General features: G+C 32.1%; 1 protein-coding gene across 1 annotated transcript; it reads left to right on the top strand.

The window, feature by feature from the left end:
- Positions 1–36,994: 36,994 nt before the first annotated feature.
- Positions 36,995–71,000, top strand: LOC140438272 (retinol dehydrogenase 11-like). The gene is made up of 4 exons (XM_072527965.1): positions 36,995–37,275; positions 56,051–56,380; positions 66,920–67,212; positions 70,780–71,000. The coding sequence occupies exons 1-4, from the start codon at positions 37,134–37,136 to the stop codon at positions 70,972–70,974; spliced, it is 960 nt and encodes a 319-aa protein (XP_072384066.1). The 5' UTR covers positions 36,995–37,133; the 3' UTR covers positions 70,975–71,000.
- Positions 71,001–72,089: the final 1,089 nt, after the last annotated feature.

The raw sequence follows: 72,089 nt of genomic DNA, 5'->3' as shown, positions 1-72,089 counted from the left end.
ACTAGCATGAAGTATATTGAAAAAAACTCGTAGCGGCCAACGTCTGGTCTTCCATGGGGTAGTGTAAGAATGGCAGAGCTGATCAAATGTATCTGTTCCTCCCTTCGTTTCATTATATGAATGTATAATATTGGGCTTACCCGTAATGGCATTAAGAGAGTCATCAGAATGCAATGTTGACAGCAAAAGAACAATTTTGTTTTGTTTAGGAGTATATGAAACAAGAGTTTTATTTCTATCAAAAGCAAATAGCGATGTACCTACTTCTTTTTTTTTTGAGGAATGTAGCAGGTATTTCTCTCTTATTTTTTCTCAAAGTACCTATAGAGCGTTTCACGTTAAGAAAATAACATTGCATAGATAGGGCCATGACATGACATGAATTAAATTAATGTTTTTAACGTAATTGGCCAAAAGTGCCCATTCGACACAAAAGATGAAAAGTAGGGAAAATGATTTTAATTAAATAAATAGTATTTACAAAAGATAATTTTATTTTATCTTATTTTAACTATAGTAACGACAGTTTATTTGTTTTTCGGTAAGAATACCATATACCATAAATCCTAGAAATCAGTAGAAAATATTGCTTAGTTAAATCATGCACTTTGTCGGCTATTAAAGATTTAAAAGCAAATAAACTGACCGCTTGGAACGCATATATCTAATTACTAATTGCAACTTAAAATAATACGGTGTGGGTATGTCAGCGATTTTATGTCGTTCTCTGAGACTAAATAATGATAATAAGGCTTTGTGGTTCTTCAGTTGTTATTCTGACTTTAATTTCTTGACTAATCGCCAATTCGATGTTAATGTCTCTTTTTAAATACACTCTTCCTTCTAAAATTCGAATCTATTTGTTCTTCTGAGTTAGACAGCGACATATAAAAATTCGTTAAAATAAAAATTTTCTTGGGTTTGCCATTAACATTTATCTTCTGTACTTTTCTTGAACTTACCACCATTATCATGTCTTTTAAATTAACAGAGGGTCATTGGAACGTCCTTTTAGAGTTTATGGAGCAGCATAAAGAATTTTCAAAAGAACAGTTCTCCTGGCCCCACTGGAAGAATAATTCAAAGAAAGCTTCAAAGAAAACTGGTAAGAGCTTGCTCAACTGTTAAATTCACTTGGCGAAGGAAGTAAGCCTGTACAGAAATGACAAAAGGTTAGGTTAAATAATCAAAGTATGGTGTTTCCATTAAATATTTTTATGTATTTTTTATTATAGACTTGGTCAGATATTAAATACTCGATTAAAACGAAGGCTTCTGCGAAAAAGCAAGATATTGCAGCCACTGGTGGAGGGCCAAAAGTGAAGCCTGAACTAAACCAACTAGAGAAACGGGTTGTCAATATATTAGAAAAACACTTTATGAAGGAGTTAGTGTATCTGAGTGTGGAGTATTTATCAATCATATGTTTAATTAGGTTAGTTATTTATTTATTGAATATACTAAGTATTCAAAAAATTTCAGATTCCGTCTACCAGTGAAGATGGTTTTCTATCCACCCCTATAGATGTTTTCTCCCAGAATAGTTTCGAAGACACACATATCCATTTACCGGTATGTAACTATAGTTTGGGATGTCTGTATACCTACTTAAGTCATGTTATTTCACTGATGAATTCTCAATATTTTTTATAGGTTACTTCTACAACAGTATTCAGATATCTAAATTTTCTGAAGTTCAACATAAATCTATAGAGGTACATGCTATATCTGGTACATGCACCTATATCAAGCCATCATGTAAATATTTTTTACAGGCTTCTGACCATGGATATTCTAAACTTCCCCATCCAAAAAGAAATAAAATTAGAGTTAAGGGAGCTTAACAAAAGCATGTCATCAATTGCCAATTCATTAGCAGAACTGAGGCAAAAAAGTGAAAGTACAATTAATTTTTTGTGTTTAGAGATTTCTGTTTTTTTAAGGTAATTATTATATATAATGTAGTGTATATTATAATCTGTAAGAAAAACATTGAAACTGCTTCTTATTTCAGTTGTTTATTAGTTTTAAGATTCCTTATTTTGTTTTCATCAATTTGAGTTATTCTGTTTTTTAATGTGTCGATCAATTTATACGTGTCTGTTGTGTCACATGCTTGTCGAAAATCAATAAATAATATGTTTAGTGACAGATTAATTCAACATATGAGCTAGTCAGGATCTGTTTAATTGTAAAAATTTGGTACATTACAGATCTGTTTGCTCTAAACCCAGCTTAGTATTTACCCAGGTTATCTTCAATTTTGGAATTAATTATATTTCTAATATATATAAAGACTGTACTTTACCATAGTTATAAAGAAAATATATTTGTTTAAATTTTTATTTAATTATTAAAAAAAATTTATTGAAGGTTAATATTAGTATATAGTTTGGTTTACTATTTGTAGTTATAGATAACAATTTTATTGATGACTATGTGGCATTTTGTGACAACAGTAACTTACCTATTGACTGTTTAAATATATATTTTTTAAGTTTTTGGATTTTATTTATAAATATCATAGCCTTATATATGTTCAGGATGTGAAAATTTGGAGTACACAGTAGATTTAATAAAACACAAGGTACTGTTCAGTACAGAAATTTTGTTTAGGATGTTTTCTCGTTAAGACCCCGATTAGTTCTCTCCGACTCTCTCAATCTTCTACTCACACTAACTTCTCGTTGTCAACCTTTTCTGTCTCTTCCCATCCTAGTTTTTTAAACTGCCAGCCAATCAGATCTTTTTTAATCACGCTTTTGATTCGGTAATGGACCTTAAAATGCTGGGGCTTCAAATTTTTGTGAGTATTTATTTAATTAAGACGCAAATAGGCACTACGCAGTTAATATTTTCTTAAGATGTGTCGCATATACACCTAGATAAACAAAACTTCAAATTATTATTACATGCCGGCCAGGGGCGTATCAAATAAATTTTATATACACTTGAGTGCAAAACAATCGACTCAAAAGCGATATTTGAGATTACACCTTCTGTTTTAATGTAAGAAGTATGAAAATAACAAGATGTAATGTGCAAACAGTAACTTTATTATTGAACTTACAAAAACCGCTATTTCATTATTTGGAAGACGCATTATAAAAACAATATGCTATACGAACAGAGTTTCTCAAATATTCATCATTGGAACTATCCCAAGAAAGACGTAATGAACAGAGAAATCATCAATTATGAAATGAATTTTTTTATTTTTCAATATCTGATATTACCACCCCTATTCCTAATTACACTTTCCAGTCGATTTCGCATGGATCGGATGACTTTTCTAATAAATTCTTGAGGCATTGTTCCCTATGTCATCATTAAACGCAGCCCTCAATTCCATTAGGCTGCTTGGTACATGATTTCTGTTTCGGACCCTTCGTTTAAGCTCATCCCAAACATACTCTATTGGATTTATATCCGGGTTCAACGCAGGCCAATTTATTGTAGGTATACCGATCTCAGTCAGATATGTGGTGGTGACTCGTGCGGTATGACATCGTGCATTATCATGCAATAAAATAAAAGCATCACCAATAAATCCCACGTATGGAACCACATTTCCTCCAAAATATCTCTGATGTAACGATCCGCCGTTAAACCTCCACCACGTCCTCCCCAGGCATGAAAACAAACTCGGTTTTCCCATCCATGGAAATGCCTGCCCAAAATATACAAGAACCGCCTCCATATGACACAATTTCTCGTATACAACATTGAGCAAATCGCTCTCCTGGCCTTCTATAGACTCGACGCCTCTTTTTGTTGCCATGTAGGCAGATCCTACTTTCGTCCTAGAATAATACCTGACTCCATTGATAGTCGTCCCAATCCAGATGTTTGCGAGCAAATTCTAGTCGCCTTTACTTCTGGGCTGCAGTTAGCTTGGGACTCGTAGCTGCCCTTTTTAGTGTCAGGTTGGCTGCTTTAAGTCTCCTTCTGACTGTCCAAACGCTAGTAACCACACCTCGGACCTCTCTAGGCTCTTCTTTGAGATTAGCACCACTCAAATGTCGATTTCTCAGAGATTTAGATACAAGAAATCGATCATCTCTCTCTGTTGTTGTTCGTTTACGGCCTCCTCCTTGTCGGTGGACATAATCACCAGTATCTTGGTACCGACGATATACTCGGGACACAGCAGATTGGCTTAAATTTAGTAGATTTGCCACGGCCCTCTCGCTCAGGTCTTCTCTCAATAATGCTACTGCTTAAGCTGCTTTGACAGATGTGTTATCCATTCATTATGCAGTTGCGAACTTAATTGACTCATGTTTTAGTGCATCGCTATGGAAATTGATGCCTACGATGTTAACCGGACGCGTTAAGTCGGTGCGTGTCGATTTCAATGATTCAAATTCTGACCCCCTCTCTACGTGTTGCATTATTTATTTGTAATACGTCACCTGATTTACCAAAAATCAAAACTTTTTTCAAACTCAATAATGAGGATAATAATTGTACAATAAATATTATTAAATTTACACCTTTTAGATTGAAACAGGAGATGTACTTTCGCAAAATAATTTTGAGTCGATTTTTTTGCACTCAAGTGTATTTAAATATTCGATAGTTAAAGTAAAACTTTATGCTACAACATAGCCAGGATTACAATGCAACACTGTACAGGTGTTGGTTTTCAGTAACTAGCCTGGCCTCCTAAAAATCTAGACCTTAACCCAAAACAGCATTTGTGGGACATTTTGTGAAGATAAGTTAGGCAAAATTATGGCGACCCTAAGGCTGAGATGCCATTAAAACATGTGCTAATAACTAGGTGGGAACAAATACCGCTCTAGGAAATTACTGCTTTGATCCACTCTATGCCAGGAAGGATAAGAGCTGTTATTCTAGCTTGATGAGGAAAAAATCGATTTAAGTATCCATATTTTAGAAGTATTTTATAATTTTGATTTGAAAAATATCTTACTCAGGAATAAAAAACAATGTAAATTTTTATTTGTTGCTACATTATGGAATATTTTTTAATTTGATTTTTATTTGATGGTTTGTTGTTTGTCTTTTTCTAACACTTCTTATTTTACTTAAAATAAAGTTAATGTCCGGTTACTTTTGCGAGTCAGTGTATATTAAAACTGAGGAAAAAAGATGTATCATTATTTACTATGTATCTAATGTTAGAAAAAGGAACGGGACTCGAAACTTGAATCCCACAAACTGTATATTTTTAAGCCTTACTGGTCGAGATTGAATGAGTAATGCCCGCATTTATAGTCAGTACTCAAGCTCGTGCTGGAGCACGTGCTCGGCCAAGTCGAATTTACGTCAAGCTCATGCTCAAGTCTCTCTTGTGTTTTATAAACGATACTTCAGCTATACTCATATAATGTTGATCTCAATCACGAAAATTAGGGATTTTAAGTAAATCTGATTGATGTCATTGAATAAAACGAAGATTCTGTCAATTATTTTAATTTTCACTAAAATTTATTTAAATATTTTTAGCGCCAAATTTAGCTTTGTTGAAGAAGAGGCATTTTGTGTATTAAAAAAAAATAAAATAAATTTTTAATGAATTATTTTAAGGTATGTAATATATTATAAAAAATATGCATTCGAGGGAATAAATTTCCATTATGTGGATTTTTAGATGAGCGGAAATTATACTAAATATATAGTGTATTCAACAAAAGAAAATGTGTTTTTAATCCAGCTGGTAAAATAATACTGTATAGAATTAAAGGACAGACAGTGCTTCCTTAATCAAACAAAGAATGCTTGGGAGTACAGAAAATTGTAAAACAAATTGAAACAGAGGTAAAATACTTTTATTTATTTAAGCAAATTTTTCATCGTAGAAAATGTAGAGAAACAACACCATTGCGTCACAGCATGCTGGTTACAGGTGGTGGTCCTTAAAAAAAACCAAAGCCTGATGTAGTGCCGTAGTTTCTACAAGATGCTGTTCACGACATATATGTAAGCTTGTGTGCTGTCCTTGGGACAGCAGACAAGTATTTAAAACAAGTAAATTTACTATATATTCATACAGAAGGAGGCCCACCAGCTAGGAGGACATGCAAGTTTATTTACTGTAACATCAGAAGTATCTGGCTCTCCCCATTACTTTTCCAGTTCAAAACAAAAAAATAAAGAGTTGTTATCCAAGTATAATGTTGTTATCTGTGATAATTTTGAGACATCTTACCTGTACATTTAATAATAGTTTCAAGTAATACTTGTAATATGACACCTGTTGTTCCTATAGATTATATCGATGTGCTTCAAATGTACTTATAGCAATATAATACAATAATAACAATGTTAACAAACACTCCTACAACTAATGAGGCAGTGCGTATTATAATTGCAAGTAAAAAACATTCGCCAAAAAAAGGTTTGAATTATTTGAAAGGTGAATGTTAATCTACAGTTATGGATTTTTAAAACAATCATTTATATACACAAATACAATAACAAATAACTATTATTATTTTGTACTTAATGTATTTATGGTATGTTATATTGAAAACTGTTGTAAATTCTAAATGTAAATGCTAGCTGTTGATATTTTATTTTATTTCAAAGGTTAATGGTAGTCCATAGTTATGGATTTTTAAAACAATCATTTATATATAACTATTCTTATTTTATACTTAAGGCATTTAAGGTATATATTATATTGAAAACTGTTTAAAATTTTAAATGTAAATCCTAGTGGATATTGTTTTTGGTAATTTTTTTTTAAGTATATTATAGTGGTTGTAAAGTGGTCATTATATTATTTTATATTTACCAAGTCTGATATTATTCCATTTTTTAGTTTTATAAAAAATTTTATTATTAATTGTCACTTTCAAATTTTAATGCTTATTATGTATTAGGTATTTATATACTTAACTTATCTTGAAGTTTTACAAATATATTTTTAAATAAAGAATATTAATATTTTAAATGTGTAATTATTTTTATATTTGATAAAGAAAGGTTTTATGAAAGGAATAAACACTTATTTAAAAGGAGGGAAACATCTTGTACTCAGTAAATATTTACATGCTTAAGTTGTCTGAGTATAGTATAACCCTCATTTATTTTAAATTAAAATATAAAAAAATACATTTTTACAAATAAAATAAAAATAGAATATATCTATAATACAAGTGTTCAATAATGTAACTATTCTCAAAATAAGCAAACAAATACCGGTTAAACAAAGATTAGATATAAGGAACAAATACAATAAAACATTGAAATTTTAAAAATAAAAAATTTGAACATTATGAAATAGATCTGAATGGAGAAGTATTCTTTATGCCAAGACCCAAACAAAAAGGGTTGTCAAGCTAATTATAATAATGCTGACACAGATTATAATATCTAACATAATATAAGTATTCAATAATGTGTAGCGAGATTAAATAAAACGAGCGGTTCGAATTTATATAAATGTATTAATTTATAAGTTTACAGTTCGGTAATACCTTATCAACTTATTATATATATATATATATATATATATATATATATATATATATATATATATATATATATATATTGACGAGTCGACCTCTCCTGCGCTCGATACATTTATCGAAATTCTCGAGACGCAACCGTTAAATGGGCCACGCCGAATGCACGTTCGTAACACTGCTCCCCTCTTAGATATGAGCGTCTCGATCAGCAACTCTATATGTAGGCCCAGGATGGCGGAATCTACAGGACTCTCCAGCTCTGCACGAACCACTCAGAAAGAAATAACAATCTACAAATTTTTTCACACGATCAGACACGATCTCTTCGGGTTAATACAAGACACAGTAGTTCGTATGCCGGTTTCTCGGAAGATTACTTCAAGCATGCTTCTAACAATCTTCCAGTCCAGACCTTCTAGTGCATAGCCTATCTTAGATAAGGCCCAATTCATGATTTCATAATTGCACACAATTTTCTTTAAATTAGTTAGAGCACGCCATATATCCTCGTAGGTTGCCCTGTCTGTATACGACTTCCTGGTCACCATATACAGTAAAGATCGAGAACCATCTTCTAATCTCAGTACTCTTCCAACTTTAGGCTGCTGGTTTTTTAACTCGTCCAAATTTCTTATAAAATACGAATGAGATTCCTTTAGTCATCTCAAGATCTTGGGCAACACAGTGGGCTAGAGAGATGTTATGCGGAACACTAAAAAGATCCTGCTGAACTTCTGTGGTCACGCCGAATCTAGCACTCTTTCTAGCTGTGTAATTTGACATACATTGTTGAAGGGTTCGTGTTTCTTCTGTTTCATTTGAGCCAGCATAAGGTTACTAACTTACATTAAGGTTACTTAACTACTTTTAGTTAACCTTTCGGCAACTTCTTAATTCGGTATATTACGTAATTTATTCTCTTTTTAATTTCATATGGACCTTCCCATTGTCTTTGCAATTTAGGAGACAATCCTCAACGACGTTGTGGATTATAAAGCCAAACAAGATCACCTACTTCATAGTTTTCATTCTTGCATCGAGAATCATATTGAACTTTGATTCTGTCACTGGCTAACTGGATGTGTTGTCGGGCAAGTTCATGAATGTTGTTCATTCTTAACTTCAGGCGGTCGACATAATCTTCGCTTACACCATGTTCTTCGGAAGGTCTGCAGCCAAACTCTAGGTCGCAGGGCAAACGAACTTCACGACCTAACATCAGGCATGTTGGAGTCTGGCCTGTAATTTCATTTACGGCTGAGCGGTAGGCCATTAGGAATAAATGAATGTGCTGGTCCCAATCTCTTTGATGTTCTGATAAACTTTGGACAGGTGTTTACCCATCGTTCGTTTATCCTCTCGACCATTCCATCTGATTGAGGATGCAGGGGTGTCCTTCTGGTCTTATTGGCACCAATCAATTTACAAACGTTTTGGAAAAGGGTCGACTCGAAGTTTCGCCCTTGGTCAGAGTGGATCTCCAAGGGAACACCAAATCGGCTAAAGAATTCTTTAACAAGTACCTCTGCAAAGGTAGCAGCTTCTTGATTTGGTATCACATACACCTTAGTCCATTTCGTAAAATAATCCATAGCTACCAGGATGTATTTATTTCCATCATTCTTCTTTGGAAGTGGACCTGCAATGTCGATTGCTACTGTTTCCATAAGACTACCAACATTGTACTGTTTCATGGGTGCCCTCTTTTTACCAACTGGGCCATTACTGGTTGCACACAGTTCACATTTCCGGCACCATCTTCTTACATCATCTTTACAGTTCACCCAATACAACCGTTCTCAAACCTTTTGGAAAGTCTTCATATTACCAAAGTGTCCACCTGATTCACCGTCATGCAACTGACGCAATACTTCTGACACTTTACTTTTAGGTACAATCAACTGAAGCTTCGTTTCTGTACCATCATCGTTCTTAAAGGTTCTATACAGAAGATCATCTTTTAGCACTAGGCAATTCCATTGGCTACAGTAACACTTTACTTCGGGACTAGATGTACTAATGTCTTGCTAAGAAGGTCTTTCACTTCGACGCATCCAATCCAATACTCTTTTTATACATGGATCATCTGCTTGAGCGTCTTGTAGATATTGAGGCTGCCATTGATCATTAATGACAGTGGTTCGTCTCACGGGGCAAAGTCGTTCTTCTAATTTAAGACAGTAATTACAATTTGCACTGCAGGACCGGGAAGAAGACGCATTTCCTGGCTTTAAAATTTACGAAAGTGGTATAACACGACTACCACTGAACTGTTTCGCGCTGCAATAAACAAAGTAAAGATAGCCGTGATGATCGCCAACATCCGGAACGGATGGGCACTTTAAGAAGAAGAAGACTGCACGGCCGTCTCGAAAGGGCATGAGCATTTTTATGAACTCTTCCACCCCTGTGTTCGATCTCGTAATTATATTCTTGTAATTGTTCTAACCATGTTGTCATCTGGCCCTCTGAATTACGAAATTGTAGGAGCCATTTTAGAGCAGCATCATCCGTCCGAAGAAAAAACTTTCTACCATACAAGTATTTATGGAAATGCTCGCATGCCTTCACTACGCCTAGCAATTCTCTCCTGGTAACGCAATAGTTTCTTTTTGGTTTCGACAAGACTTTACTAAAGTAAGCGATGACTTTCTCCTGCCAATCTTGGATTTGGGAGAGAACAGCTCCTATTGCACTGTTGCTTGCGTCGGTGTCAAACACAAATTTTCCTGCCTGTCTAGGGTAGCTTAACATCGGTGCGCTGATCAGGGCCATTTGTAAGTGTTCGAAAGCTTTTTGACACTCTTCGCTCCATGTATATTCTTTGCCTTCTTCTGTCAACTTTGTTAATGGCTTGGAGATGTTGGCAAATCCTTTGACAAAACGTCGGTAATATGTATATAGACCAAGAAAGCTTTAAATTTCGTGTTTATCTCTTGGTACTGGCCAATCCTTAATTGCGGCAAGTTTTTCAGGATCAGCTGTTACACCATAACTTAATGGCTACAATATGTCCCAAGTACGTCACTTCTCGTCGAAACATGTGACATTTCTTCGGACTTAACTTCAAATTCGCTGCCCGCTGTCATTAAAAGACTTCTTTAAGATTGTTGGCATGTTTATCGAAGGATGTTCCAACCAAAATTACATCATCCAAATAAACAAGGCATGTTTTCCATGTTAGACCTCTTAAAACTGCGCCATTAATCTTTTAAATGTGGCAGGGGCATTGCATAAACCAAAGGGCAAGATTTTCTCACTATTACCGGGTATTGTTACGTCACAAGTAGTTATTATGCTGATAACATTTTCTTTGTCTTCATGAAACGGCAACTCTTCACCACTGATCTCGAGAACTCCATCTTTGACATTCAATACAGCCCTAACTTTCCTTAGTAAATCCATCCCCAATATGAACTCGTCGGAGATCTCTGCAATTAATACCATATGTTTCACTGTGGTCTGGCCAATGGATACAGACATATTAGCTTCGCCTCTATTAATTATCTCACCAGTTGCTGTTCTAAGCTTTACTGTTGCAGGCGATAATTAAAGATGGCCTCGTATAACTTCTAAACGTGCAATAGTTTTTGTTTCACCTGTATCTACCAAAAACGATCTACATATATTATTGATACGACCCGCGATGTACAAGCTATAAATTCCATCGGAGGACGTTTTGTTCACAGTTACTATGGGGGCTGTGTTTCTCGAGGTCGGCAGTTGCCCCTTGGTGTCGACCCGTTCTAGTTTTCCGACTGTTGTATCATTTTCTTGCAATTACGGCGAATGCGACCTACGTCACCACAATTCCAACATCTGGGCTCGCGTCTCTTCGGCATCGTGTTACGAACCACTTTTCGTAACATATCTTCCAGACGTTCATCGTTTGGTTCGTCGCCTTCTTCAGTGGTTCTTACTTGATGGGTCCGTGAAATTTGACTAGCTATTTCACGTTCCAAGGCGACAGCCAGCGCTTCATCTAGAACTTTCGGTCTGGCTAGTCGTAAAGCTTTCTGTAATTCATTGTCTTTTAACCCATTGACGAAGATATTTACAGCAATTTTTTCCAAAATATTGTCTGGTGCCTCTGGATAAGCTAACCGCACTATACGAGCAACATCTGCTTCAAACTCTTGCAAATTTTCACTTGCTCGTTGAATTCTACTTCTTAGTTGCACTTCATAGACTTGTTGTAGATGGGGATCTCCGTAACGTTTGTCTAGTCGAGTGAACAAGGTCTGGTAACATTTTTATTGACCCATAGGAATCGATCTTCAGATATCCGCCTCGTCGAATCTTCTAGATGCATTTTCGAATTTCATGTCGTTTTGTCTACCGGCTTCTTTAATAATTTAAGAAGTTTCTTCAATCATTTGCGAGACATTTTCAAATTTCTCGTCGAATCTTCTAGAAACATTTTCAAATTTATTATCATTTTTTCTAGAAGTTTCTTCAATCATTTAAGACATTTTATCGAATCTTTTGGAAACATTCTCATCATTCTTTCTAGAACTCTTTTCGATCATTTGCGAGACATTCTCAAATTTTCCATCAATTATTTTCGTTAAAACTGCTTCTTCTGCTGATTGAAACTTTAAAAAATATAAATCTTGGTTCACATCATTACCATTTCTATTTACTGGCACATCAGTATTTTTCTACAAATCATCATCATTATTTTTCTGTAAACATAGATTGCAGAGTACTGCTGTAGCACATATTATTGCATGAGATGTATTTAATTTGGTTTGTAGACCTCATTGAGGACAGAGAAACCATATTTTCCAAGTTCCAAATAGCCTTTTGACAACATTTCTTACATGTGCACTATTTTGTTGATCATTTCCTTAAATGATATACCTATCAAATAACCTATTTTTTGTTTAGCCAATTATTAATACTTACCTGGCTGTAATACTAGAGTAAGTAGATAGTGTCTGCATGTATAGTCATCTATTCTTAATTCTGGAATTTGACCCCGTTCCATTCTAACTCTTAATGAACTTTGATCAAATATTATGCTGCCATGACTTGATCCTGGATGTTGAACAACAATATCCATAATCTAAAAGAATAAAAATATAATATATTGAAAGTGAATTGAAAAAAATATTCATAAATATAAAAAAACAAGGTTAGGTTAGGATCCCGTGTTCAAGGCAGGTCAATCTGATGCTTGAGAACGAGCTCTCATTTATGCGTACTTAAGCTCGATTTCGTGCTTGAGATCCGTTTATAAAACACAAAAACGACTCAAGGTCGACCTCAAGCATCGACTGATACTAAGTAGGTACCGACTATAAATACGGGCATAAGTGTTGAATATTTACGGTGGAAACCACTCTTATTTTATGTATATGAATCATTTTAGAAACTGGTCTGTTTTATGTTGAACTGGATTGTGTTCACGCCAAGAATACTATTATCGATAATGATCATTTTGGCGACTTCTTTCCTGGATGACCATAAGCGTCTCGCATACCATTTTTGGAGACATAATAAAGCAAAATAAAATAACTGATTTAATGAAGTTCCAACATAGTGATTGTCGTAAAATAAATAATGATCTTACCGAAAATACAACAATAATATTTCTAAATGCGGACAATTTTTAGACATCATAGTTGTTAAAAATTCGTTTATGCCTCACCTAACCATTTGAAATTGATGCCGTTCATTTTTCAATGACCATAAACAATGGGAGTTTAAATCAAGGGTATCGTCCTAGATTTCTCATCCTTGTTTCAGCCGATATGCACGGCATTGCAAATAAGTCCTCTATATATAACGATCTAAAACTCTGTATATGAATGCCGTACTGTGTCAAAATGTCGAAAATTATCGGTTACGAAATTTACTAAATTTAACCATGTTCCCCATCTAGTTATCAGCGGTTCAGGTGGTAAAGGTACATTAGGTAAACGATCTGTATACGCCTGTACACGCAGAGGGGCATTTAAAAATATTTTTTTTATATTAGATACAAGGGAAGGGTATTGACCATTGGAAACTCTGTCCTTACAGTTTCTGCTACTCTATTTAAACCATGTGCTAAACAGGTAACGTGTATCAAATTTGGAAAAAATATTTTTAAATGGTGTCCAGCTTTGATCATATATGGCGCAGCATTACACTTAACAACAAAATTTTTTCAGTTGGTATCGGTTGAGGTAAAAAAAAGTTACTCAAATTTTTTTTATTTACAAACTCCCATCAACCTGTAAGACTATTAGCAAAAAAAGAAAAAGTATTAACAATAATTGAATAGCGTAACAATTAAATTTTGTATAAATAGTTTATAGCTTTTAGATATTGGATAATAACTTTGTCACCGCACTTTAAGAATAGTTCTCTCAAATTTTCCGAGATTCCGAATTTACATCTTTTCGCACTGTGTAACGGGCACTCCACTAAAAGGTGTTTTACTGTTAGCGGGGTCACGCAAGTATATCACTCCGGTTGGGGATTCTTTGTTATCAGATATCCATGCGTAAGGCGACTATAACCAAGCCGCAGTCGTGTGATGATAATTTGAGAAAAACGACTGGTGGAACTATCAAACCATGTTTGAAATATTGGATTTATCTCAAGTAATTTTGCCTGTTTTTTGTGCCACCTGCTATTTCATATGTTAACCATTTTGCTGTGGAAATATGATTTGAGATCTATCGCTAGAGTTTTTAAATAGAACTCAATAGTTGTGTCCTCTAAGGCTTCTCGTGCATATTTATCCTGTAGATCGTTTCCCGTGATTCCAATATTAGATGGCATCCACAGGAAAGCAATGTTTCTGTGATTTAGTTTGTTCAATTCTGGTCTAATGAGTTTGGCCAGAGGATGGGAAGAATAGATTTTTGAGAGGATTTCTAGAGAACTTAGTGAGTCAGTAATTATTAAGAAGTTAGTTTCAGGAGATTTTGTAACGTGACATATGGCTTTATGTATTGCAAAGAGTTCTCCTGTTAAAATATTATTAATCTCCGCTAGTTTATATTTCTTTATTTTCTCCTTTATTATAAAGGTAGATGCTACAGAACGTTCTGTTCTAGATCCATCTGTGAATAACTGTTTAAAGGAAGAAAATTGAGAAATTAAGGTTTGATATTTAGAATTAATTAGATGACGATTGCCTTCTTTCTAATTTTCTGATAATAGATCCAAATTTATGTGAGGAGAAGATATTAGCCAAGAAAGGGAAGTTGGCATCTTGCTAGGATAGATTTCGGGGACTTTAAGGTTTAATTCATTTATGATTCGTCTGCATCTTTCGTAAAAGGGGATGTGGGTGTTTGCGTGCTGGATATTCGAGCAGTAAATGGTTTGGTGATATTGTAAAGAGTACCGCTTCGATGCATATAAGAGCATTAATTTCGGTCTTCTTAAATCTAATGGTAGTTCACCGAGTTCGGCCTGAAGACTTAAGATAGGGGTTGTTCTAAATGCACCGCTTATTATTCTAAGAGGGCTATTTTGAATGGTGTCTAAAACTTTTAGAGTTGTTGTTGAAGCAGACGAGTAAGCGTGGCATCCATAATCGATTTTGGAGCGGATCAGATTTTTTTTACAATATAAGTAGAGTTCTACCGTCCGCTCCCTAGTTCGTACCAGAAAGACATTTCAAGAGGTTAAGTCTTTTTTGACATATAGCTGATATATATTTGATGTGGTCCTTTCAGGTTAGAGCTTGAACAAATATTAAACCTAGATATTTAATTGTATTTACATATTCAAGTGTCTGACCCCCAAGTTTTAAAGTAGGTATTTCTTTTATCTGTTTTGGTCTTTTTAAGAATATGATGCAGCGAGTTTTAGATGAAGCAAATTGAACACCACTCCTTTCAGACCATGCTATAAATTTATCTAGTTGATCTTGTAGTAATTTGGTCATACTTTGTATATTGTTACCATTTAAGAATTCTATAAGATCATCCGCGTACACTCTCGCTTGAATGGGTTTGTTCATTGATTTAATTATATCATTAACCCTAGAACAGCACAGTTAGTTCATCGAACGTAGAGTGCACAGTGGGGTTTTGAAAACCTTATTGTTTTTTTTTTTGTAATAAATGTTATGTATTTATTTTTTCTGCGGTATGTAGTACAAAACAACAATATCTTATTTTCAAAATATGTTTATTTAAAAAAAAAAACATTTCTCATTAAATCTGATAAACGTAAAAAAACATAAACTAGTGCTTTTATCACACATTTTTTAAAATATGGAGATATGACCAAAAAAGTTAAACAAAATTCCAGTGAAATAAAACTTGTATCTTAAAAACCCTTTAAACGAAAATAAAGCATAAATGTTGTTACGGGTTAATTACTTCTTACTCTTAGCCAGGCACTTCAAATTTGGTTCTGACACACATAACATAATTGATCTTGAGGCTCTAAACAGTACGATTTGTGGCACAACGAACAAGCAGAACTCGTTTTTTGATCCTTTCCACGAGGACAAAAGCAGCATCTAACCTTTTTAGGCAAACTAACATCAAAATTATCTCTTTGATGTACATTAACTCCTAATATTTCGCTAATTTTTACACGTAGGATTGTTGGCAAATTGGTAACTTTTAGTCTTTCCCTTAAGTGCGTTTCAATTAATGCAGTTGAAAGCTCTTTTAAAAATGTTTTTCTATCATATTTTCGGTCACCTTTACATTGGGGATTTGCAAGTAAAAATATAACCATATCATTTATTCCGCTAGCATCCAACATATTGAAAAACGTTCTGAGAGGCCAGCGTCTAGTTTTACGGAAAGTCGTGTAAGAGTGGCACATATGATCAAAGGTGTCTGTGCCACCCTTTGTTTTATTGTAGGAATGTATAAGGTTTGAGTTTTCCGGTCAAGGTATTAAGTGATGAATCAGGATGCAAATTTGATAAAAGTAGTACCACTTTATTTTCTTTTGGAGTGTCGAAACTAGCATTTTGTTGCTGTCGAAAGCAAATATGGATGTGCCTACCTCTTTTTTTTTGTGTAAACTCCGGAGGTATTTCCCGTTTATTTTTTCGCAACGTTCCAAGGATTGTTAGCTGATACTGTACCAACATTTGTTTACTTAGAGGTATTGACATGAACCATTTATCCGTTGTTATATTACGGTGAGTACCGTGTATTGGTTCGGAAAGTTTTCTGACATAATATGTAGGAACTGACTCATTATTCTCAACATCAACTTTTCCAAGGTATGGAATGACATTCAGCTTTTAATGTCTTTGAATCATTTATCATCATTACTTTCATTCCATATTTATCAGGATTTCTGGCCATGTAAATTCGGAATGGACATTTTCCAGTCTCAGTTAAAGTTGCTCATCAATTTTACAGTTCTCATAGGGCGTGTAGTATAGCTTGCAGTTATTTATAAAAATGTCCCAGATTTGGCGAATATGGGTTAACTTGTCAACCAATTTTCTAGCATTTATGTCTGTTTTGTCGTCGAACCTCAACCAAAGAGCTAAAAACTGAAATCTTTGTTGAGGCATGGTTGCCCTAAATAGCCCATTGCCATATTTTATTGACCAAAGCTCATCTAAATTACAATTTGAGACTCGTAATGCACCAGCGAGATACAGTAAACCAATAAATGCCTTAACTTCTGTGTTGTTGGTTATTTTTTTGTAACTCTGCGGTAAGCCACTCTGACACTGCCTAAGATTTTCTTGATTTGTATGCAGCACAATAATGTCTACAATCTCTTGAGAAAATAGTAAATTCAAAGCTTCAACGGGGCTACTAACATTTCTTGCTACATTTTTTAGACCAGGCAAATGTAAAATGATGTTATCCCTTCTTGGGCGTCCTTGTCGTGCTGGTGCCTGTGTGGTCCAACGATGACCGTTTTTCCCAGTATACTAGCGATATTTCTTTGCAAGGTATTGGGTTCTGTTTGTTCTTCTTCATTATCGTCGTCACTTTGTTGTTCGGTATCAGTGTCAGACTGATGTTCAGGTACATAATCATCGTCTTCATTCGATGAGTCTCCAAAATCATCTTTCCGGTTCAATTCGCCCACAGGTTTTCAGCTTCCCATTCTAATTCTTTTTTTTTTTGTCAGTGGCCGCTAATATTTTCTGTTATAATCTGCCATACTAGCAAATAACAAAAACCACCTCAAAATTTTAACACCCTTTAACTTCACACTGAGGTCCGAAGTACCCACAGCTCCACTAAAATCGTCACAGCAAACTATAGACTCTGACAAACTTTAGTTTGGGAATATGACTCATAACTCGAGGATGCGCAGTGATTCTTGTTTACTAGTGTTACCATGGAAACGGCCAGTTTGCTGCTTGCCAGTGTCGTAGTTATGTATCGCAGAGAGTGTTTGACTTGTTGATTTGATCGTGTTGGATATTTTATTTTTATTATATTTTATTTTATTTTAGATTAGTGCTTAGTATATTGGTAGTAGTAATTAGTGAATTATTAAATCATTTAGTGTATTTATAGTGTGTTAAGTTTAGTTATTAATAATAGGTATTTACCAATATGGCTTCTAAAAAGACAGGAACAGAAGGGCTGAAATTAAATAGCCAAGCAAAGGCAATAATTTATAATGTCACTACATTTACGGAACAAGAAGCGACACATTTCGAAGCAATCGAAAACCTGTTAATACCTTTAAGAAAATTGACGTAAGTTTTGTCAATGAAATTTTATTTTCTTGTTATTACCTATTTACGATGTTTCATCAGATACTTTATATTAGGTATTTGCTTGAAACAGAAAATCACCGATCTTAATACGGATTATGTTAGTAAATATGATTAGTGTGCATTTTGTTTCTCAATAATTTCATCTAGTAATTTAACATTGGTAATTATAGAAATCAGATTCTAGCAGCTACATGTATAAGTAAAAACACCTTAACCAAAATAAGAAAAGAAGGTAGAGAAGTAAATAAAAATGGGCGACTAGTTCATCTTTTACAAGTCCAAAAAAAAACGTTCTCGTGCTAAAAAAATTAAATTGAGCAAAGAAGTGGAAATCATAAAAAATATTATATACGACTTCTACACCATCGAAAAAAGATCACCTACAATTAATGGTAAATAATTAAGTTAAAAAATAATTTGCGATAAAAAGTTTTGTTATCGTAAATAAAATAGAGTAAGTAAAATTATAAAACAATTGTTTGTTTGTTTGTACCCATTTAGAACCAAATTAAAGTTTTCTAGTAAAAACACTAATTAGAAAATTCGGTTCTGGTAGTTGATAACGCATCCTACCATAATGTACTAATCGAAAAAAATGTGACGTCTGCTAGCCGTAGGGATATTATCGTAAAGTGGTTACAAGAAAAAAGTATTCTTTTCAAGAAAAATTAATTAAACCAGAATTATATAGAAGTATACAAGCTCATAAACCACGTTTTCCACCAGTTTATGTATTAGATTATGAGCTTGAACAACATGGACATCAAGTACTTCGCTTGCTTCCCTATCATCCGGAGTTAAACCTTATCGAAAAAATATGGGCTTTGGTAAAAGGTAGAGTGGCCACTCATAATACAACATTTAACACAAATGATATTGAAAATATAACAAGAATAAAATTTTCAGAAGTGTAAACAGAAGAGTGGGCTAATATATGTAAACACGTACAAAAATATGAAAAAACTCAAATTGCAAAAGAACATTTATTAGACTCCACACTGGACCACTTACAATTTTTCATTAATACTGGTTCATCCGAAGAAAGCCTTTCTGATAATGAAGATAGTGATTCAAATTCCGGAATAGACATGTTTTTTGTGTGATATTCCTATGTACCGTTCTAAACGTTTTAAAACCAATTTTTCACAACAAAACATTTAAAAGCTTCAAACTTCGAACAAAGTTTTTTATATTAATAAAAAACTGCATAGGTAAGTTAAAAAAAAAAAATTCATTCATATGTGGGATCCATCTCTCTTCATAGTGGTATTTTGAAATTATTGACCAAGGCACTGAAGATGGCTTTGTACGCCGAAAGTGCTCAGTTGGGAATTCAGTTTTACACACTTAAAAATACTTTTCTTTTTCCTGTCACTCAGTTGTCACAAGCGTGTACAAAGCATATAAGTCTTTACAATCATTACCGTTTAGAAAATAAATACATTATTTAATTAGTTAAAATAAACTACTTATTTTTTTGTGTTGTTGAAACCCTTCCTTCCTTCTTGGCAATGTTAATAAATTGTAAGTATTGAGGAATTTGTTATTTATTAAAGTGCACCTAATATTTTACTCATTATTTTATCGAATGCAACTGACTATAAAATTCATAAATATTAAAAATTTATGAAAATAAAAATTGACAAATTCATTCTTCACTTAAGTGAATATACTTATAAAAATTTATTTTAAAGCTACCGATTTCCATCCGCCACTGGTATAAACGGTCCGCCCGTCTGCGCGAAACACTACGTCACATTCCCAAACTAAAGTTTGTCGGAGTCTACAACAAACTTACGCGGTGCAGCAACTGTCTCTCAACGTAGCAACGCGGCTTTTAACTGAATTTACGTGCAAGGGATCGCCAAAAGACGCAGACATGCGCAAGCTATATTGAACGATTCATGCGCTTGTGTTTTCAGACTCCAGTGTGGTTAATAGCGATAAGGAAAAGCGACGGGCTGATTACCGAGCCTTGGGGTGTACCATTTTTTCGATATCTCACATTAGATAGAAGCCCGTTTACTTTTACCTTGAAACTTCTATTAGGGAGAAAATGTTTAATAAAAGCAAGTATATTTCCTTGATAGCCCTATAATTCCAGTGTTGAAATTATCTTGTGATGCCAAGTAATATCAAATGCTTTGTCAAAATAAATGGCAATACATTTTTGGTTGTAGAATGCGTTATTAATATGTGATTTTATATCTACTAAATTGTCGGCCGTCGATCTTAACGGACGAAATCCACATTATTCATTAATCAGTTAGTTATTTTCTTCCAGACACCACAATAAACGTTTATTTAGAATTTTTTCTAAAAGCTTACACATTACACAAGTTAGAAACACTAGACGATAAGAATCTGCTTTTGTTTTGTGGCTTATTAGATTTTAAGATGGGAATAGTTATAGCTGTTTTCCATAAATTGCGTAATTTATGTTTGTTCCATATACAATTATATATTTTTAATAATATTTCTACTGCTTCGTCAGGTAGGTGTTTCAAAAAAGAAGCTGGGATATCATCGGCGCCAGGGGATGTGTCCTTTAAATAATCTATTATCTGTCTTATTTCTCTTATTGTGATTTGCATGTGCATTTATAGGTTTATTTATTTTTATTAAGTTTTATATGATTTATTAAGTTTACATGATCTTGTTCCTCTAGATTATAATTTGGAGGTATATATATATATATATATATATATATATATATATATATATATATATATATATATATATATATATATATATATATATATATATATATATATTGTCATACTTTTCTTTCCCAACCAAAGAAAAATAAATAAAAATATCCATCGGAATAAAATTTTAAGATATCAATAGAAACAAATTGTATATAGTAATTTAAGATAAGATTTAGTGTAGATGAGAATAGAAATTTGTTTGGCAAACGACCTTTTTCCGTTTCAAACAAAATTATCAAAAAACCTTTGTTTAGAATTAGAAGACATTTTACCTGTAAGTTAATCTTTTCATTGTTTGTATAGTCGAGTATTAAATGACCATATTCTAATCTTTTGAAATATGTATAAATGATGTATTGAAAAAACCAATTTTAAAGTAAGCTATTTAGTTTTTCTCTGAAACCGAAATTAGGCTTTTCCAAAATCATGGTAAACACAATTTGAGCTTTTGATTGGACGGTCTTTTTTAAATGGGAATTTGTGAGTCGATCATGAGAGAGGAGAAGTTAGTCATATTTTGGTCATCGAAAGGAAACAGTCGTTTTGTCTCAAGATAGGGTGTGGTTCGTGAGTTTGGATACCGGCGTAACGAAAAGAAGTGAATAGTTTGAAGAAGGAGATAACAAGTAGATTAAAGGAGGTCCTTGTATCTACCGTGGGCATTTTATAAAGTATATGTGAAAGTATTCTTACGGCATCAAGTTGGCAAAAGAAGGTCCTGGTGTCATAAATAAATAGCTGAGTTTGGAGAAGTGAATCAGGTGTTTTTTGTGTAGTCTGCAGGAGGTTTGCAGAGACGTTAAGAAAGAGCCGAGGTGCCAAAGAGAAGAGATCACATCGTTGAGGAGACTGGACTTTTCTGGGTATTTTCCAACATATAACTCAAGAAGAAAATAAGCTGTAAGTGTTTGTACAATTGAATTTTATATCTGTGAAGGATCGTTTCGACATCATGGTCATTAGCATTCAAATTTAAGAACTGAGGTTTTGTTAGGCAAATCAAAAGTTTAAAGTTTTGTGGTTTCTTTTTTCAAGTAAAGAAAATTTTAAGTAAAATTGGTTTTTCACGTAATATAAATGTATGTAGCTTTATAATCTTATTATCATAATAATTTGATTTATTTTCTTGTATGCTGATTGATAAGATAACGACAGAATTTAATAATTGTTTTATTCGTTCATATAAAATAAAGAAACGTAAATCTTTGTAATATAATATATTTGTATTCTTATCCTTTCTTCTTCTCCCGATAAAAGACAACTAGAAAATCTTTTGAATCCATCGAACACAGGTAATATAAGGATTATTTTACTTTTGATAACAAATAAGTTATAATTCTTTTTTATTGGCTCAATAAACTAAGTTTGAACTCAAAATGAACAATCATAACAATATATACATATATATATATATATATATATATATATATATATATATACATATATATATATATATATATATATATATATATATATATATATATATATATATACATTATATATATATATATATATTACATATCTATTGTGTATTGCCAATATTGGAACTGCGAATTGGACATCCTCAGACGTAGGGGATGAAACAGCAGAAGCAGTACGTTTATGTGAAATATTTTGTTAAGGAAGGATCTGATTTTGTATTGTCAACCAAGGCGTTTTCAATTATCTCAGAATTCATAGGAGTATTGATAGGCTGAGAGGGGGGTGGATTTGACAGTTCTGGATTTTGGGTCGAAGATGACTCAAACATATATGGGAGTAAGTTTTGATTTATTTGCGAGCTGTGTGCGCTGGTGGATTGTGAGTTGTTGGAAGAAGAAGTTGTATTGATTCCAGCAATAGGAGTTTGTGAAGTTTGGGCAAGAGATATACTACCTGATTGAGTATTGCTTACTGTAGGTATTATATTCAAAGTTGGTGGAACATAAACAGCACATTGTAAAGCATTATGTCCTGCTTGCTTATATTTGAAACAGTTATGGCAGTCTAATGTTGAAAATAACCTTCTTACTACTCCATCTTGTTCTATTTCAATAAATTCGCGAATGTAAGTATTTACAGGAGGAGAAAAGTAGATTTGGCTTCTAAAACTTACTATGATGGCTTTATTCTTTTTAAAAAGATCCGTCGACAATTTTTTTATCTCTCAAATATGCAAACTCGATTGTTAGATATACGTGAACAATATATTATATTTTGTGGGTTAACTATTGGTCCAATCTGTAAGAGATAGTATTGAATTTTGCAACCTTCTATAGATGGGAAAATTATCGCTTGATCTCTATTTGGTAATGCAGTGAAGTTTTTAGCTAACGCTTCTGAGTATGATTTAACTGTGCTGTTGACATTTTGTGAAGTAATATTGACATTTGAATAGTTTTGAGTAATATTATCCATTTTTTGCTTTATTTTGGAGTTTCTTCCAAAACGTTTAAACTATGTCAATTAAAAACCACAGACGTAAATTTGAGAAATAAAACAACCAGTTGGTAGATAAGCACACACAACAGGTGAATTGAAAGATATTATTGATTTTTTGTTGATGTTAATAATATTATGATCTAAATTAAATACTCACAAATGATGTGTGATGTACTATTTGAACACTTCATCACTTTTTTTTCCAAAAATTTGTTCTAATATAATAATTAAAAACTCGTTAATATTAAAAATCAATTACTACGAAATGATAACAACGTGTTTACTGTTCGAATGTTCGAGTGAGACTCCCCAAATATTCATTTACAAATCTACAAATAGGTACATTGTTCGTTTTTTGCAACTCCCGTTTAAACTTCCTATAACCAAATTTGTAATATACCGTCCTTCAACATCAGTCGTCTCGTCAACAGATATCCATATTGGAGTATTCCCAATTGCAGTATTAATCGCTTCAACAGTAAATTGCATGCTAGAATCTACAGTTTTTTTTTCGTAGCGTCGAAGCAGAAGGAACTTGTACAACATCATTATTGCAGTAGCATTTTTAAAAATTGCTGGAATAATGGGTTATCCAATTTTGCAATTTTAATATTGCAATCCATCAGGAAACTGCAGAGATTCTTATTCAAATTTTGTTGGTAAGAAACTTTCGTTTTATTTGTAGTTATGAGCTGCTGAACCAAATCTTGAGGCTTTTGTGCACGAGATTTATGCGTTGCAGTGTTCAAGTGATGATCAACTTAAAACTTTTTATCACATACAATCTGAAAATTGGAAATAAACAGTTAACCAATAAACTTGAAACTTTACTTCGCCACTTTAAAATTAATATAATATAATATCTTAATTTAGTTGGTTTTCAACACTATTAAAATTTTATATAGAAGATATTAAGACAAAGGGCGATTTCCTTAGTCAATTTTAAAACGGACAAAAATCTTTAATCAAGCATACTACATGTTACAATTTTATAAAACTTGTTTCCCGAAGTATCTCCTATATAAACTATTTTTTGAGTTTTGATCAAAGAATTTTTCTTCAAAAATATTAGAGGTTTTAGTAAAATGTCACATTTTTATCGTAAAATGATAACGTGTTAATTAATGACGAAAAAGTCAGTGTCAAAACCATGTTAAAACCTTTTAAAATCAGTGCATTATTAGTTATTTAACCAACAAGTGTATTAATAAGGGCGATTAACAATTGAGATATATTAACGCGCGAGCGAAGCGAGTGCGTTAATGTTCGAGATTGTTAATCGCCATTTTAATTCACGAGTTCGTTACAAAACTTTTCCGTCGACCGAAATTTTTAGAAATAAAAATATCTTAGTTTAAATTTCTATTTACTTAACGATAAATAATGACATACAATGACAGACAGTACTTACAGCGGCTATGTCATTTTAAATAATTTTTTAGTGGGAATATAAATAGGTACCTATATTTTTGGTTGCCTACACCACAGGTCACTGCCAATCACAGAGCTTTAAATGTGGTTAAATTATTATACAAGCAATGTATGTTGTGTTGGCTATAATAAAATCGTTCATTAATAGAAAATCATTCATTAATAGGGGTCATTAATAACTGATTTTGAGGGTGTTAAAATTAATCATAAATGGATGGTCGACGGAAAAATAAATAAGTTTTTTATAATAAATGACAGTCCTATTCTAAATCTCACATTTTAACGTAAAATTATATTTAGCTTATATTTTTAGAAAAATATTTAAAAATGAAAACAATTTTTAAATTAAACATAATACTTACCGGTTTGTCACAAATCGTGCAAAACATATGGTTGTCGTGGCAATGATTTTGAACTCCGTTTTACTATTAATCCACATTTTCAGAAGAATTGATTTGATTGCACTTTGTTTTGGTATTTTTAAACACTTCTGATAAACACTTAAACACAACTTTATTAAACCAAAGAATAAACCAAACTGAACTAACTTTAACTACGGACAGAATGACAATTGCATTTTGTCTTTTCCTAATACAAATTCTGGTAATTTGTTATTTGTTAAGCTTTCGGGAAAACCATATTGATTTATGATTTATGATTTTATTTAATGCGGGCAACTGGCTTATGGCGTTTTACCTGTCCATATGCTAATATAACCAATAACGGGTTATACCAATAACGGGTATCTTCGAGGGATATTTTTACCTGCTAAAATTACTTGCGTTTTGAGATATTTGTCTATATTGTGATATACCTAATATATGCACTTGGAATAAATATTATACACTTATACAATTTATCCAAAATATGCAAATATGTACTTAATATTCATATTAAATATTTCCCGAGCTCCATTTATTACTTTTAAAATTTTTTTCACTTAAATTGTAAGTTTTTACCTCAATATAACTTTTTAAAATCCTTAAGCTAACAGGCACAGTCCTAAAATATGGTTCAGAGACCCGGACCCTAACAAAGAGTAATGAAAATATGTTATGTGTGTGTGTGTGTGTGTTTGGTGAGTTGGCTTGGAAACTAGTCCTTTAGCCACAGAATTGAAAATATGTTAGGATCTTACGAAAGAAAAGTACTAAGGCGAATCTATTGAGCGGTGAATGAAAACGGAGTCTGGAGAAGACGGTACAACTTCAAACTTTATAGAATATACCAGGAACCAGATATCGTAAAACATATTAAGATAGTTACTATTAAAATGGGAATAAGCCACAATTAAAGGTTAAAATACGTTTATTGACGTTTCAATTTCCACTTTGGAAATCGTTCTCAAAATACAAACATTAGTAAATTAAACAAATTTTGTTTTTTGTTACTTAGTGAAAAATTCTTCTAATAATTTAATTTTATCTGACTCATCTATATTGACAATTCAGACATACATTATACATTTTAAAGTAGACGACTTTAAAATGATATTGCAAATATTGTTGAGTTGCGTTCCTGGGACGACTTTACTTATAAGATAGTTCATTCGATTACATGAAATCAACTTTAACTTGAGAATATCCATCAGAAAAGATCATAACATGTAATTCGTCTTTAAAAAGACAAATACATGCCATGATGACAGTAAAATTCTCCTGTTAGTGATTCCATAGTAAATTATGAGGGAAAAACCAGGAAAAAAACCTCATAATACTATCACGACATGGTAAGTATTTGATCGTGCATTTAGTTTACCTTCAATAAACACCAAATTCCGATTTTATATGTTTGTTATTTATAAAATATAAATGATGTATTCCCTATATGTTACTGACTTACCAATACTGGTATTTTCCTTTTAATAACTTCCTCTTTCAATATGGGTAACTAGATCCTACTACATTCTGCCGAGGAATTTGCGACACAATTGGTCTCATTTAGCATAATTAGAGCCGCTTCTTTGATTTTTCTCTTTTTACCATCCGTTTCTTTTAGGACTATATTTGAATCATTCCATTGAACCCTATGTTCATTATCATATGCGTGTTTACATATCTGAGATCTATCAAATTCTCTATTTTTAATATAGGATTGATGTTCACTTATTCTAACATTTAATGGCCTTGATGTTTCACCTAAATAAATCTGATCGCACTCACAAGGTATTTTATAAATGCAATTCCTTGTCCTTTCTTGATCATTGTTAGGTTTGGATTTGGACAAAATAGATCTCAACGTGTCTGTTGTTTTGAATGTTGTTGAAATGTTGAATTTATTTCGTATCCTTTTAAGCTTTTCCAATAATCCTTTTACGTATGGTATTGTTATTTTCCTCGTATTATTCCCTGTATATGTTGTAGGATCTCGTTCTAAGTTGTTTGGTTCTATTCGATCGATTGTTGAAAATTCCTTATTTATAAACGATAAAGGATAATCATTTTTTAATAAAACAGATGTTAACAAATGTTTTTCCTCCGAGAACGAATTTTCGTTAGAACAAGTAATTTTGGCTCTATCGTATAAGGATTTAATCATTCCCTTTTTAATATTATTGTTGTGATTTGATTTGAAATTTAAATATCTGTTGGTGTGTGTTGGTTTTCTATACACCTGAGTTTCGTATCCAGTATCGTTCTTAGAGATTAAAACACCCAAAAAAGGTAATTTGTTATTATATTCCTTTTCCATGGTAAATGTTATTGTCTCTTCTTAATCGTTTATATCATTTAGGAATGTGTCCAACAACTCTGATCCATGAGGCCATATTGAAAATACATCATCTACATATCTCCACCATACTAAGGGTTTTAAATTTTGTTTACAAATAATATTTGTTTCAAAATCTTCCATAAATATATCGGCTAATAATGGAGATAAACTAGAGCCCATTGCTAGACCAAAACTTTGTTTGTAGAATTCATTATTTAGTTGAAAATATGTATTATCAGTACATAATATAATTAACTCCATTATAGCTGATATAACTCCTCGGCAGAATGTAGTAGGATCTGGTTATCCATATTGAAAGAGGAAGTTATTAAAAGGAAAATACCAGTATTGGTAAGTCAGTAACATATAGAGAATACATCATTTATGTTTTTTAAATAACAAACATATAAAATCGGAATTTGGTGTTTATTGAAGGTAAACTAAATGCACCATCAAATACTTACCATGTCGTGATAGTATTATGAGGTTTTTTTCCTGCTTTTCCATTACAATTTACTATGGAATCATTAACAGGAGACTTTTACTGTCTTGTCTTTTTAAAGACGAATTACATGTTATGATCTTTTCTGACGGATATTCTCAAGTTAAAGTTGATTTCATGTAATCGAATGAACTTATAAGTACAACTTAATCTTATAAGTAAAGTCGTCCCAGGAACGCAACTTAACAATATTGGCAATATCATTTTAAAGTTGTCTACTTTAAAATGTATAATGTATGTCTGAATTGTCAATATAGATGAGTCAGATAAAATTAAATTATTAGAAGAATTTTTCACTAAGTAACAAAAAACAAAATTTTTTTAATTTACTAATGTTTGTATTTTGAGAACGATTTCCGAAGTGGAAACTGAAACGTCAATAAACGTATTTTAACCTTTAATTGTGGCTTATTCTCATTTAAATAGTAATTAATTTAAAATGCTACAAGAAAATAGCTTCAGAACAATATTAAGATAGGATATTTGAGGTAGATGGGCATGTAATGCGGATGTAACAAAATGACCCAGCTAGAAAAACGCTTCTTAATAGACTCATAAGTCAGAGAAAAAGAGGAAGACCAAGAGCAAGGTTTCTTTATAACATAGATAGAGACATAAGAAATATGGGAATACATGCTTGAGGGAGGAAGGCCATCGATAGGGACGACTGAAGAAAAATTCTTAAAGAGGTGTAAACGCAATGTTGTAAAGCCCGAATGATGATAAAGTCAATAACACAAGAAAACAAATTAAAATCAGAATAGTAAAAACAGAAGCGGCAGGAAACAATAGCAACCGTAGATAAAAATTTCATTTATTTCTATTACTGAATTGCCAATTACATTATTTAATAACATTTTATGTCTTTTGTCAATAATTACATATTATAAAGACCTTAATTGAACTTAATTTGTTCTATAATACTGATAATAGTGTCACTCCGTTGGATACAATGAGTGGATAACTATAATTCCCGTCGATCACATTTAGATACTTTAATATTATATATTATAATAATATGTCTAGGTCTCTTTAAAGATAATTTAAACTTAACCTTTAATAGTTAGTAAATATAATCTACGTATGTAATTTTTAAATAATAGCTACTCTGATTAAATCTGTACCTTTTGATCGATGTTCCATAAAAGTGGTCTATGTTTGCCTAGTTAGCATGCCAATATATTTTAAACAATCATACATTTTGAGTCCAAAGTTCATTACTGGTTCGGAAATGATAAATTATCATATAGGGTAGAAATCACTTACGGAATAAAATTGTTTCTGTCCTTGTTTTAAAAAATTATAAAAAATTCTGTGACCCGTTGAATTTTATTTATTAATGTGTGCTTTTTAAACATAAATTAAACATTAACAAAATTAAACTAAACATATTAAAATTAAAAACAATTAAAATTAAACATATTAATATACAGGGTGACTCACACACGCCTAGTATAGTTCAAAAGATTTATTTTTAATGAAACTCCCTGTATATTTATATATTTTAAAAGCTCTCTAACAAACCAATCTCAACGAACTCATCATGAAATAAAATTGTTTGCGTACTTATTTACGAAAATTAAAAAAAAAAAACGCTGGTACAATCAACTTTTAAATTCAAACCCACTTCTCATAGAGCCGTTTTGGAAAGGTTTATTAAGTTTGTTTTGTATTTTTCATTACCAAGAAATTTATCTTAGAATAATATTGGTACGGTGCTCTTAAACTTTATCTCTATCCAAGCGTACCAGGTAGGATAAGTTTTATTGTGACGGAATGGGTCGATAATAAATTAATAATATAGGAAGATGGCATTGCTTATTCCAAAATGGCGAGTAACCAAAAACCCGGCCAAGTTCGGAGCACTGAGAAATCTAAAGAAATCAATGAAATTAAACAAATTTATGGTGAAAATTCTTCTATGAAAAAGTCTCTGTGATATTATGTCATTTTATTGTAAAATTACAAGAAAAAAAGTTACAAAATTATTGCCAAAAGAAAATTTGTTCAAAATTTTTAGTTATTTTTGTTTATAACTTTTTTATTTTCCATTTTACGGTTAAAAGTAACAAAAATAAAGTTGTAGACAATTTGGAATCCTATTTTTTTAATAATAATATGTTCTTGTAATGGTATAACTTGGATTGTTTGGTAAACCTACATTACACATCGCAAGAAATTAAACAAATTTTTTTTTAAATTAAACTTGTTGAGCAGCGCTGATTAACACAATAGAGCAGTAAAATGTTGTACATAAAGAGGTTATAATAGATATCTTCGCTTACTTGGTCGACTAGTAATAAAGTTATCATAATTAAATGGGAAACCGGTCTTCATACTTGGTCTTTACTTTACCAATCAAATCAAGAAAAACCATCTGTAGTGGACAGGACACCAAAATCGAACATGATAAAAAGATTCTAACAGCGCAACCGGTGGGAATCAGAAGACAGAGTAGACCAAAGCTGAGGTAGATATACGAGATAGAACGGGATACTTAGAAGATTAATGTTACCAACTACAATATATAAAGGAGAGACAGAGCAGAATGAAGCAAAAAGTTTGAGAAGGTCCAGGCCCTTTAAGAGTTGTAGCACCGTGATTGTGATGATTTTCCACTAAATTTAAAATCAATATTCATAAGCATGTTTTATTAGTTACTTATGATTAAAATTTAACCAACATGTCGTCAAGATCGTCGCCTAAGTTTGATCGCTTTAAGAAACCGCTTTTCCACTATCAGGTGTATTGCAAATTAATGGTTTGCAATACTGTGAAAACCTATAAGAATGCAAAAAATATATCGTTAAATTAGCAGTCGTAACCTTTTTTACTTCGGCCACACTGGGCGCTACCTCTTACCCCTGAACATTAACGTAATCGTCTAGAGTAGAGGTTAAATAATAAATATACAGCTTATATTACAAAGTCACCTTTAATCTTCGTCAAAAGAAACTCAGCTCAGCGATACCTAGAAGAAATTCTGGAACCTCATCTCATAGGTACCTTACCTTCAGACGCTCCAACATGAAATTTTTCAGCAGGATAATGCAAGGCCACACATTGTGAGAGTCACTATGAACTTCGTTGAATAGGCTTGAGTCAATCATTGGCCCTGACTGCCGAGATCGACAGATTTATTTCCAATTGAACATGTGTACGGAATGGTGCGTCGGAGACTTCTTAATTTACAGTATCCTCCTCAAACTTTGGAATCACATCGGAAGGAGTTAATTACTAAGATCCAATAATACGTTATTAATTAATTTACACCTATAAGTTGTTTCAGTCCTATTGATATTTTGCTATCCTGTATAATTGTACACAATATTTTCAAAATATAGTAATTTAGTAATTTAGACTGGATGTTTGGATTTCTACAGTATATACTATTGGGCCAGGGAAATTAAGCAAAAAAGTACTCTGTTTGTTATCCTAAACTGGCCAGGCAAACGACAGTTGTTTTGAGTAGTATGGACCTCTTTAACAAAAACAGATATGTTTCCTATGGTGGATTTTTTTAACAAATTATTGTCGGTAAAAACAAAACGGTAAATTTTCACTTTTCTTATCTCATCAGCAAAAAGTAAAGCATTTAAAACCAATTTAAAAGTAGTAAACTTATAGGTCATATAACGCCTTTAAAATGGCGTTTTTCAAATATCTTAATTTTTTACTTAGAAAGTTGCAAAATAAGTCAGAAAGTTCCGTCTTTTATAAAAGTTTAAAACTTTTTTAAAAATAAACTTTTAATCGTCATATTACAAGAAATTATCTGATCTTATAATAGTTAAAATATAACCAAAATTTCAAAGCGATTGACCAAATTGTTTAAAAGTTATTGTATTTGTTTATCCCAAATTAAATTTTTTTCCAATAATAGTCCGAACATGATTAAGTTACTTTAATTCTACGGTTAATTTATAAAAAAAATAGATTATTCTTATTAACAGTAATAAAAAAAAAGAAAAAGGATGTTAAATATTGCAAAATAATTTTGCAAAAACATGTTAATTTTTTGCTTATTAACAATTAGAATAACTTTTTAACTGGTGCCTGCAAAAAATAATTTTTTTATATTTAGAAAAAATGTATTTTTTACAAATTAAAATAAAAAGAGACCTCGAACAATTTGGGAAATTAGTCCCTTTTTTTTTAAATTGATATGAGCTTTGTTTAAAACGACTAAGAGATCTTATGAGGGTCATCTAAAAGAATATGCTTTAAAATTTTATTATACAAAATTTACAAGAGATTGCATTTTAATAAAATCGTCCACAAAGCTTGAAAAATGCCTTATGCCATATATACTAATTTGTAAACTTTAACTTCATATTTTTTTGTTTTTAAATTCCATGTCCAACCTATTAAAAAATGGCCTCAAAAACGTTAAAATCAACTTTCGTTGGAATTTTTAATTATTTATTTGCATTTTACGTTTAAAGTCAGTAAGTATTTTACAAAAAAAACACAAGAATAACTTTCGTCCTATACAGAATAACTCAAATAATTTAAAAAAATTAATTTGGCCGAAAGCCTGGGCGTCAGTCCATGAAGCTTAGGGCGCCTACATTGTAAAATACCTTGCACCTTATCCTCCAAGCTATGGTATGCTGGACGAGCCATACAGTCTGTAGTCAATACCCCAAAGTATGAGTTTAAACACAAAGTGTATCAATACTCATACTCTTATGAAACGTACCTGGCGAATCATAAGGACCTTCACATTTTACTCTTCTTCAACTTGAGTGAAATGTCTTTTTTCTTTTCTATCAGCCTCTCTTTGCTAACTCTTGTTTCTTCCGACTCTGAATGGCGATTAGGTTTCCGAAAGCAGACGGGTCACTATATTTCTTTCTACTACATACTATTCCCCGACCGAGTATAGGCGGTATAATCTTAACATCTTGCACGAAGGAAATATCGTTGCCACCTCCAGGACCACTATCCCCTGAGGCTTGTCTGAAAGCTACAGTCGGCAGCCCCGGTACCAGACTCGGGTGCCGAAGGCCAATAACCTACCCATCTTAGATTTCATTTTTTTACTGAAACTTCGGTAGAAACAAACCGGACGGATCAATTGTACATGATTAAATGTGACAGAATTAAATAGGTATAAACTAAGTTTTGGTGAACACCATAACGAAATCGGAGAACTCCTAATATACAGTGGTATAAGAAAATGAAAGTCACAAGAACGGAGTGGGTCTTGTACTCAGCAAACAAGCCAAAAAAAGCCTTATTTTATGGAAACCCATTAATGATAGAATTATGACTTCTAGATCTTATACCAGATAACGCAAGATAACAGTGATTCAGTGCTATGCTCCCACGAACATATCTCCCCCCGAAGATAAAGACATTTTTTACGAACAACTACAACAAACAACCCAACAAGTAAACCAAGACGATATATAAATAGTGATGGGCAATATTAACGCTAAAGTTGGAGAATACAATAATAACTTAGAAACCGTAATGGGTAAACATAGCCTGGGAGTGATGAATGAAAACGCAGAGCGTTTTACAAATTTTTGTTCCAATCATAGCTTAGTTATTGGTGGAACCATCTTCCCACATAAAAATATCGGGTTACATGGACTGCACCAGGTCATATAAAAGAAAATCAAATAGACCACATCGCCATATCAAAAAGATGGAGATCATATCTTCTTGTTGTACGTAATAAAAGAGGAGCAGACATCGCAAGTGACCATCATCTTGTAATCGGTACCATGAAAATCAAGATGGCAAAAAACAAAATCACGCGAAACACCAACAGACCAACATACAATCTAGACAAATTAAAAACGGCTCTAGGACAACAGATGTTTAGGGAGGAACTCCAACTCAAAACAAGAGAACGTAAAGTAAATAGCTGGGAAGATTTGATTTGATAGAAATAGCTGAAGATAAACTGGGTAAAAAGAGAAACATAGAAAAGAATAAATGTCAGACGAAATTTGGAATATTATCCAGGAAAAAAACAGCAAAAGAAAGATATTTTGCTAGCAAGAACTGTAGAAGAAAGAGCGAAACGACAACAAGAATATGAAACAATAAATAAAGCAGTTAAAAGAAATTCAAGAAAAGACAAAAGGAGGTGGGCTAAAGAACTGGCAAAACAAGCTGAAACAGCTGCACAACACAACAGAACTAGAGAGCTATACCAAATTACTAGACGACTAACAAAAAATGGGCCCAACTGTTCAAACATTTTAAGATCCAAGACAGGCGAATTACTAACTACAACAAATGACTAAGTAGAGAGATGGAATGAGCATTTTCAGAAGATGCTAAGCACGCCCAGGAAAAACGCAGATGAAATTGTCGGAAACTTTTAGAATATAGACTTGCGTATATCTTGAAAGGCCCCCTTCCAAAACGAAAATAATAACAGCTATCAAATCTCTGAGAAATAACAAGTCTCCGAGAATCGATAACATTGCTGCCGAAATACTTAAAACTGATCCGCATCTAACTGCTGAACTTTTACTTCCCATAATCCGATATGTGTGGAAAACAAACCGCATTCCAGCGAGCTGGAAAGGAGGTAACATTATTAAGCTTCCAAAAACAGGCAACCTCACACTGTGCAAAAATTGAAAAGAAATAACCTTGCTTACCGCAATAAATAAAATCTTCACGACCATCATACCTAAAATATTAACAAACAAGATTGAATTTTGATCTAGTCAAGCAGGCTTTAGACCAGAATCCTGCTGCATAGACCACATTAATACTGTGAGGGTAATAATGGAACAATAGGTTGCATGAAATACACCTCTATACATGGTTTTTAATGTATGGCGAAATGCAGCATGATACATAATGGAATCAACAACGACGAATTTGACACACTTATTGGAGTCAGACAGGGATGTGTGCTTTCTCCATTTGTTTTTAACATAGCAGTAGGCTATGTTTTCTCCAAACTAGACTCCGACACAAGAGGAATACAATGGACGTTAACCACACGCCTAAGCGATCTGGAATACGCCAACGATATCTGCCTGTTAGGACAAAGGTTCCAAGGTTTGGCTGATCAATTGGAAACTCTTTCCACTGAAGCCAATAAAGTAGGTTTGAAAATCAATATTAGTAAAATCAAACCAATAAGAGTAAATGAAAGAATTAACACGCTATGTTCTATCAACAACATGCAGATTAAAAATGTGGAAACCTTTACGGATCTTGGATGTGTCATAGCAGAAAGCCTAGATACAGAGGACGATATTCGTATGAGGATGCGAAAAGCTTGACAAGCATTCATCCTGTTTGGAAATCTAGCGAGTTTACTACAAAGACAAAGATCCGCATATTCCAGTCAAATGTCGTGTCTGTTGTACTCTACGAATGTGAAACCTGAAAATTGACAAAAACCCTTACAGATAAACTGTAGATCTTTATTAATAAATGTCTACGACAATTTTTTCGTGTTTTCTGACCTAATATCATTAGAAACGAAGTTTAACTATACCTGACCGAACAAAAAATGATAGAACATCATATAAAGTCCAGAAAGTGGGGTTGGATTGGTTACATACTGAGAAAAAATAATTCCAGTATTGCAAAGATTGCCCTAGAGTGGAATCCCGAAGAAAGAAGAAAAAGAGGTCGCCCAGTACCATCTTGGAGAAGATCCATCATGGACGAGATAAGAGGATAAAAACATTTTTTAATAATTTGTTTAAAAAGTGTTAAAATAAATAAATAACAATAAATAAATAAATGGGTTGCCATGAAAAATTTTCCATGGAGACAATTTTTCCATTGAGAAAAATCTCAAATTTATATTTGAGATTTTTTATTTTTAAATCAATGAGTAGAAATAATAGAATAGGTTATTTTTTTTTTATAAAATCTATTATAAATAAATTATTTACTAAGGTTATTGAAATAGTATATTTTTATTATAAATATTTATATGTTTTACAATAAAATTTAACTCAAATATTACTATAAAACTCAAAAATACTCAAAAAATAAAAAACTGCAATTTTTTTATACAAATTAGATGGTTTGTTTAACAATTTAATTATTTAAATAATACATATTTGTAATGTACGCAAAAAGTACATATAAATTAAAAAAAGAAACGTCGAAATCCTTAAGCAGGAACCAGAGATACAGTTAACAGCACCTTCCACTGCTTCCACGAGTTTCAAAGCCGGCCGATTTTGAGGACCACATTTTTGAAGCTTTGTGGACGATTCCATTGAAATGCAATCTTTTTAGAATTTTGCACAATAATATTCTGTAGCATGTTCTTTCAGACGACCCTAATAAAATCTCTTAGTTGCTATAAACAGAGCTACTATCAATTTTTAAAAAAGGGACTAACTTCGTCCCAAATGGTTTTGGGTCAACTTTTTTTTTTTAATTTGTAAAAAAATGCAGACAGTCTAAATATGAAAAAATTATTTTTGAAGGCAATGGTTAAAAAGTTATTCTTATAATTTTTTAAAATAATATCAAGAATATAAATCTTCTTCTTTTAGAAGCTATTCGTATCATTACCATAACTACATAATATTCAGTTATATTGTTGAAAAAAAATGTAATTTGGGATAAACAATCTACATAACTTTTAAACTATTTGACCGGTCGATTTGAAATTTTGATCATGCTTTAAGCACCGCAAGACCCAACATTATATGTAATATAACTACTGTTATATTCATAAAAAAAAAACAAAATTTAAGACTTATTTTGCAACTTATGAAATGATTTATAAGTCTCTTACTTTCAAATGCTTCACTTTTTGCTGATATATGAAAAAAGCGAAAATTTACCGTCTTTAACCTTAATTTGGTAATAAATAATTAAGTCTAAAAATTCGACTGCAGGAAACGTATAGATTCTTGTTGTAGAGGCCCATAGTACTCAAATCAATTGTCGTTTGCCTGCGAGTGTTAGTGTCACGATAAAAAGCTGATTTCCCTGGGCTATTATTCAGGTTATGAACTAAAGGTTTAAACTTATCTTTTATTTTATTAGACTTAATATTATTATATTATGTCTAGAATGATATAATTTTTATCAAAATGTTTACATTAATGATGTATCCGATAAAATTCGTATATATTTCTTTCAACAAGGACAAAGGTTGCGAGCATATTTTACGATATCGGAACATTTAAATTGTTATCAATAGTATTGTTCATTAACAGTCACTTGTATGTCAGTGTCATGAATTACTTCATTGTGTGTTTATTTGTGGTTTAGTTTAAAAACGGCTAAATATGGCACTTGCACTTACTATTTTAATACCGGTTCTAGTCATTTTGGGTATAATAAAGATCTATAATATATTGAAAGCAAAGTCATGTTCTAGTAAAGTGTCTCTAGTTGGAAAAGTTACAATAGTAACTGGTGCCAATACAGGTAACTTCTATTAATCAGTATTTTAATGTTAGTAGCATAGTATAATAGGGTTATTTTTAAACAATATATTATGTAAACTGTTTTCAAATTGGAAGTCAAAAATTTCATACTTAAAATTGTATTCTACAATTTGTGGTTTTTACAAATGAATTTATTAATACTAAACTCAAACAGACAAAACTTTGCAAATCGGATCGTTATTATATATATATATATATATATATATATATATATATATATATATATATATATATATATATATATATATATATATTGATTTAGAGTATCAGCAATCGGTTGCTGATACTCTAAATCAATATTTAAAACAGTACGGTCGAAAAAATAATTTGAAAAATATATATATATATATATATATATATATATATATATATATAGTATAATGTAGTAACTCATAAATCATATTTTTAATCCTGAACTTACGTGTTGACCTTCTTTATACAGGGTGTTTTGGGTTATTCATCTTTATTAAAAAAATTGACTGGTGGAGAGAAAATTGATATCACATCCATTTACAAACATAATATCGTAAAACCTTTTGCACACAAAGAATAGGTAAAATTCTTTCAGAAATTTACAGTGAAATCGAATTTTCGAATTTCTAAATACAGATTGTTCACAAATGATACGCCATTTCTTTAAACTTCAAACCATAATAAGTCAATAATTTTCAACGAAATACCCTGGATTTTATAATTTTAGTGAAAAAAGAAATCAGTTGTCTTTCAAATTGTATTAGAGTTGACTGAGCCTGTTGCCAGCTCTTCGATATAATCAGAAGTGTCAAGAAATGATGTTTAGTGTGCTATACTGAATGCTGAGAAAAAGAAAAATGTAATGAAATTATAAGTTTAGGTGAAAATACTTCACCTCGTAGCAACAAGAAACAAACAAAGAAGGCAACTTAAAGTAGGAAAAAATGAATTCATTTAAATAAACGGTAAGGAAGTCAAAGGAGTTCTAAAAATTGCAAATCTTCGCGTATACCGGGTGAATTCACAGTTGAAAGCAAATAACTTACTGAATTGAATATGCTGCAATCACACTTTCCAGAAGTAACCTGCGAGTCTCTTAGTTCATAACATTTAGATATATATATATATATATATATATATATATATATATATATATATATATATATATATATATATATATATTATTGTGATATTTAAAGTCTTGGTGCGCCAAGCAATAATTAGCTAATTAATTTTTTTGATTAATTAAAATTATTTAAATGATATGATTATTACTCTATCACAATTTTAATTCTTTTATCTCAGGGTTAAATTCGTGCTTCAATATCTATGCTATTACATGTGAAAGGTAAGGTCCAGAGAATACCGGAATAATAAAAAACACATATGATCTAACACTATATATTGAAATAAAAATAATGAAATAATTCACACTCAAAAGTTTTCAATAAACAAATCTCATATAAGGATTCTCAAAATTTTGTTCTCCGTACGTGAACAATCAAAATTAATGGTACAAACAATATTAATTGAAATCTCAAAATCCCAAACTATTCTAACTCTCCTAATCAAAATATTTATATCCTTTCCAAATTACGTGTAAAAATTGTGTTATCAATAAAAGAAAAAAAACTGCAGAAACAAAATATCTCTCTCTGATGATGAGTGGTCCAAATCCTTGTTCCTTGTAGACTATATTATCTCCTCTCAACCGCTCCCTATGTAATCAGCAATCGTACAACAGATTGTTGCAAGTATATCGTCCTTAATGATCTCCTTCAAAAGCACAAATCATTCAAATTATGATAGCCTTTCTCCTCTCGATAAACTGAATCTCTCGTTGGCCCGAGTGAAAAATGACTCTTGGAATATCTTCTCTTTACGATAAACTGAATCTCTCGTTGGCCTGAACAGTGACTCTTGGAATATAAGTAGGAAAATATGACTTACAATATTTTGCTGCTCCAGCTTCTGTCAGATACACTAACTCCACAAAAACTCACTAACATTCAACACTACTGCTTGCTACTTCTCAGGAACCGCCAGAGAACAATCCTTGTTCCTCTTACAGATTTGGAAAACCAACTGACCTTTTTCTCTCTCCTCCTCAATCTCGCTAAACTTTTTCGTACATACCTATCCCACCTTTTTCAATCTCCGCCAATTAAAACTCGTCACAATTCCCCCATTTTTTCATTTCGATAACAAACAAATTTTTACCTATAATTATAAAATTTCCTAAAACTTATTTACAAATAATATTTTCTATAATTCTTAAAAACTAACAAAAACCTCTATCTAAAATCTCTTCTATTTGTCCCTAATCACTGCATTAATGTATTTTGGAAAACCCCGTTCAATTGTCTTTTTGTTTTCACTTAAAACTATGCGGGTCACTCAAGTATAACAAAGAAATAATTTATGCAAAGCTTACTTTTTGTTTGGTACAGGTAATTCAAGAAATTAATAACTTTCCTTCTTCGAAATGTTTGTTGGATATTATTCTACTTATCTGAATTATTTTAATGTTATTGAATTTTGAAATATTTTTAAACAAACCAATATTTTTCTCGATTTTACATATCATAACAAATCCCCGCCATTTGATCTGCCGAAAACTCTTTGTTAAATTTGAAAAATGACAAAAGTTTTCTAGGATCAAATTATTTCACTATGTTATTAAAATCTACTTATGATACTGACAAATGTCGTGAATGTTAAAATACCCCGTATATTGCCTGTCTTTATACGGGATTGGATATATTTTCGTTTTAAATTTTTCCAAGTATTTTCCCTTAAAAGAAAGTTCATAATTTTTAACCACTTGATTTACTTTATTAACAAAATCTCCATGGTTTCCTAAAATCTTCTCTATTTCCTTCTCCATGTTTTTTCCACAATTTATTTTTCTTTCATCCACCTTTTGTTCACATGTGTTCACTGTCCATAATACTTCTTCACAAAATTCTGGATTCTCGTCCATCAGTGCCATTTTTTCTTCTGTTTTCTTTTTATCCTCTAATTCCCTTTGGTATTCCGAGCACCATGTTTCTATTCCTTTCACTTCTCTGATGATACCTTCTTTTTCTTCCTGCTTCCATTCTGTTTTATCGTCGGTTGCCAACAATTCTTCTGTACCTTCTATTTCCTGTTTTTCTCTGGTCTCCATCTTATTTTCCTGCTTTCTTTTTGAACTCTTCTTCTTTTTCTTCCTTCTCTTTTTCTTTTCTGTTAGATCTTGTTGTTGTACTTTCGGTTTATCCTCTACAGTCATATCGATTTCTTTGCGTTTTTCCTGTGCATTGATCCTTCCAGAATTTGTTTTCCTATCTGTTTGCTTTTCTTCTCCTGTGTTGTCTGGTTCTGCTCTGATTTCCAGTTTATTTTCCGAAAAATTTATGGTGATATCTTTTTTCCTCAATTCATCAATTCCCGCTATAATATCATGATTTAAATCTTCAATCACCACACATTGCATAATATGGAATTTGTTTCCCACTCTTATCTGTACTCCCAAGCCTTCGTTTACTGTCGTCAAATTTTTATTGTTTGCACCCACTAAATCAACCCTAGGAATCTTATACACAAATCTGTCCAAATTTAATTCTTTTACTAGTTTTTTATTGATTAGCGATATCTCCGATCCAGAATCAATCACAATTTTAATCGCTTTATGTTTTATAAATGCATCTAAAAATATTAGATTAGAATTAGAAATTTGTCTGTCGTTGCCTATTGCTACATGATTCATCTCCCTTCTATTTTGTTGTTGGAAGCTCTGGTTATTTCTATCGTCCCTTTGTTCGTTAGTATTCCTATTCGGAGGATTTTGTGCATCTCTATTCCTGTTGTGATTTTCATATGTTCTCTGTTGTGTGTCATTCCTGTTATCGTAATTTTGTTGTCTATTGTAATTATTGTAATTTCTCGGCCTATATTCGTTTGTTGATCTGGGATGTCGGTTTCTCTGGTCATAATTTGATGAATACCTTCTTTCCGCTCCATTATATTGGTCATGTTGTCTTCTATTTCTCATTTCTTTTCTTTTCGCTTCTTTTAATTGAAGGAATTGGCACAAACTATCAATATCTTGATAGTTTCTCAAAATCACGTGATCTTCCAACGTTTCCTCAAAATGTCTGCTGATCATTTCTACCAGCTGTTCGGTAGAATATTTGTATTCTAAATATTTTGAATTGTTATATATCTGCAAAGCATATCTTTCTTCAGATATTCCCATTTTTTCGTGATATTTTCCATTCTGTAGCTCTTGGTTGATTTCTCTCTGTTTATTTTTCCCCCAGAAATAGTTGAGAAATTTATTTTCAAAATCTGTCCAATTTTCAAACTCATCTTCCTTGCTTTCATACCATAACGCTGCTCCTTCTTTCAAATGGTTTCTAATTGTTTCTTTGCAATCGTCAAAATATCTAATATGTTGTAATTTGGTTTTCAAATTTTTGACAAACGGTACTGGGTGTGTTTTCCGAATATCCCCGCCAAATTGTATTTTCGCCTCGCTTGTTCCATGGATGATAACTTCTTTTCTCTCTACCCCTCTTAGTTCAATTTCTGCCATTTGTTTTTCATTTTGCTTTAATCTTCTTTCTACTTCCTTCCTGTCTTCTTGTAGCGCATTTTCAAATTTTATTTCTAATCCCTCCAAATTATCTTTAATTCTCATTTCTTGTTCTTTCATATTATTTTTAATTTCATTAATCTCTTCTATTTGTTGTATCAGTTCTTTCTTTATCCCCTCAACACATCCTTTAATTTCCTGTTCATAGTTTTCCAGACGCTGCTCTATATTTCTCATTGTTTGTTTTGTTTCCCGTTGGTTTTCTTGTTGATTTCTATCCATTTTATCCATTTTCTTTGATGTTTCATTTTGGTTTTTCTCTATTGTTTGTGTCTGTATTTGCATTAGTTGTAATATTTTCTCTATTCCTGATAATTCTTTTTTCTCCTCAACTATTGTAACATTTCCTTCATTATCCGATCCTTCTTCAACAATTGTTTCCTCTTCTCTGTTATCCTCCTTCCTTTCTTGCATTTTGCTTTGACTCCTTGTGGTCGACATGTTGTTTCTTTTTGTTAATGTTTTTGTCCCCGCCAAATGTGAAATTTTACAACACTCTATATGTTTCAGAACACGACAATATTTCTCCCCAAATGTATTAAATTTTCACGACAAATATCAAATATGCAATCAGTAAAATTCAAATAATTCAAAATAAATATCAAATGTACGATTGGTAAAGAAAATAAAATCAAATAATTCAATAGCAGTAAATATCCACTAACTACGATCAATCAATAAATCAAATTTATATTCCCTGGAAAAATTGTCAAAATACTTTCAAATTCAAATTCCCTCAATGTTATATGTTTTTATCTCTGGATCACCTGTACTTATTCCAGATCTCTTTCCCTTCCTTCAAATGTAAAGCTGCGATATTTTCAAGCCCCACGTTTTGGAAGCCAGTTATTGAGATATTTAAAGTCTTGGTGCGCCAAGCAATAATTAGCTAATTAATTTTTTTGATTAATTAAAATTATTTAAATGATATGATTATTACTCTATCACAATTTTAATTCTTTTATCTCAGGGTTAAATTCGTGCTTCAATATCTATGCTATTACATGTGAAAGGTAAGGTCCAAAGAATACCGGAATAATAAAAAACACATATGGTGGTCCAAATCCTTGTTCCTTGTAGACTATATTATCTCCTCTCAACCGATCCCTATGTAATCAGCAATCGTACAACAGATTGTTGCAAGTATATCGTCCTTAATGATCTCCTTCAAAAGCACAAATCATTCAAATTATGATAGCCTTTCTCCTCTCGATAAACTGAATCTCTCGTTGGCCCGAGTGAAAAATGACTCTTGGAATATCTTCTCTTTACGATAAACTGAATCTCTCGTTGGCCTGAACAGTGACTCTTGGAATATAAGTAGGAAAATATGACTTACAATATTTTGCTGCTCCAGCTTCTGTCAGATACACTAACTCCACAAAAACTCACTAACATTCAACACTACTGCTTGCTACTTCTCAGGAACCGCCAGAGAACAATCCTTGTTCCTCTTACAGATTTGGAAAACCAACTGACCTTTTTCTCTCTCCTCCTCAATCTCGCTAAACTTTTTCGTACATACCTATCCCACCTTTTTCAATCTCCGCCAATCAAAACTCGTCACAATTCCCCCATTTTTTCATTTCGATAACAAACAAATTTTTACCTATAATTATAAAATTTCCTAAAACTTATTTACAAATAATATTTTCTATAATTCTTAAAAACTAACAAAAACCTCTATCTAAAATCTCTTCTATTTGTCCCTAATCACTGCATTAATGTATTTTGGAAAACCCCGTTCAATTGTCTTTTTGTTTTCACTTAAAACTATGCGGGTCACTCAAGTATAACAAAGAAATAATTTATGCAAAGCTTACTTTTTGTTTGGTACAGGTAATTCAAGAAATTAATAACTCTCCTTCTTCGAAATGTTTGTTGGATATTATTCTACTTATCTGAATTATTTTAATGTTATTGAATTTTGAAATATTTTTAAACAAACCAATATTTTTCTCGATTTTACATATCATAACAAAAAAATTGATATCACATCCATTTACAAACATAATATCTTAAAACCTTTTGCACACAAAGAATAGGTAAAATTCTTTCAGAAATTTACATTGAAATCGAATTTCTAAATACAGATTGTTCACAAATGATACGCCATTTCTTTAAACTTCAAACCATAATAAGTCAATAATTTTCAACGAAATACCCTGGATTTTATAATTTTAGTGAGAAAAGAAATCAGTTGTCTTTCAAATAGTATTAGAGTTGACTGAGCCTGTTGCCAGCTCTTCGATAAAATCAGAAGTGTCAAGAAATGATGTTTAGTGTGCTATACTGAATGCTGAGAAAAAGAAAAATGTAATGAAATTATAAGTTTAGGTGAAAATACTTCACCTCGTAGCAACAAGAAAAAAACAAAGAAGGCAACTTATAGTAGGAAAAAATGAATTCATTTAAATAAACGGTAAGGAAGTCAAAGGAGTTCTAAAAATGGCAAATCTTCACGTATACCGGGTGAATTCACAGTTGAAAGCAAATAACTTCCTGAATTGAATATGCTGCAATCACACTTTCCAGAAGTAACCTGCGAGTCTCTTAGTTCGAAACATTTAGATATATATATATATATATATATATATATATATATATATATATATATATATATATATATATATATATCTATATATATATATATATATATATATATATATATATATATAATCTGAAACATTGTCTAGTGATCTAAATATAAAGATTTATTCCGTTTTCAAAATTATAGCCAAGTAGCGTCTTTCACAAGAAAAAATGAATGTCATTAATTATATGGCAAAAGAAATTTGAATGTTGTTGAATGAATTATTTTTAGCTTAAGAGATAGTATGTGTTATCTTATTAATATTTAAAGAGCTCCTTCTGACGATATAGAGATATTTGTAAACAAACTTTACTCCTGTCTAAATTATTGTTCTAAACATTTTAAAACCACTATTTTATGCGACGATTTTAAAATAAATTCATTACAACACTATGTTGCTTTCAAATTAATATTCACACAAAACATCCCTTATTGATTATTGTTTGAGTGGTCGCCAAAATCCACTATCCGATGTCTTGAGGATTAGTCGATTTCAACAAAATTTTTACTTCCTCCCCGTCCGAATCAGTCGGCTGTTACCATTGGTTGGACTAAGTTGTCCACCCTTTCGAGCATGGACTATGTAAAGAAAAGGGTTTCTGCATCTGTTTACCTAACTAGTTTTAACTACTTTTAATGTAAGTATTTTACACATATTTGGTAACTTATCAGTCAGAATTTTACCTTAAGTGTTTTGTCATTTTAAAATTGAAATAGAGTTTTAGGCTTTTTCAATGATGATGGTCGGACTAGATCGAAAACGTTTTCAAGATTTCTAATCCTTGTTCATAAATTTTTAAAATTATTTTAATAAATAATATACCATTATACACAAAAAGTTCTTACTTGCATGTAAGTTTTTTTAAACTATGGTATGTTGACAACCCCTAGGATTTTTCCCTTTTACTTCTTAAGGAAACATCTTTTTTTAAGCTAGACAACTCATCTGTAACTGGTTTATTTCATTGTTCTGATTGAGCCTGTATGATCGAAAATAATTTAATATTATAGACGTCTTTGATGCACATCGGTTTTGTTACGCAAGTAGTATCATCTTGTTAATTCTGAGGAATAAGGAGCTACCACACGATGACCAATAATTAGCACCAGCAAATAGTCCAAAGAATTGTTGAATTAGGAACCAACATAATAAAATAAATCTAAAATCTTTAAATTATATCACAAAATATTTCATTGAAAATAACTGACACGAATGCAACTCATTTAGTTACTATGTCGCCACGTGAGTTAGCCCTTTTATAAACTTTTATTGAACTTAATTCATTTAATCTTAATTTAGAAAAATTAATGGAACTTAGCTAATAATTTAACAGAAAATATTAATTCTAAGGCGGTAAGAAATTTGTCGCGTCATCTAGTAACATATATTACAAAGAAGAACAAGGATATTAATGTGACAACAATGATATCATCTTAACATTTGTTCACCAAATATATAATACACGAAAGCCCATAAGAAATACAATTTAGGAATATACTGAAATAATTTACAATATTATATAATATAAAATCAGAAATGTATACTTCTTGCAAAACATTTCAAAAATATCAAATGCTAAACTTCGTCTTCTAAAAAACACACATATTTTCGAAATACTGTAACAACTGCCATTATATTAACTCAACACCAGAGACCAACAACATTTAACGACAAGCATAGGGGGTAGCCTTCAAAAATAGTCTGACAATCAAAACCTATTGATATATATTTTGAATATTCAACAGGTTCGTAATGTGGTTTATTAATAAGTGTACTTCTCAATACAATACAAAAATATTAATAATACATTTCAATGAATAAAAGTGAAAATGCAAATTAAAGTTTTATGGTAATTTGTTATTAGTTTACAGATAGTTTAACAATGTATTTTTTATGTAATATATATATATATATATATATATATATATATATATATATATATATATCTATATATATATATATATATATATATATATATATATATATATATATGTATATATATATATATATATATATATATATATAGTGCTTTTCAGATAGGTAATACTATCTTATTAACACCTTAAATAACTTTTGAACTTCTAAGTTTTAGGAAAAATTTAAGCTTGCTGGGAAAGGCACCTTCTCACTCTCCGTATTATCCCTTAATTTTTTAAAATTACTTTTACCATTTTTTATTTGATATTTGGATTGTGCTCTTTGTACTGATTCTAAAAATGTTTAACACATGATGCTTAAAGTGATTAGTTTATGAGAAAAATAAAAAGAAATACCAAGAAAACTGAATTGAAAAAAAATATTTCTTAACAATTTTATTACAAACATTTAACTACCAAACATTTCTACAATAATTGTTCAAAATGACCGCCATTAACTTTCATACAATAGTACAATCTATTTTGAAACTTTTCTCTGACATTGTTTAACACGTCTGCATTTATTTGTCGACATTCCTCCTCTATTATTTGTTGTAAATCATCCAAAGATTCTGGTTGAGTAGCATAATTTTTTGTTTTTAAATACCCTTATAAAAAGAAGTCAAGGGGTATTAAATCCAGTGACCTAGGCGGTCAATACATCATCTGTCCTCTTGCACCTATCCAATGAGCGGGAAAAGTTTCGTTTAAAAATTGTCACACAGGTAGAACAAAGTGTGGAGCAGCTCCATTATGTTGAAATAGAACCAAATTTTCAGAAAGGTTATCATCATTTTCTACTATTCTTCTAATACAATCCACCATATGCCTAACTTAAGATACGATGCGCCATTTAAGTTTCCAGTGATAAAGAAGGGTCCGATAATGTGATCACCAAGGATTGTTAGTGTCATGTTAGTGTCATAAATTTGTAAAATTCGAGACGACTATAAAAATCTTCTTTATATAACTCTTGTACCAATTTAATTTTGTATGGATCGAACTTAAATTTAAGGAGGATTCGGAAGCCTGTTTATTGTTAACAGTGAATGTGATTGCTTAGCCTCTAAGTTAACTTGTCATAAAATGGCTAATTGGATTGTTTCGTTATTTACGTGTCACTGTCGGTTATGTTTTTTATTGCAAACTAACTCTGTTGCTCTAAATTTCTTCATCAGTTCAATCATATACTTATGAGTTGCATGTATATTTTGGTGTTTTTCATTAAAAATACTTTTATGATTATTATTATTCAAAAAATTATTTTTGTAGTATACTTACCCCTCTTTGGATTCTTTTATGCAAACTGTAAACTATTTTATCGTCCCAATTACACACGTAGCAAAATACTCTGTACAAGTTATATAACAAATTGTCATTGACTATTAACCGATTAAAATAAATGTCCAAATATCGGAAACCTTTAATAATACGATTATAATAAAAAGTGAAATTTTTTGTTTCTTGATTTTTGCAGGTACTAAAAATAGAACAGTTAAATATTTAAAAAGTTTAAATTATGCTACAACCTTTTTTGTTACAGTCAAATAAAGTGAGGGAGATACTACGTCTATATTGAAAGAAAAACTCTCTATTATATAGACAGGGCTGTATTCTTTCGCCACTGCTTTTCAACCTGTATACGGAACAAATATTTCTAGAGGCACTGAAAGAGTACAACGAGGGCATCAAGATTAATGGCGTACCAATAAGTAATTTTCGATATGCAGATGATGCTCTTATACTGGCCGATAACATCGAAAATTTACAGATGATGCTAAATAGAGTAAATACAACTGGCAACCAATTTGGACTGAAGATCAATAGAAAGAAAACTAAATTTATGGTCATCAGTAAAAAGAACATTCAACATATCGACCTGAATATTGAAGCCGAACGTATTGAAAGAGTACCACGATTTAAATATCTGGGATATACAGTAAATGATAAGTGAAACCCAGATGTAGAGATTAAGATCCGAATTGAAATAGCAAGATCCAAATTCATCAAAATGAGAAAGATCTTAAGCAACCGCCACCTAAGCGTTAACCTCCGATGGCGCGCCACGAAATGCTACGTACTCTCTACGCTACTTTACGGAGTTGAAGGGTGGACGTTAACAGCAGCAACTATAAAAAAGTTAGCGGCTCTAGAAATGTGGCTGTATCGACGCATACTGAGGATACCTTGGAGAGACAGAGTGACCAACACAGAGGTATTAAGACGAATGGGTAAAGAGGTGGGTAAATTGTTAACAACTGTTAAAAGGAGGAAAGGGTCATACCTTGGCCATGTGTTCCGTAATGATAAGTACAGTCTGCTACAGCTTATCGTGGAAGGCAAGATTGAAGGTAAAAGAGGTTTGGGCAGATAGAAGAAATCCTGGCTGAGAAACTTGAGAGAAAGGTTTCAAATACCAGAAGCTGCGAACATAATACATGCGGCACAAAACAGAGAAACCTATCGTTTGATTGTCACCAACCTTCGGTAGAAGACGGCATATAAAGAAGAAGAATCACTTCAAGCCGAATGGATTATACATTTTTAAAATTAGCAAAAAAAGGAGAATCAAAATATAAAATCGAAAAGGGGACCTAATTAAAAAAAATAAATAAAGGGATAATACGGTGGTAAGCTTTCTCAGCAAGGCTAAATATGACACAATCTCCCCGTTCAAATATTAATTAACGTGTTTTTGCCCTTTTCCTAAAAATTAGAAACTCAAAAAAGATACAAAAAAATATTTAAGGTTAAAGTTGCAGACTAGATAGGACCATACTTTAAAAATATTTTTAAAGTTTTCTTTTTTTCTTAAATGGAAAACCCTGTATTTTAGTACTGCAATATTATTTTATGATTCTTTAATATTTATTAAGCATTCCCTACAACGAAGTGCTTTAATTCGTAAGTTATTCATAATTTTTTAAGCCAAACATTAATTGCAACAAAAATTAGGTAAATTTTTATAAGGTTGGCCGTGAAAAGATATGTAATAATCTAGACTGGTCCTTAAATATTTATAAAGATATCAAAATGTCTATTTAGGTAAATGTGAACTAACGTTTTGATATACACATGAGATAGGATGGTAAACGAAATATTTACTTAATAAAAATAACGCTGATCGTAGAATGTTCAGAATGTTCATTTATATCTTCTTTAGTTGTAGCTGGTGTTTTTTATAAACCTTATGTTTTATTTAGCACCAGAAAAATAAAAGGAGAATAAAATACAGCTTTTATAACTCTGGAGATCATGAAGGCCACCTTCTCGCTTCTTTTCTTCCATATCCACATTTTCTGACATGTGTTCAACAGTACTACTTAAAATAATTCCGTCCAAAAAATGTGGATACATTTTTCCATTTGCGTGATTCTCGAAAAAGAAACATTTAATGATCATGTTGTATGACTATAGGTGAAAATGTGGTGTAAATAAGAAGTTAACAACTAATAGTGAAAATGATGTCTGTTTACAATACCAAGCTTGTAGAAAATCATGATACTATAACAAACAAGGTATGCTCACTGGCCGTTCTAATTTTAATCGACTTTGCGAATGACGTCATAGCGAGACAAAGCCAGGGGACTTGTGTGGATCTTATTTTAACGATGCATCATATGGCAACGTTGTTCCATTACTGTAATGAACAACTTCGAAACTTAAACAATTAACGGTGAGTATACCTCGATGCCATATCTTGCACTAAGAAGTCATAACAAGTTACTTTCTGTGAAAACGTGGTTTGAAAATGAATTAGTAATTTGTAAAATTAATTAAAGAAATATATGAATCTTTGATTTGATTGTGTGTATTACAAACAAAATAGATATTGCTACAAAACATAAATTAAATATAAAAAACCGGTAAAATGTAAATAATTTGAAATATAAGGAAAAGCAGGTCATACTTCAGACTTTATGAATATCATTTAGACATTTATTTTACAATGTTCGTGATTTTTCACTTGCGGATATTATAATTATCTTTAATATTTTTTTTAGAATTAGTATTTTAAAATACATTTTACATATAAAAAAAGTAATTTTACATCCTCACAACATTTATATATTTTGCAGCTTCTATTAGGTTTTTTAAATAATTGTTAGTTATTTTTAATTTGTTGTGATTATAACTACTTAAAATAGGTTCCAGTTCACTATATTTAGTTACAAATTCCAGTGTTGGTTTGAGTAAACCACCCTCAGAAACGTGGTTTACCCAAGTAAACGATTTGTCGTTAGCGTCCGGAATATATCCAAGTATTTCTTTTTTTTTGTAACTTAAATGCAATGAAACCGGCTAAATTTTCCAATCCATCCCATTTCAGGTCTTTTATATTCGAATTAATAAAATTTTGATGACAGTCAATTGAATCTTCAGGGTTAATTTCTGTATCACCACTAGGAATGTTTAGCGAGGAAAAGATCTCTTCAGTGACAATTTCATAATTAATTATACTATTAGTAGTAATATTCCACTATAGTTTTTTTTAAACAATAGTCAGCTTCTGTAAAATGTTTTGATCATATTCTCGCGGTTTCTACATTAAATTTGTCTCGCTGAAAACACTTGAAGACCTATACTTTACGCATTTGTTTGTCTCTAGGAAACACAAAAAAACGACACTTCGAAAAAGATTTACTTTTTTTATTATAATTGTTTAAACAACGCACCACTACGCAATATATTATGGCAACCAAATAATTAGTCTTCTTTATAAAGTAGCTATAGGTAGTCAAGAGGAAGTTGCGTACGATATATAAATTAGGTGATATTAACACAGTAAACTGAATGTTTTCACCATAAAATTTATATACCAATATAATATACGTATAATAAGTCTTTACTACATCAATGAATAAATAAAAATCTCATTCACTACGTTTTAAAGCACACAGGATAGCAACAGATAGAGCATTAAACATCAGCATTAAACAGGTGTGCGAGAGAGATGTGAACATGCGCGTTGACTTATCTTGTTAGTTATAGTATCATGGTAGAAAATAGCTTCACCTCCAAATAAAACATATTCAAAGAAATATGCATCATGCTTTGTTCCAGCGTCCACAGGCAAAATTCTACTCTTTGATTATAGTTATCTTCATTAAGCTCTTGGTGCAACTGTGATGTTATTCTTTTTTAAAATTCTTTCTTCACTACGTCCACTAAGTTCAAAAGCATGTGCAATTTCCCTTGTAGTAATATGCGGATTTTCAGTGGCATTAAGGATTACATTTAATTCATTTTTTTTTCAATTACAATAGTTCTATTTAATCGGGTTTTTTGGAATTTACATGTCCAGTCCGTTGAAACTATTCTAGTAAACTTTGAAAAACTACTCTTCTTGGCTGTCGTCTATCTAGGAATTTCAGATGATAAAATGTTGTGGCTTGTAGCACATTTTTGTTATACCTTCCTAGCACAAAATGTCATATCAATACGTTCCTGCTTAAAAAATTTATGTTAGTAATAGTAATAAAGCAACAAGAAATATATAATTAGTCTAATGTTAAAATTTTGTTAATGTAAAAGTTTAGTGTCAAAGTCATAGCCAACTAGGGAGAATATTGTATTTTTTATTAATAGTTTACACACTAACAATCTTAGCCATTTAAGTATTTTGATATCTCGTCAAAAACTAACTCAGTTATCTAGATAGATTTTTTTTTAAATTATTACTGATTGAATATGTTCACGGCCAACCTGATAAAATTTCATCTTATCTTTGTTACAGTTCATGTTTGGCCCCAAAAATCACGAATAACTTACAAATAAAAACCTCTAAGGATTGTTGTATCGTAAAATAATATTTCGTTACAATATTAAAGTACAGGGTGTTTCATTTAAGAAAACTCACAAAATACTTATTTCAAGTTTCGACCAGGTCTGTATATCAAAATTAAATCTTTCGCTATGTTAATAAGTCCGGACAATAGGTAGTCTATATTAAAAACCTTTTAAACATAAATATATTTCTTGACGTGAATTCCCTACAATTTTACACGGTATTAATTTTGCTACGAAATTAATAAAAAAACTTAATTATCTATTAAACTACCTCGTAAAACACTGCCAAACCTTATATTGGACAAACTCTCTTAATGAAAGGTCTCCATGTCGAAGGTAACCGTATGCTGTCATGTCTTTTATTGAGAGAATTTGGCATTTTTTTAAATTTTATGGCTTCTGGTATTCTTGGTTTATAGGAGCGGATGGGGACTATGGTTCTGGAGTTCTCAAAATCAGTTTTGTGACCTGTATGACGATGGTGTTAACCTTGAGCTGAAATTCAATCAGAATTGCCAACATAAATGTAATGTTCATGAATCCTCTTTTCTATTATACGATTTGTTTGGCCCATATAAGGTCGGTGGCAGTCGAATGTCATAAACTCCGTGTTGTTTATTTGGAACGTTGTCTTTGATTGATCGAACACGAGGTGAAAGTATTTGTTAGGGGGTAAATATTGTCTTTATTACTCTAGATTTAAGAATTTTGTTGATTTTAACAGTGACACATTTAATGTAAGGAAGAAAAGCTTTTGAATAATGAGTGTATGTTGGATTGAGATTAAGTAGGAAAATGATGTATGTGGATGCTTCTGTTAATGTCATTTTCGCGGTAACTTTTGGACGAGGGCTTGTTTTAAACTAGAGAGCTCAGCGAGTCGACTTGCATCATTGCAAAGGCGTATGGATCTGGAGACAAAAGTATTAATGACTGAATTAATTTGTGAAGGTGGATGATAAGAGTTGGAATGCAAGTAACGATTGGTATGGGTGGGTTTAGATAAACAGAATGATGAAAACTTTGGGATTGGTTTTACTTTATAAAAACATCGAGAACCGGTAGGGATGAGTCAATTTTCACCTCCATCATGAACTGGATACTAGCATGTTTACCATTCAGATGTGTTTGTAAAGACACCAAAGAATCCCTGTGGATATTGTAGCCAACATGTGAGTCTGAGCATCGATGTGGGTAGTGCTTTGGTCTGGAAGTCTTCCATAAAGATATTGGCAATTACTGGAGATAGCGGGAAGCCCATTTGGGCACCAGTTATCTGTCTGTAGAATTTATTTTGGAAGTCAAACGAAGTGTTGAACATACAATGTTTAATGAAAGATAAGTGATCTTGCTCGATACTATATTTAGTTTTCAGAGTGTTTAAAATTGCGTCTATAGGAATGTTTGTAAACAGTAAACCGATACCGAAACTTACTAGAATGTCTGATGCTCAGATAGGGTATTGTTTAAGAAGTTCGATAAAACGAAAATAATTTTTAATGAAAATAAAGAATTTTGGGCGAGAGGTTCTAGAGTTTTGGCCAAGTACATGACCAATGGTTGTGTAGGGTAGTTGTATGCACTGACAATGGGACGTAGACGAATATCGGGTCTGTAAATTTTGGATAGGCCATATATTCAAGGTGTTCTGGAAGACTTTTATTACGAGGAATTAAAAATTGTTTTATGTCAACAGGAAAAGTGGTATTATTGATAATGGCTTTTGTTGTTTTCTCCAGAAAGGTTGTTGGATTATTAGAAATTAGTTTGTAGTCTGGAGCTTTAATGAGATTAGAAAGTTTATTAATGTAAGAATAAGTGTTTGGGATGACGGTGGCATTTTCTTTATCGGCGGGAAGAAGGCCGATTTGGATTTAACTGAAGTTCTTTCTGGGCTTTATTCTCGGATTGAGTTTTTAAGAACTCTAAAAATGTCTTGTTTAGTTATTTTAGCATCTTCGGAAGATAAACTGAAGATGCCTTTTTCAGTTTGACAGATGACTGTCTTAATTGGAATGTAACTTGTGGTAACAGAGTAATTAAAACCTTTTGCTAAAGCTTAAGTGATAATGGTTTAAGACCGAAGTATTCCAGCTTGCGTTTTTTTATTATATTAACCAGTTGTGTTGTTTGGTTCAGCCGTCTAAGGACCTGCTCATTTCTAACTCTGTTGACCCAGCTTATTTTCAGTAGTCATCTGTATACCCACATCTCAAAGGCTGTCAAGCGTCTAAGGATAGCCTCAGTTTAAGTCCACGCTTCCACTCACACACCAAAAACTTTAGTATTTCAGCACTTACTTCATCGGGTCCAAGTGCTTTTCCATTTTTTGCCGTTTATATTGAACGTGTAACCTCACTTTCTGTTATAGATGGACCTGATACAGCAATCGGTGTATAGTGTTCTACTCTCTCATCTTCAAATAATTCAGAAATGTAGTTTTCCCATTCTTTTAACTGTTCATTGATGTCTAATATTCTGTGTCCGTTTCTGTCTTCTAATCTTTGGAATATTGTATGTCTAGTACTTATTTTATCTTCCAAAATCAATTCTACAGACAAATAAATGGTGCCCCAATATGCTCCCCACTTTCTCCGGTAATTGCCAATAATTATGGAAAACACTTCGAGACCTATAAACATCAATGCTTAAACCCACATGTTGGCTACGATATGTTGACGATACATTCGTCTTTTACCTTCATGGCAGGGATTTTTTGGTGTCTTTTTAAAACCATCTAAATCCAGTTCACGATGGAGGTAAAAAATTGATTCGTCTCTATTGTTTCTCGACGTTATCATAAAGGAAAACCAATCCCCAGGTTTTATCACTTTGTTTATCAAAAACCACCCATACCAATCGTTACTTGCATACCAACTCTTATAATCCATCTTCACAAATTAATTCAGTCATTAATACTTCTGTCTCCAGATCAATACGCCTTTGCGATGATGCAAGTAGACCCGCTAAGCTCTTAAGTTTAAAACAAGCCCTCATCCAGGACCACAGATATTAATCCTTTACTGAATCTCAACTCAGACCCTCATCACACACAGGTTTTTTTCCTTACGTCAAAGTTATCAGTGACAAAATCGACAAAATTCTTAAATCAAGAGAAATAAAAAAAATATTTAACCCTCAACAAAAACTTTCGTCTCTTGTCCGATCAAACAAAGACAAAATTCCAAATGAACAACACGGCATTTACGAAATTTCTTGTGCAGACTGCGCCCGATTTTATATAGGCCAAACAAATCGTAGAATTCAAAATAGGATTTATCCATTTCTCTTCGCAATTCCGATTCAATTTTGGCTCTAGATTAACACCATCTTTATACAGGCCACATAATTGATTTTGAAAATTCCACAATCATGGCCCCCAACCGTTACCTATAAAACAAGAATTGTTCGAGAAGCCATATAAATTTAATAAATAATAAATTGTCTCAACAAAAGAGATGATCGCATACAGTTACCTTGGATATGAAGACCTCCCATAAAGAAAATATCGTCCGCTCCACCCGAAAATCAAAATCCCACTGTCAGAAATGTTTGCACTATCCCCCGTGCCAATATCTACGCTAACATCTACGCTCTGCAGAAGACATCAGAGGATGTCGAAAGCTCGGGACAATGATAATCGACGCGGTTCAACCCGGAAGTCTGTTGAGTTTAATATTAATTCTTGTAATAGTGTTAATCTTATCTCTAGGTTTAATATATTTATATATGTATATATATATATATATATATATATATATATATATATGTTTATATATATATATATATATATATATATATATATATATATATATAAATTATAACAATTTAAATATTTTTAAGGAATTGGATATGAAACCGCACTTAACTTTGCTACTAGAGGAGCTAAAGTCATTTTAGCATGTAGGGACCTTGAAAAAGCCGAAGAAGCTAAGGATCGCATTATATCTAAAACTGAAAATAAGAATGTTGTTGTTAAGTCACTTAATCTAGGTTCATTACAGTCTGTTAGAGATTTTGCAAAAGATATTAATCAAAATGAAGAAAGATTAGATATTTTAGTTAACAACGCCGGTAGTGGTGGTCTCAACCATAAATATACTGAAGATGGTTTACAGCTATTAATGCAGATTAACTATTTTGGCCCATTTTTACTTACAATTTTATTAACAGGTAAGTACTCTTGGATTAAATTAAAAATATGCAAACAATTGTAATAGCTGGCTACGTAAATGAAATTTTAACTTACAGTAAAAAAGTTCACGTATACGGTAGATTACAATTTCATAGAAAGTAGATAAATAAACGGTATAATACAAAGTCTGTAAAAAATACCGCCAATTTTAAATTCATAAATAAATATGATAAATGATAACGTGAATTTTATAGTGTGCCCAAATATAGAGGGTAGCCGAACGAAAAGGAATTACGACAACATTTTTAAAACACCTAATGACAGGTACATTTTTGATTAAAAGGTAACACATTTTTTCGGTATTTTCGATTATTTTACTTTAACCTCTAAGCTAAAGTAAGAAGTTTAAACCTTAAATTGTATTTAACTGCTTACTTAGTTGATTTCGTACGCCAATGGTTTAGATTTTAATTTATTTCTTCACGCAGCTTTCGTTTTTTTTTATCACATTTGTCACATTAAGTCGATGAAAAAGCGCATAAAGTAAGTGAAATTAGAGAATTCCTTTTAGTAAATATTAGTTGTAAGTATTAATTTGTATTCTTTTAAAAATTTATTCATCATCATTTTGGCTTTACAGCGCTGTGAGGGTCCTAGCCTCCCCAAGAATTTTTTTCCAGTCGTCCCTATCCATCGCCTTCCTCCGCCAAGCACGTATTTCCATATTTCTCATATGTGATATAGGAATCTATGTTATCTTTTTATGTGTTTTACGATATCTGGTTCCTGGTATATTCTATAGAGTTCGAAGTTGTATAGTCTTCTCCAGACACCATTTTTATTTACCGCTCCATAGAAATTTTTCTTTCGAAACATCGTAACCTGTTTTCATTGCATTTTATTAAAGTCCAGGTTTCTGAACCATATGTTAGGACTGGGCGTATTATTGTTTTGTAGAGTTTTAATTTTGTATTTCTTGATATAACTGTAATAAAATTTATTATTAAGTTTTATTCTATTCCGGAAAGAGGACCTAATTTAAAAGTTTAAGGAATAATGTATAGGGAATTATATTTGACCCCATTGCAATTATAAAATGGGGTTGATGTAATAACCCCGTCGGGGTGATTCTTACCTTGGCTTCCGGGTTAAAGGTAAAATAATCAAAAATACTGTAAAAATGTGTCCTTGTTTAATCAAACATTGAACTGTCGCTGAGTTTTTTAAAAATGTTCTCTTAGTTCCTAATAATACCTCTGTTTCGGTTTCGTCCGGCGTCCAAATACGTTGTATATTTTATATGTTGGTAATTTATATTAGTATACATATATGTTTGTACTTGCGTTAAAGAACGGTTTCTTTAGAAAAATGTATGTTTTAATTCAGCTAATAATATGATTAATGGATATATATATATATATATATATATATATATATATATATATATATATATATATATATATATATATATATATATATATATATATATACATGGTGGTCTTCTCATTCTCTAAACAGAACCACCAAAATCCTCTTCTATTAAACTTTTAAGACTTAAATGCTTTTTGAACCTACAGTATCCAGTAATAAACTATAAAAGTCTGATAATTTAGCTGTAAATTTGGCTGAATATCTCTTGAATAACTTAATAACCTTAAAATCTCTTAGAATCTACTTTAAAAGACTTATTTCGTATCATTTTTGTGTGTTTGCAATTGTAAAGCATTATTTAATACCAACTAGTGGAGTGCGTATCCCTTTTTTGGATAGTTCATAAGCCTTCTTTTTCCCGATAGCTGTAATAATTTTATTTGCAGCTGCTCGAAAGCAGTCCCTTCCTGGACTGTGGACTAACCTCGACGTGGTAATTGTAATTGGTCTTGATCCCTACTAATATAAGGGGAGCACAACCGATGAAACCAAGACAGTCTAACTAGCATCCGCCGTTAGTGCACTGGGTGGTCGCCGAACTCTGAAAGAGGCAACATTTATTCTGATTTGCTGCTCCGTCTTCCCCCACCCAAAACGCTTCATCTAATTGTACCAATTTCTGACAAAAATTTAAAGGCTCTTAAGCTCTCCCTGCCACCTTCCAACTCTAGGACATAAATCACAGTCACCAGCGGTTAAAAACTTTAAAGAAAAAACTCGCAAAAAATAAACAATGAAAAAAAAAACGTGCTAGAAATAAATGTGCGATAATCTTGAGACAGACATCTGGGGTGATGCGAACAAGAGAGTTACCAAACATCCCAAAGCTAGTAGTATCCTCAAAATCGAAGAAAGCCGTAGAAGAAAACTGACAGAAGAGCTATTTCCATAAAAAGAAATATAGAAATTCACAGCTTTACTATGCAGAAACACCGGCAGCCGATTTTTTTACAGAGAAGCTGATGATGGCAAGGAAAGCACTAAAGGCCGGGAGAACACCTGAACCCGACAGAGTTCTATCAGAAATTTTAAAGAAAATCATAGAGGAAGAAGCCCATGGGTGAAAGAAATCATGAATGACCTCCTAAGAAAGCAAAAAGTTTCAGAACCATGAAAAACGGCAAACCTTTTACTTATTCCCAAGCCTGAGAAAGAACATGGGGAACTGCGAGCTTTAAGACCGATCTGCCTTATAGACACAACCGGCAAGATCTTCAGAATATTTATAAACACGAGACTAAAAAAAGTAGTCATAGACAAAGGGGGTTTGTCTGATTAACGCCAGTATGGGTTTGGGAAAGGTAAATCTACAATAGGCGTAGTCAGTCGGATCACGAAATTAACTACTACATGTAGGAGCAAGTGATTGGTGACCTTCTTTTTAGATATAAAAAACCTTCAACGGTGCGAATACCAATATTTGAATTACTGAAGAAATTGGAAGTATCCCCATAGCTATAAAACAGTAAAAAATACTTCTTAAGTAGATAGATTAACATAGTAAAGAGAGATATGCAGATATTGGCATAAGTGCCACAAAAATCGGTACTGGGACCATTGCTGTAAAACATCCGTTACAATGATGTCCTAGAAAAATATTCAAAAGCCATAGCTTACGCAGGGCACAGGCTATAGCTTACAAAAATGATCTGGTCGTTATAGTAGAGCACAATGAAAACAGGCTTGGTTGATACTCTCGGGAATAAAAGGACCTAGAGATAAATCCAATCTACTTAACCAAAAAGGTTATATACCTAAGAGTAATGCCGGACAGTTAACAGTTATTTGGCCAGTATACATGTCAAATATGCTGCAAACGAGGTCGAACAGAGAGCAACTCATTGGCAATAATTATGCTATATATAGGAAGCCCAGGGACGCGAAAAAAAGGATTCTGATGGAAGTGGTACATTCCACAATTCTATATGTACCGTTGTGGTATCATGTAACTGACCAACGTAAGTACAAATAAATTTTAGAGGCCTAAAGCAAAGTACTTTTAAGGGCCGCATGCGCCCATAGAACGACCTCGACGGTAGTTCTACAAGGAATAGCTGGGGTATGACGGTTACACCTGCAGATCAAAGAGAGAGCCAAAGCATACGGCAAGAGTAATAAAGAGAAGGTACAAAACAGAATAGAAACAACTACAAGTTGGCAGAAAAAGTGGTGTTTACACTCTTTTAGAAATACAGACGGTTTTAAAATAGCAAACGAAAAAGACTCTTTCTACTGTTGAATGCCATTAGCAACAGCCGTGCTCTCTTGGCTGTTGAAAGCCTACAAATACTGCGAGTGTGTGTAACAGCAGTATTGGTAAGACTTTTTATAAACTTGATTTGCTATTTTTATCTGTATAACCCTTTACTACTTATCCTAATTTATTCAAACCAGCCCTATTTAATACAGTCCTTATACACTAAAATTATATTAATAGTTTCATATATGCACACCCTTTTTTGTACAAGTGGGTATACGAGCGGAGGGTTGCATGAACAAGAACTCTGATATAGGTTATGGAGGAGTGGGTGAAGTACAAATATAAAGCACGAACTACTTCTTTACGAAAGAGATATGCTTAAGCATGTGTAGCTGGGAGGTTCAGTCATGGCATGAGGAGATATATCGTTTGACGCTTCCACGGAATTAGTTTTTCTCGAGAATGGGACATTGATAGCGTATAGTTACTTGGCACAAGTTATAGAAGATTATATTTAACCGTTTATGGTTATTCTTGGAGACAACGCAACATTAATGCATGAAAATGCAAGGCCCCACACTGCTCGGATAGTTACTGAGTATCTTGATGAGGTTCAAATCATACAATTTGTTAGGCTTGCTCACATTCTACATCAATCTATAAATCACATAAAACATGTTTTGGATGAGATAAGAAATGTTTACGGAGTCATATGTCGGCCCCCAGAAAGTCAAGAGAGCTTCGCGACATGTTGGTACAGGAATGGAACAATCTTCCGCAGAATGTTATCCAAAAGCTGCTGATTCAAAGCATGCCTAGTGGTGCGCCAGATGTTATCACTGTCAGAGGAGAGAATACTTACTATTGAAGTTCAAAATTTCTTTTGTTTAAACAAAAAGCACATTAAATTAAAATTGTTTTTTTTCAATATTTAGTATATCAAAAGAAAATTGTCCACTTTGATTACTTTCAATAAACTTTAAAGTAAAAAAAAAGGTTTTTTCTTTAAGCAATCCGTTAGTGAACTATGTAACAACCAAAAATATTTAAAAAAGAATTATAATTTCTTAAATAAATTAAAATTACGATAAAATTACCCTAATTTATGTTTGGCAGTATATATATATATATATATATATATATATATATATATATATATATATATATATATATATATATATATATATAATGGTTTTAGTGGTTTTCGATATTATGTTTATCTTTCCTTTGTTGGAATTCTTCCTCTAGCTCTGTATAATTTCTTAACTATTACTTTGAGTACACTAGATATTTAATCTGTGAGTTCGTTGTTAATATTTTGTTTAAGTTTGGGTTGTATGTTACCTTTCAATAAGTTATGATCTGTGAGAACATAAGATCCATAAGTTCCAGATAATATTTTATTTACTTTGAGTTTCTGTATATTTTGTTACTTATTTTAGGTTAGGTTCAATATAACCTTAAGGCTTAACCACCATTTCACTTAGCCTTAGAGGTCTATTGTGGCTTGTTTTTAGATTAAAATCGTCCCTTTAGCTAAGTCTTTTTATTAAAATCTGTTATGTTCTTAGGATACACTTCTACAAAGTCGTAGGGCTTGAGTTGATAATGCTCAAATATATGTATCCTCACTTTATCTAACCTTGGGCAGTCGCACAAAACGTGTTCCGGCGTCTCGTCATCAGCTTAATAGAATCTGGGGTTCTCACTTTCTGTCACTCCGATTGTGTTTATGTTCCCTTTGAGGAGACAGTATCCTGTAAGGAGAATTGTAATAGTTCGCAGATCATTCCTAGTCATATCTAGTAGATCCTTGGATATCTTCTTCAAATGTTCGTTTATAAAAGGCTTTGAATGTTTAAGACCCATTTGTTTGTACCAGTGGTTACGTTTTATCTTTTCCACCCAGTCCTATATTGTTCTTTTGGCTGTACTTCTTGCTATGTCAATGACAGGTATTGCGCCCATGAATGTTTCTTTTGCCCCTCCTCTGGCACATATATCCGCTTCTTTGTTCTCTTAAGTACGTCCAGGTATCCAGAGTAAACTTATTTTGTTTAAACGTTTGTTACTTTTTCCGATCCACATCAGATTCTCAAGACAGTTCAAAACTGACTTGGCGTCAATTTAATTTTATTCCAGTACCTTTAATGTCACCTGACCATCAGATATAATTTTTATAGCATTTCATTAGTTGTTGCAGGCATATCTCTATAGCATTAATGGCCACTCAGAAGATAGTAAAGTGATAACCTAGGCTTTCGCTAAGCATTAGCCTTGGTTTTCTTCCGTACACTCTAGCTCCAAATCCTTAACCAGTTTTAGAGCCGTCAGTCTACCAATATTGATTTGCCATTAAAAACTTGTTTTATTCGACTTTTATTCATCTCCTCTTGTAAAAAGGACGGTAAATAGCCTTACGAAATTAAATTGAGGTTGCATTGCATCTGGTACCATTTCCATTTCTAGGTGATATTTAATTATTTCTCCAGATTTGATCCCGGTATCCTTTTGCCTTCCTGGTATTCTATCCACTTTCTGTATGCTCCTACCTTTTTCTTCATCCATACATTATATATATATATATATATATATATATATATATATATATATATATATATATATATATATATATATATATATATATATATATATATATATATATATATATAATGAAGGGCGGTCAAGCATGACCTCCATGGAGGCAGTTAGGGTAGTCGACATCGCTTCTCTTTGGTGTATTCAGTCATATATAGCCAGTACATCTGTTTGGGTTTTATACCCCATATTTTTGCACATATCTTTCGACATGTATACAGGGAAAGCTTAACTTAAATGGTTATTATTACCATCTTACTAAATGGGCGTTCCTTGGAAGGCGCTTGTCTAGTTTTACTTCTAAATATTTGACTTCATTCGTCGCTTTGATAGTTTGTTCATACAGAGCGGTTATCCAAATGTTATCTAGGTTCCGTCTCCTTGTAAAACTTACACTATGACCATTTTACTAGGATTGGCACATAGTTTTTCCTTGTCGTACCCTAGTAAGAGTATTTAATGCTATTCGGAATGTGCTGGATAAAATATTACCATATTTTTCTCTTACCATAATTACTAGAAAACTTGCATAGGCCTGCATTTCTACCCCTGTGTGTCAAGGATTAAGATCAAGTCGTCCACCAGGAGTAACCACAGAAGGTGAGAAAATACTTCCCCCTGCGGACACCCCTTAGGTGTTTTGGCCAAAATCTCCTCTACTCGTATGTCTGTTAGAATCAGTCTAATCTTTAGCATATTCCTTATGATGTTGCTGAATTACAAAAAGAATTTGGTAGTGTAGTCTATAATGCAAATCTTTTTATCTAGAGAGGTGGTTATTGCAATTTCTCAAATATTAATTATTGTCTTTCTTGATATGTATGCTGGTTGTCATTGAGAGTATAATATCATTATGGCCCCTCCAGAACATGTCTATGAATATTTTTTTTTATTGTCTTAAACAGAAATGATGCAAGACTGATCTGTCTGCAGGATTTAGATAGGGCGTTGTCTTGTCTCATTTTGTATATGTACACCACTCTTACAGTTGTCCAGTCTTTGGCATATACCCTAGTGATATGCTAGCCCTAAAGATCTTAGGATGTCAATACGATGTCCAATCCTTTTTGTAGTAGGCCAGGAAATATTTAGCGTATCTCACTAATCATTGCCCACTGAGAGTAGCTATCAATGGACGACCCTTCGAGATGCAAGTGGTTTGTATAGTCAGTCAAGACCCAACCTGGGTTGTAGTGCTACGAGAAGAAGAATTACTGTCTATCCCATTTAAGAGGAGACACTACTGTTCTGCTTTAGGAGTCTGTGATTTATTTCCTAACAATAAAAAGGTATCTGTTACGGGATGGAAATATTTACATAGTTGAAAAAAAAAGATAATATGTAGGATGTAATCAATAATATAAAAATCTTACTTTATGTTTCATTCTGAAACTGTATGTATACTTGTTGTTACCTTTTTTTCTCCATAACTTCTTTTACAGACTTTTGCCCTTTACAGATACCAGTTGCTATTTAGAATTATATATTACATCCATACACAAAAATACTTATTGTGTATTGTTTATTGTAAACGTGTGTTTATTTATTTGCTCTCATTTATAACATAATTTCGTTAAAAATATTCGGAAATTTAATATTTCAAATTACAACACAAATACCTTCAAACAAAACAAAACAAAAACATACATCGATTGTTACAACGGGAACGACAATAAACGAAAAGAGGCTCAAATTACATCTATTGCAGGAAGAATCAATAAAAGATTTATACAAAAGAAGACTAGACCAAAAACTAGAAGAATTCAGATATGACACGTTAGATGAAATGCATGAACACATAAAAACCTGCCTGATTTCAGCGGCCTTAGAAGCTCTTGGAAAAGACGACCAAAGGAATACCCATCAGAATATCAAATTAAGGGAAGACACATTGAAATGCATAAAAGAAAAGAAAAAACTACACATAAAATACCTAAACACCAAAAAACAGGAAGACTTAGACCTATATAGAGCGAAAAACAGAGAGGTAAAGAAAAGAGTAACAAATGAAAAGAACGAACGATGGGAACAAGCATGCACAAAGATAGAACGACATATCGGAGGAACGAGAAATTCAGAATCATGGCGAATATTAAAAGCACTTCAACGAAATAAGACAGAGAAAACCCAGATCGGCAAAATTAGTGAAAACGAGTGGCAAGAATACTACGTAGAACTACTTACAGAAAACCGTCCCCAATCTCAGGAAGAGAATATAGAACATGCAGGAAATGGGGCATACGACCAGATAGAAATAAGCCTGGCAGAAGTTAAGAGAGCAATCAAGACATTGAAGAACAAAAAAGCCAAAGGACCCGGAGGAATACCAAACGAACTAATTAAAAACGGAACGGAAAAGTTATTCCGCATGCTACATAGAATGTTCGAAAGAGGACTAAATGGAGAAGAAATACCTGCGGAATGGACACAAGCATACATCACATCCATACATAAGAAAGGAAACAGGAAAAAATGTGAAAACTATAGAGGAATTAGTATAATATCGTCGGTAGGTAGACTTTACGGGAAAATTATTAAAGAAAAACTAGAAACTGAAATAATAGGAAAAATTGGAGAAGACCAAGCAGGGTTCACAGTAGGAAAATCATGCCTAGATCATACGTACACATTAGAACAACTGATAGAGAAGAAAATGGCAAAAGGTAGACCGGTCCATCTGGCCTTTGTTGATCTAAAGAAAGCATAGGACTCAATACCTAGAGTCAAATTATGGGAAGCAATGAATGATCTCGGAATCCGACAAACACTAATAAAAGCAGTTAAAGCACTATACAAAGAAAACAAAGTAGCTATTAAATGTGGAAATAAAGCCTACAATCCATTTAAGACGACAAAAGGACTTCTACAAGGCTGTGCTACGTCCCCTACTCTGTTTAAAATATTCTTGGAAAAGACACTCAAACCATGGAGGAGAAAGTGCGAAGGAATGGGCATACCAGTAAGAGACGAATACCTATACACCTTAAGTTTTGCCGACGATCAAGTAGTCATCGCACAAGATGAAGAAGATCTCAGCTTTATGCTCAGAAAACTAGAAGAAGAATATAAAAACAACGGAATGGAAATAAACTTAAAGAAAACCGAATACCTAACAACAGAAAACAAGGATATGAGAAACCTAGAGATAGACGAGGGAAGACAAATAAATGGAACAGATAAATTCAAGTATTTAGGAACCATAATATCGAACCAGGGAACAACAGAAGAAGATATAAACAACAGACTGAGACAAACAAGAAACTGTATAAGACAACTAAACTCAGTGTTGTGGGATAAGAACATTACGATAAAGACAAAAAAGAGAATATATAACACCCTGACAAGAAGTATCCTGACATATGGGTCCGAAAACTGGACAATAAACAAGAGAAATAGAGGTAGAATAAGAGCAGTAGAAATGGAGTTCCTGAGGAGAAGCTGTAGACTTACAAAAAGAGACAGAATTGAAAACGCAGAGATTAAGCGGAGAATGGGAGTGCAATCAGACATAATCGACTATATAGAGGAGAAGAGACTATCCTGGTACGGCCACGTCAGAAGAGCGGACAGAGGACACTGGATAAACAAAATCACAGAATGGAGCCCGATTGGAAGAAGAAAGAGAGGAAGACCCCGAAGGTCATTCAGAGATGAAATCGACGAGGCTATGGAGAAAAGAACCCTGCGAGATGGAGACTGGAATGACAGGGAAAATTGGAGAAAACGGTTGAGTGAAGGAAGACAGTGAAAACTATGGAAATCCTTAGTAGTAGTATACCTTCAAACGAGAAGAAACAAATAACTAAATACGACATAAATTCAAATTATAGTCATAGCGATAAGATAAAAGAATTTTTAATGTCTTGCCTTATGTTTCAGAATATATAAAATAGAAATAAAATTAACAAAAAAATATTGTTTATTCACCAAGCTATTTTAGAATAAAGGAAATACTAATACCTGAAATACCTATTTGAACTACTCTGATTTTTGGCTATTATATTACTAATTAATATTACAAATATTACAACTACAACTTCTATCAAGTGGATGCTTGAAGTACTAAATATTAAAAATGTATTCAATGTTTGGTATTTTATTACACATTGTAAATATTTCATATTGATAATATCTAATTATAAATGTCTTTTAGACTGCGTTATGTATTTAAGAAATAGGCGCAACTATGTTAAACGTAGGTATGGGTAAACGTAAGGCAGTGCAGCAAATACATAATTCACTAACGTGGAAATACATAATTAATAAATACATGTCATTTATTATATATCGATAATATGTATATCTATACCTATATGTTGATTGTTTTAACTGTTACTTTGTATTTCAGGGTTACTAAAAAAATCAGCCCCCAGCCGAGTAATAAACGTATCATCTATGATGGCAAAAACCAATAATTTAACACCAGCAAATATAAATGATCCACCGCCAGGTCCATATATTAGTTACGGGAACACTAAACTCGCAAATATATTATTTACAATCAAACTGGCGGAAATATTAAAAAATTCAAATGTCACTGTTTACTCCCTTCATCCTGGAGCAGTACAGACTGATATATTTAGACGAATAAACGGATTCAAGAGACTTATTTTCATGCCAGTTTATCGAATTTATTTTAAGGTAAGATATATATATATATATATATATATATATATATATATATATATATATATATTGAGAAAAGGTGTACGACCGTCAATCCAAGATAAATTAAGGATCACTCGGAAGAGTGGTGGGATGTGTTACCTTAAAAAGATATGTAGCAGGCAGTGATATTAAAATTGTAAAGACGCTTAAGTAAATGGACATTATACGATTACGATGTATAAACAATAAATTGAACTAAATACATTTAACAATTTGTTCAAACTACGCACAGCAAAAAGAACATGTGTTTTTTTATACATGTATAAGTAAAAAAAACATTGAAAAAGAGTATGAAGAACTAAGAAAATCAGAGATGCACTTCTAACAATATAGCAATAGTTATGATTTAATTTTAACTTTAGGTAGCATTATTAAAGTAATTAATATTGAAATTGAATAATTTAATGTATAATGAAATTACCACTCCTGGCTTCTTGAATGCTGCCGGTAAAATGGTATTATATTAAAACAAACGCGCCAACAACGTGAAAAGACAGTAAACCTTGAGGTCATTAATTAGGACAGAACAACAAGGTGAAATACCAACCCTAATAATAGAGCGGTTTATTTAAATGATAAGATGAGTTTGAATGACAACCTGCCTGTAAGGAACCAATAAATGAAAGGAAAGGTGGTTAATAACACCAAATTTCCCCCCAGTGATCGGTTAAGAAAAAACAAACAAACAAGTGAGGTCAATCCAAAAACTCATATATAAATCGTCAACGTTGTGGCTGGTTAACCCTACAGCAGGCGCTCCGACTACCGTTTCATAACCGGGCGCGCTGTGTATTTTGTACACAAAATACATTTTAGTTGATTTTACCAAATTTAGTGCGTTTTAACAAAATGACAACCACGATTTACAGAAATAGTTTATTGTTACATAAAATAATAAACATAAAACATGTACCTACGGGTTACTTCACTCGATTTCTTCTGATTGCTGCCGTTCATTGTTCTTACATTTTACGCAGGTAATTGTGGTTTCTGAATGCATTTTACATACAAATATTCTACATAGCCCACATCTAATTGTTGTGCTGGAATTTTTTGAGCCTGGACATATTGCACAACGTCCACGTTTTCTAAAGCTTTGCACTTCTGTTCTAGTAGGTTCTTCACATGATTTATATTTCATTAGAAAACCTTGAATATCCTGAGGAAGATATCGCATTGTCGCTCTTTCTGAAAGATGTACTTTCATTAAACTCAAGCTTAAATTCTTTAGAAAAATTCAGCGACATATTTTATCATTTGTTTTATTGGCACAAAACAACACCTGCGCGTTGATACCCGTCATATCCATTAGAGAAAAAAATATAATTAGTGGCCATCTTCTGGTTATTCTTTTTACAGAATATGATGCACACATTTGGTCAATAGTATCCACACCGCCTTTTGTGGCATTAAAATCTAGAATAATTTCTGGTTTTTTAGTTTCGACGTCTACGGTGGCAGTGTCATGCATCGTGGATAAAAGTATGACCGACTTACTTTTTTTTGGAACAAATGAAACCAAAGTGACATTTTTCTGGAATCCAAACAGTGACGTTCCCACTTCTTTTTGTTTTTGGGGTAAAAATTCCATAGGTATTTCCCTTTTGTTTTTTCTCAAAGTGCCAATTGTAGTTATTTTATTTTCCAAAAGGGAAATAGCTAAAGGATAACTGGTATACCAATTATCGGTTGTCAAATTGCGATTTGAACCTTTTGTATAAGCCTATCTACAATATCACTGGGAGAGCTTGATACAGCATAAAGCCCCTCAGGTTGCCGTCCACAATAAACCTCCAAATTTCCAACAAAGTAAGTTTGTGCATCGCCCAAAATGAACAGCTTGATACCATATTTTGCTGGTTTATTTGGTAAATACTGGATGAAATTACAACGTCCTCTGAATCCCTCTAGTTTTTCGTCTATTGTAACAAATTCACCAAGATTATAGGAGTTTTTACAGTTACTAACAAATGCGTCCAATATTTTTCTAATTGGTGCAAGTTTGTCATATATTTTCCGTTCGTGTCTTGTGGTTTTGTCATCAAAGCGCATTGAGCGTAACAAAAATAAAAATCTTTTGTAACTCATTACAGCTCTAAGAATTTCTATACCTGTTCCATCAGATGTCCAAAGTTCAAGTGCGTTAGTATGGTTAGCCTTTTTAGTGCCTAGGAGGTAAAGCACTCCCAGTAACGCCATTATTTCACTTTTTGAAGTTTGTTTCATATCTCGTTCTCTTTTATATTGAACAGATTCTTTTTTACTATCAATGTACGAATTAGTAAATTGTACGATGTTTTCTAATATATCAGAATCTATAATTTTTTCAAAAGCTGAAAGTTCTGAGGTCTTACGCCATGCAGTTTTTTTATCTTTACCTTGAAAATATTCGAAAGCAGTCGTACTTACTGCAGTATTATCCTTGAAGTTACTGGCTCGGTCGTGGTCATTCTGTTCTTGTTCAGATTCAAAATTGTGGTCATCATGGTGTATTATTTCTTCATCTGTCTCAGATTCATCGCACTATTCTATTTCACTAGTTTCTGTTTCTGGGTCGTCATTAAGAATTTTATATAACTCAGCCTCATTTAAAAATTCTTTCTAGCCATGCAAAAATAAAAAAAAGTAACACACAAATAATATAACAATGCAAATAAATTCTTACATGATATTCTCTCAGCTTAGCCGTTATATTCCTTCTCAATTATGTTACAATATCCTGTTCAACCTAAAATAAAGTAAAACTAAAGTTAATTTGACTTTAATTTCGATTTACATTTTTTTATAAAGTAAAATAATTAATGGATAAAATACTTACACTAGAAGGCGCGCCGTGTATTATGTACACAAAACTGTCACACTCTCGTATTTCTAAGAATTCTCACAAAACAGCTGCAACAAAACATATTACTCAACTATTCGAACGACAGATCTCTACTGGACGAATAGACACGACGATATCTCCAGATTGACGACACTTCTATTTTTAGACGACTTTTTCTATTGGACGTGTACAAAATACACGGGCGCGCCCGCTCGAGGGTTAATCAGCCACAGGTGAACATCAATTAAAATTTCCAACAGTCCAAGGTTCATACACTTGGAGCTGCAAATGATAAAGGATTCTATGAATCACATCAATTATATAACTGTATTAAACTATTTGATTAAAAACAACTAATACAAATATGTGTATATGCAACACGTGACTATGTCAAAAGTAATGCAAGTTGCATAAGTGTAACTACTTACTTATATACTGCATAATGTATGTATGTTGTTCACCAACAATAAGGACGATCAATCAGATGTGCAAAATGATTGACATAATTAAATGTATTGTTTGAAAATGTTTTCAAAGTTTATGTTAAATTAAAAAAAAATATTTTATGATCTGAAATAAAGTTATAAACGTCTCGATGGGAATATCCACGATATATTTATTAAAAAAGACAATTTAATGACGTTTCGACTTCTAGTTCAAAAATCGTTGTCTAAACATCTAACAAATGGTTAATTAATATATTTTTTTTTATTTAGTCAGCGGAACAAGGAGCTCAAACTAGTCTTTATACTGCTTTAGAACAAGGTTTGGAAAAATATTCTGGCTGCCATTTTGAAGAATGCCAGAGGGTTAAGAGATATCCTGTTGCAAATAATTCTGCACTGGTAGATGGAGTTTGGGAAAAGACGGTAGAACTATTAAAATGTCAAAAGGAAGTTTCAGAACTTTGATAAAATAAAAAGTTTTTTTAAATAAGTGTTATGTCTGTTATTTATATTTACTAACTAAAATCTCACCCTTTATATATTATACGTATATGTGTGGATAATAGGATTAAAATACATTTCGTTTTAAAATAAAGAAAAAAAATATGGAGGCATACTTTATACAATATACTTTATTACAATATTTGTGGCAATTGCCTAAACTTTATTATTTAATTTTTTTGAAGTTATACTTCAATACGCGCGCTCCACGTTGGAAATTTGTACGGGAGTGAATTGGTGAAATCATTACATATGTAAGATAATGAGTAAGAGAGAAACAGAAGATATATTTTCTCTCTCTTACTCTCTCGAGAATAAAATGTTCCTTTTGTATATATATTTACTATTATATATATATATATATATATATATATATATATATATATATATATATATATATTATTATATATATATATATATATATATATATATATATATATATATATATTATATATTATATATAATATTATATATATAATATAATATTTATTAATATTATTATTTATGTGATATGTTTTGTATTATTTATTAAATGTTCATAATTATTTTAGACTTTCGTATTTCAAAATATTAATCTCAATAAATCACTGTCTGACGTAGAACTGTCAATTTTGAAATACGTTTATGTCATGTCTAATTGGCAAATATTTTACATGTTTGGTTCATACGCTGGTGTATGTGAGTTCGAATCTCAATATGAATTTCCTTTTTTATTTTTGAAATATTTAAAAATCCCACGTTAATTTTATTAAATATATGTAATATACGCAAAAATGCTAAATTTTAAAATAAAATGAAAATTTACAACATAATCCGAGTTGTTGGTATTTGAAGTTATACTTCTAGACGCGCGTTCGACTTCGGAAATTTGCACGGGAGTGAATCGGAAATTTGCACGGAAGTAACAAGCCTCGTTATGCATGTTAAATTATAAATTAAATCTTGTAAATAGAGTGCAGAAGCAGTAGGGCTAGCAATAAATACAAATAAAACAAAACTACTCATACAAACCAGATCAAATAGATCGGCGCAACAACACTTTATTGACGATATAGAACATGTAAATAGATTCACATACT

The sequence above is a fragment of the Diabrotica undecimpunctata genome, chromosome 4 (assembly GCF_040954645.1).
Source record: "Diabrotica undecimpunctata isolate CICGRU chromosome 4, icDiaUnde3, whole genome shotgun sequence".
Classification (NCBI taxonomy): domain Eukaryota; kingdom Metazoa; phylum Arthropoda; class Insecta; order Coleoptera; family Chrysomelidae; genus Diabrotica; species Diabrotica undecimpunctata.
This window is presented reverse-complemented; position numbering and strand designations above follow the sequence as displayed.

Coding starts and splice junctions, on each gene's coding strand:
- LOC140438272 (XM_072527965.1), top strand. CDS start 37,134: ATGGCACTTGCACTTACTATTTTAATACCGGTTCTAGTCATTTTGGGT. Junction 37,276..56,050: donor AGTAACTGGTGCCAATACAG/GTAACTTCTATT, acceptor AATATTTTTAAG/GAATTGGATATGAAACCGCA. Junction 56,381..66,919: donor ACTTACAATTTTATTAACAG/GTAAGTACTCTT, acceptor TTTGTATTTCAG/GGTTACTAAAAAAATCAGCC.